The sequence below is a fragment of the Humulus lupulus genome, chromosome 9 (genome assembly GCF_963169125.1).
Source record: "Humulus lupulus chromosome 9, drHumLupu1.1, whole genome shotgun sequence".
Lineage (NCBI taxonomy): Eukaryota > Viridiplantae > Streptophyta > Magnoliopsida > Rosales > Cannabaceae > Humulus > Humulus lupulus.
Genome location: NC_084801.1, coordinates 51011045 through 51083133, shown reverse-complemented (window position 1 = coordinate 51083133; position 72089 = coordinate 51011045). Strand labels below are relative to the sequence as shown.

Below are 72089 nucleotides of genomic sequence, written 5' to 3'. Positions count from 1 at the left end.
AAGTATATATTTCGATAAAACACAGTATATCAAATGAGTATTTGCCCAATAAATTATTAAGTAATCTTGCTCAGTTAAAAAAATTAGAAATCTCTTCTATATAATAAGTGTGTAGATAACGGAAATTATTGGTTTTAACAGTTTTTTATTTTTTTAATGTTAACTTTAACGGAATATTCTTATATTTAACAGAATATTCTTATATTTTAACAGTAGTTTGTAAACACTCAAACTTAAATAAAATAAATTAATTAAATTTTTTAAAATAGGACATTTTTTAGATATTCTACAATAATAAATATTTAAAAATAATAAGTAATTAAATAAATTAAAATATGATATTTTTCAGATATTTTATAATGATAATTATTTTAAAATAATTAAACAAATTAAAATATGATATTTTTGAGATATTTTACAATGATAATTATTTAAAAATAATAAAATCATATGTTTTATAACTTAAATAAAATTTTATTAAACTTAAACTCACTTATTAGAATAATATCATATTAAACATATAATATAATCTGCTCTAAATTAGCAACAAATTGTTTTTTTTTAAAACAAGCAACAAACTTAAATTTAAAATTCACTTATAATATTTAATATTACATTAAACATATAATATATAATATCATGTTGTCACTCCCAAATTAAAAAACTAGAACAAGCATAAGCTTAAACAAAAATAAATAAATTATTTAATTAAAATAGGATATTTATTTCAAAATTTATATGACGTTAATATAAATTTAATAAAAATAATTAATAAATTCTATAAATAAAATTAAACAAACGTGCGTATTGCACGTTGTTTGTATCTAGTAAACTAAAAAATATGAAAGGAAAATTCAAGGCCAATGGCATCTACCTTTCTAACCATTGTTTGTAGTAGCTCTCTAAGAGCACTCCCAATGGAGGAGCTAAAATGTCTAATTCTTTATAATATAGAGAAAAAGTAGTTAAATAGTGTTCCAATAGGTGAAATAAATTTATATTTTTTTACCTAAATGAATAGTATTTCTCTATATGTAGTGAAACACTATTCATCAAGCTATAAATATTTTATTAGTTTTTTATAAACTTTTGTGTATATATATATATATATATGAGTGCGATACTATTATATTTAATTATTTTATTTCTTAAAATGAATCAAATATTTTTTAAAAATATAATATTTAAATGATGTAGATAAAAAATGAAAAAGTTGGTGTATGGTATAATGTAAAAGTTTGAGGTAAATTATAAAAAATATATTTTGGTGATGTATTTTGTAATACACTTTCTCTATAATATTTAGCTAAAACTCACAAAACATCATCCATCGGCTCCTTTATACATATATTTATAATAGCTATGTACAAACTTCAATCAATCCATATCTACATTTACATAATATTTATATATCCTTTATATAATATTTTAATATTATTTTTTTTCTTTATAAGCTTTCTCTCTCTCATTTAGTATATATTTATTAGGGTTTATATATTTTTAGACCCTGTGTTTTGCATCATTACCTGTTTGGACCCTCTGTTTTGACACCCTGTGTTTTGTAAAATGGTTCAAATAGGCCCCTAAACCTGATTTTGATGAACAAAAAATTGAATATAACAATACAGTTCTTAGGCAAAATGACTGTATTTTTATTCTGAGTTGTTAGTTTAATGAATTATTTGTGATTTTAGTTAAAAAAAAACTTTGATCGAAATCAGAATTAGGGGTTTATTTAAACTATTTTAGAAAATAGAAGGTCCAAAAAGTAATTTATTAAAACACAGGATCCAAACAGGTAATGAGCCAAAACACAGGGTCTAAAAAGGCATAAACCATATTTATTATTTATTTTTTCTTTTTCAATTATTTTATTTTTCTTTAATTAATAAATTTTTTTAAAAGATATAATATTTAAATGATGTAGAGAAATATATAGAGAAGCTGATGTATGGTATAATGTAAAACTTAAAGGTAATGTTGGGCCCAAAATATTCGGCCCAAAGTTCTTTCCTCATTTACCGAACATTCAAAACGGATCGTTTTGGCCTGCAGAAGCTCCGAAGGCAGAAGCCACGGGTCAGAGGCGGTCTGCGCCTCTGAACTCCGAATACATAATTTAAAATCAGCATGATTTGGAGGGAAATTCGGTTATCTTTCCTCCACCAATCAAGGGTTTGCTTGAACCAACTAACCATTTTACATTTCTACTCTATAAATATGAGATTCTTATTTGAATAAAGGGATCGAACTTTTTACTGACTTAGGCATCGGAGTGTCTTTCTTGCAGGTATCCCCGACGAGTTAGATATGATCTTCATCACCGAAATAGTGTCAGAGCATCATCTATCATTGGATCATACCTCCAAATATAGAAAGACAATTTGTTGCTACAACAATTGGCGCCGTCTGTGCGAACCTCCGAACGTTTTGGTCTTAGCCACATCGTCGAATCAAGAAATCAAGAACTCTCTTTTTTGCAACCAAGATCTCTCAAACCTTACAGCCATGCTGCCAAAGGGCAACAGAGTGTCGAGTCTGGTTACCCAGGTCGTCCCATCAGCAGACGTAAGCAACCAGATCGACAGGATGTGTCGCCTGTTGGAAGCCAGCCAGCAGAGATCCGACGAAGCAATTAAAACGTTGACCGAAGCTCAGGCTAGGCTCGAAGCTAAGATCGCTGAGCTGCGCAAATCCGCCGACGCTACACGCAGCACCCAAGCCAACAACAATCTCGACTCTGGTAGACCCGAAGTTCCAATCGATCGCATCAGTTCCCCTCAACAAACCACGTACCTCGGTAGCGAAGGATCCCAGGGTCTCCCACCACCCTCCCCAACCCATCTTCGTCTTGGGGTCGAAGAACGACGAGCCCCGCTCTGTGACACACATGTGCGGACCGGAGCAGAGCCCACCCGGTCAGCTCAGCCGACAGCCGAAGTCAGGCCCTAACAAATCGCACAGCGAGCCGCGCATGACTCGCTGAGGACCGTGCTCCCTCGATCCGGTTCTTAGACAATTGGAAAGAAGAGATGATGAGGTAAATGATGCAGATGTTCTCAGACGGGAGGTCCGTTCACACAACCGAGCATATGGATCTGGTGTCAAGAACCACTGAGAAGTCTCCCTTCTCAGAGTGGATTGAGAATGAGCCTAAACCCCGAGATTTCGTCATCCCTTCCCTGCCTGCATTTAATGGAAAGGGAGATCCGTTAAACAACCTGTTCCAATTTCAGCAAAAAATGGCGCTAGAAGCCAACAACGAAGCCATTCAATGCAAGGTCTTTTCAACGACTTTCTCTGGGCCAGCTCTGCTATGGTTCTGACAATTAAAGCCCGGATCCTTCAATAGTTTTAGTGACCTCCGACGCACTTTTCTACAACAATATAGCGCGAACTGTGAGGCACCAAGAACAATGGCAGACCTCTATCGGATCGAGCAGGGGGAGAATGAACATCCGAAGGCATATCTACAAAGTTTCATTGACCTCGTAGATCAAATCCACGATGTCGACCCGATTACCGCAACCAATCTCTTCGTGAAAAGCTTGCAGGTGGGATCTCTCTTACACAAAAATCTCACCATGACACCGCCTTATGACATGGTTGAGGTCCAGACCCGAGCTGAGGGTGTCTTCAGGGTCCTAGAATTTCGAGAGCGTGCACAAAAGAAATCCGCACTTATCTCTGCTCCACCAGCAAATAACCCTCCACCACCTTCTAGAGATGACAAGAGGAAGAGACACCAGACAGACCATGCAAAGGAAGGTAAGAGGCCAAGACAGGACCGACAATCACCGCGATACCCTTCCTTCGAATACACCGTCCCACAAGAAGTCATTTACGAAGAAAATAAAGATAGACCTATCTGGCATGAGCCGTATAAGATTACCACTCCTCTAGACAAAAGGGATAAAAATAGATACTGCCTCTTCCATAAAGATCACGGTCATACGATCACTGAATGTCATAACCTGAACAATCAGATCCAAGCCCTCATGAGAAGTGGGAGGCTAACCCAGTACATTAAGGAGGCAGGCAGACCCGGCACCTCGCAGCATAATCCTTCTTCTGCCCCAGCACCACAAGCAGCAGACCCCGTGCACACAGCCTCTGCAATCCCACAAGAGCCTCTTAAGCAAGTCCCCATGATACATGGGATCGTGGAGCTCACTGAAAACCAAGAGCATGCCACCAAAATCCATAAGAGGATGGAGGAGCGGGTGAAGCGATATAGATCATTAGGCTACGCGGTCAATCTTGTCACTTCAGAGGATAGAAATTATCCAGCCTCTGCAATCGCCTTTACTGACGATGACCTGCAAAGAGTGCACCTACCCCATGACGATCCTCTCGTTATTTCGTTATAGGTCGACCATTTCCAGTTGGGTAGAGTTCTAGTCGACGGGGGCAGTGAGGTTGACATCCTCTTCTGGGAAGCCTTCCAGAAGATGGGGCTAGAGGAAAATCAGATCCGACCCTCTACTACCCCCATTTTGGGATTTAACAGCCAGAGAGTATACCCAAAAGGCGTCGTGCGGTTAACCGTGGTGGCCGCGGAGCGTACCCTGCCAGTAGATTTCCTCATTATAGATTCCATCACAAGCTACAACGCCATCATGGGGAAAAATTGGATCCACAGGATGCAAGGGGTAGTCTCAACTTTGCATCAGGTGATGCGATGCCTCTCGTCCAACGGGCGCTACACCATCGACATCAAGGGATGTCAGAAGTAGGGCAAAAAATGCTTCCTTACCTTGAAAGAAATAAACAATTCTGGCACTTCCTCCCATAATGACAATCCTGACAAATAGCAATTACAGCACGACCTACCAGCATGCCTCAAAGGAATCGATCTAGAAGAAGACCAAGAAAAACCCCAAGTCACACTCGATGACCTAGAGAAAATCTTTCTAGATGACGCTGACCCATCTAAAATAGTGCTGGTAAGTACTAAACTCTCTGAAAATGAAAAATAGACCCTAGTCCAATTTCTCAAAACTAGAGTTGGAACTTTCGCCTGGTCTCCACACGACATACCCAGAATAGACTCCTCCATCATGAGTCACAACCTTAATATATCAAACAGCTTCCCACCCGTCAAGCAGAAGCAGAGGAGGGTTTGAAAGAATGAGCTTCCTTGATGCCTACTCTGGATACAATCAGATCCCAATGAAATCAGAAGATCGGATCCACACAGCTTTCATAACAGAAGGTGGATTGTATTACTACAAAGTTATGCCCTTCGGACTAAAGAATGCAGGCGCAACATACCAAAGGCTGATGCACAAGTTGTTTTCCTCATTGCTTGGGAGAAACATGGAGGTCTATATTGACGACATGGTCATCAAGTCTAAACAAAGCTCTTCACATATAGGCGATTTGACTGAGTGCTTCAACATTCTCGACACTTACAGAATGAAATTGAACCCCTCTAAATGCGCCTTTGGGGTGTCCTCTGGACAGTTCTTAGGATACATGGTCAGCCAGAGGGGCATCGAGGCCAACCCAACACAGATTGCATCCCTCTCAGAAGTCAAAGAACCTAGAACCATCCGAGACATACAGGCTCTGACGGGCAAAATTGTAGCATTAAGCTGGTTCATATCGCGCATGTCCGACCGTTGCCAACCCTTCTTGCAATGCATAAAGAAATCCACCAACACCACCTGGGGAACAGAACAAAGTAAAGCATTGGCAGAGTTGAAAGCTTATTTGAGCTCCCCTCCTATATTGAGCTCCCCCATCGCCAATGAAGATCTATTCTTGTATCTGTCTGTCTCACACTTTGCTGTGAGTTCCGTTCTCTTCCGAGAAGAGGCTAGCCGTCAAAGGCCAGTGTTTTATTGCAGCAAGATGCTTCTGGACGCTGAAACTCGCTACAGTATGATGGAAAAATTGGCACTCGCACTCATCATAGGAAAGAAGAAGTTACGAAAATATTTTGAAAGTCACACCATCATTGTATATACGGACTATCCACTAAAGCAAGTATTGAGTAAACCCGATCTCTCTGGAAGGTTATCTAAATGGGCAATTGAGCTAAGGACGTATGATATACAATTCTCGCCATGAAAAGCAAAAAAAGGACAAGTACTTGCTGACTTCTTGGTTGAAATACAATCCTTCACCCCAGACACCCTGCCTGAATTGTTAGAATCAGAAGATGAATGGGTGTGGACAATGCATACAGATGGGGCATCCAATTCCCAAGGATTCAGTATTGGCCTCGTGTTAAAGGCTCCCTCAGGCCTCAAAATCGAGGAAGCCATTCGTTTAGAACAGTTCACAACGAATAATGAAGCGGAATATGAGGCTCTGATCTATGGTTTAGAACTAGCACGAGACATAGGCATTAAACGTCTGAATGTCAGAGGAGATTCACAGCTTATGATAGAACAAGTGGCTGGGAATTTCGATACCAAAGCACCCCATCTGGCTAGCCTACTACAGAAAGTAACTGACTTGCGATCAAATTTCCACCAGTTCGAACTCGTACAAGTACCAAGGGAGCAAAATCAGAAGGTCGATGCCCTCGCCAAATTAGCCTCTGTAGGAGACTGTACACGCCAATCCTTCATATCTATAAGTCGATCAATCAAAGCTTTGGAAGTCTACTCAACCTCGTCAGAACCCGAGTGCTGGATGGACCCAATCATTCGATACTTGTCCACCTCTGAACTACCCCCTCATCCAAAAGATGCAAAGCTTCTGCGCCTTCGAGCACAACGCTATTCCATGATCCATGGAACGCTATACCGCAAGTCCTTCGATGGCCCCTACCTTCGATGTTTGCGTCCATCAGAAGCTAAAAAACTATTAGAAGAGATACAAGAGGGAGCATGTGGAAATCACACGGGGGGTCGGAGTCTGGCACACAAGGCACTTACAGCGGGGTACTACTGGCCGTACATGATGACAGAAGCACGAGACTATGCCAAAAAATGTGACAATGCCAACTGTTAACCGAGATTTTCGGCAAATCTATTAATGAACAATATTTGCTGGTAAGAATAATAATAATGAAAGTAGAAGATCGACACGGGGTTTTTACGTGGTTGGGGTGTTAACTAGCCTTAGTCCACGAGTCTATATATTAGAGCTAGAAGAAGCTTTTACAATGGAGTTTTCTAGCTATATCTGAACAGAGTTTCTGCCTTCTTTTTTCTCCGACCCCCCTTTACATTGTTCTACAGCTTATATTTATAAGCTGAGGGGAATACCGGGTCTGAGCCGGATCCGACCCGGGCCCATCAGAGAAATGAGTACAAGGGGCCCTTCTAGTGGAGGCCCAATACAAAGAGATATACAATACACGAAATTCAAACCAGCTAAGGCCCAATTGGTTGACCTGAGATACAAGCTTCGCCCGACAAAACGGCGCTTTGGCTCTGACCACTTCGAGTCACGAGGCTGATTCAGGAGACAAGACCGGTCAGGGTACTTGGCTGCGCAGTCCTGACACATCAGTGAGCAATCCCGAGGCGACCCTTTTTGCAGGCGAAAAGTGGGGGACAATGCCCACGCGAAATGAGGCGGCTTCAGGATCCTGGACGCTTGGCCCTTCAACCGGGGAGGAGATGATACAGGTCCGTTTACCTTTGGCCCGCTCCGTTTACCATAGGCCCGGACCACACCAGGGTCCGGGACAGGAATGCGTAGGCCGCGACGGTCCGGGCGCTCTGGACATCGCCGGGACCGTTCTTGCTGAGGACGAACCCAGAGGGATGTCTCGGACCCCTCCAATGGGCCCAGTCTGGAGTCCCTAGTCCGTACCAGTCCCCTTGGGCAATATTCAAACCAAGGGACCCTGGGCCGGGCCCATACGCCGATCTGGTCCTCTGACCGTGGGCCAGGGTAAAGGCCCAAAGCCCCTGCAGGAAATGGGGATAACATTTACCCCCCAAGCCTTCACCCGGGCTTGCCGGGAGGAGGGTTGCATCACCCTCGCGGCGCTCGCCAAGTCGTCTCCCCAGTTCCTGCCCGAGCTAGGAGGCTCGGCCAAAAGGCCGTGGCATTGGTAGGTTGCTTAGCCCGGATCGTTTACCGTGATTCGGGGACGTTTACCTTTGGCATGCTTTACGAAAACGACACACGTGTCGCCATGTGATTGCTGCAAGGGCCTTGAAGAGTCGCCTAGGCCTCCCAAGGGCCGCTAGGCCTAGACTAGGGTGTCAGTGCATGTCACGAGGCGTCACATCCGCACGGGGGGGGGGGGGGTGTCATCATTAATGTCCCTGGAACGAGGTGGACCATAGGATGGGGCGTCTTTTGGCATCCGCCACTCCTGGGCCGTCGGATTTGAGACGTCGAGGATCCAGACCACAAGGACTCACAAATTCCCCCTGTGCGATCCTTGATCGTCAAATGAAGAGGCACCTGACCGTTGGATCGTGGGCCAAAATTTAGGGGCTGGTATAAATACCCCCAGAGAACAACATTCGGCACTTTTCCATCTTCGAACCAGCTTAAGAAAAACCCGAACGCTTGTTGAAGCTTTGCATGTTCGACCTCGCCGACAAAATACTCCGCCGCCTGCTAGTTCTACGCCGTCGCCTGTTTCCCAGAGTCCCGACCTTCGCTCTTCAACCTGACGGCGCTTCTCGGGTTTGTCCCGTCGACGAACTACTGCACCGGCTGTGCTACTTCAAGAACGAGGTTCTGCCATCCTTACGGTCGGACAACCACCAGCCTCAACGGTCGACACCACACAGTAAGTCTTTTTTACCTCTGTTACCAACTTTGTGAACTTATGCTCTCTAGATGTATGCGTCTAAGCTCTGTGCTTTAGGATTCGCTAGGAAGGCTGCCTGGGTTGGGTTGCATCGTACTCGGATGCTTCCCGGACAAGGGGTAGACCTTAGTAGCCTTCTCTCCCGATCAGGGTCCCGGGGCTTTTCGGGGTCCTGGGCCTGATCCGACGGGACTCCAAGCAGTCCTTAGGAGACTCCCTGTACCTTGACCGACTTTTTTGGGTTTAGGTACTGACTGCTTGGTCTTTCTTTCTTTGTTCCCAGATCGTCAGTTATGGCCACGGGCGTTACACTCCATCCTGAAGAAGAGGTCAATAGGGCCCCTGTAGTTGTTCCCGGAACCAAGACGCCCACAGGCAACAGGTGGGAAATGGACGTAACGGCCAACTCGTTCAGGAACTACCGGATGATGCTTCTCCTGGAGACGCGACTGGGCATCGAATCAACCCTGGGCCTCTTCCACAATCGCATGGCCACGCTGGAGGAACGGGTGCACACGTCAGTGGATGGATTCGGGGCCTGGAGCGCCGGCCATATCAGCGCGGGAGCTACGCTCCCGCTTCATGACTATTTCGTGCGGTTCCTGACGTATGTGGGGATCGCACCGTTCCAACTGTTGCCGCAAGCGTACCGCCTGCTTTCTGGGTGGAAGGTGTTCTGTGTCGCGAAGGAGATCGCGGAGCCTACTCCCGCGGAAGTCTTGTATATTCTACAAGTTGGTGCCGCAGGTCAACATCAAAAACAAGAGCCTGGATGGCTTCTACAGGCTACAGCCGCGGAGCGGCTATTCTGCTCCTACCAGCACCTGGACGCACCCTCTAGATGTCAGGCATTACTGGTTCATGATATCCGGGTTCCTTATTGACAAGAACCCCACACTGCTGCTGGACTTCCAGCGAGTGGGTAAGTATCCCTCCAGATCCTCTCTTTTATTCATTTTTTGCTTCCACCTCTTATCGTATCTTCCGGGTCGCAGGTCCCTTCATTCAAACCCCCCTTACCGAGTTCCTCCTGGAAAGGAGGAGGTTCTATGCCAAGCTGACCGCGGAGGAGCTGGATGTTGGGGGCTATGTTAATGATGCCAACCTCCGGCTAATAGGGTTGCTTGCAGCCACCCAAACCATTGTTGTCCCGAGCCTCCGGGACATTCCCTGCGAGAAGGACGCCGATGTCCAGGAACATTTGGCCCTCGACCACATCGCCGAGGTAGTGAGAGCGGCGCGGGCCACCGCAGCCCAGCGTAAGAAGAACCAGCTTCCGGCGGAAGCGGCCACCTCGGAAGAGCTGGAGGAGCTTTTCGAAGACGCCCTACCAAACGCCGGGACACCCGGGGCTAGCGTATCGGGGCGAGGTAACTCCCCACTAATCTTAACTTACGCTCCCCTAATCGGGGACTTAGCTAGGGATAGGCTAGGACCGCCGGGCCCCGCGTTTGGGGCTGACGGGGAGATGAGGCCTTCATCTCCTGTCCCTGTGGGATCAGAGGTCCTAATGTTCCTGTCCGGGTTCCTCCAGTACGGGGGGTTCCTGACCCCGGACGATGCAGGAGATCGTATCCACTCGTTCGCTTTAAGGGAACTGAGTCTCGCCCGGGGCTTAGATGAGGGTTCATCCCGGGCCATTTTTTATTGTGTATTTTCATCTGTTTTGCTTATCGTCCTAACTCCTTTCTCCTGTACTTTTGCAGAGGATTCCGACATGTCTAACCCGGCCAAAGAGATGAGGAGACTCATCAAGGAACGGTCGGCCAAGAAGGCAGCCAGGAGGTCAAACGTTGTGGCGGGCACGGAGCCCCTCCCCACCAGTGCAACACCCGGGATAGTGCCCTGTCCAGGCGAGGCTCTGGCCATGGTTCCCTTCCAGGCCATGGAGCCGGCCGCAGACGTCTCTTCGGACCAGCCCCCGGTGATTGATTTTGAAGCAGGCGAAGCCGTCAGCCGGAGCTCAGGAAAGAGGGGCCCGAAAGTCGACGCCGGGGAAGGCAACCTCGGGAAGAGGCCCCGGACGACGCGGTCGGAAACAGCTGAGGAGTCGCATGGGGAGAGTCGGCTAACCGCGAAGGAGATCCCTGCTCTGCCTGTCCTTCCCCTCCGCCCAACTCTTCTCGAGGAGGGGGAGTCTGGCCTGCGGGACGAACAGTCCTGGCTGATCAACCGGAACTGGGAAAACGGCCAGTGCTGGAGGGACGACGCTTACAAGGCCCTGACAATCCGTCGTCAGGTCGAGTTCTCGGACCGTCCTGCCGAGTTCAGCGCTCCCCAGTCGATCGTGGACCGGCTAGCTGCCGAGGCGGGCTTCCGCCCCAAGCTGGGCCAGGACATCGCCCCCATGGCTGCTGATCTGCTGGATCAGGTTGGGAGCACTATGTCCAACCTTCAGCTGAAGAGGTACGCCACGATAGCCAACCCGGACGTGCTGTTCATCTCTCAGGCTCTCTGCCACCAGGCCACCGCGGTAATGTTCACCTCACTCATATTCCTTCCGTCATTTGTTGGTGGTGGTTTTATTTTCTAACTTTTCTTTGCTCCAGGTTGATTTACTGTCCCAGAGGAGTGCCGATCTAGTAGCCGAGCTTGCCATAAAGATGGAGATGGCTAAGCTGGAGCTGGAGGCGGTCGTGAACCAGAGGGAGGCCATCAAGGAGACCCTCAGCCGGAAAACGGCCCATCTCCAGGAAGAAGTGGCCCGCCTGAAGCGGAGCGCGAGGAGATTGGCCACGCCAAGGTTAGGCTGGAAGAGGAGCTGTCCCGGAAGACAAAAGTCACCGACGAAAGGGCGACGCTCTTGGAGACGGCCGCGGCACAGTCCGCCCTGGACAAGGAGGAGATCCTTGCCCTGAAAGCCCGAGTCTGCGAACTGGGCGACTCCCTGCTTCAGGAGAAGGCGGCGCATGAGACGACCCATCAGGAGAAGGAGGAGGCCGATAACTTAGTGGATGTCACCTTCAACGAGGCCATCTATATGGCCTGGTGCAAGGATAAGAACATGAACCTCCTCGTCTTCCCTGATCCACAATCGAAGCGTGCCGAATATGAGGCACAGGAGAGGGAGGATGCGGACCTCCGGGCGGATGCGTTGTAGGCCCGTGTCCTGGCCTTGTACTTTTGTTACTATTTGGCTTGTAATTAAACTTAAAACCTTGCTACTTTCTTTGGTTTTTTAGGAAAGCTTCCTTCCATTGTTTAGTAGAGATTTCGATTTGTTGCCGTGACTAACTGATTGCAGGGGTTTAGTCCTGGTTACAACGGCCGGGACTAGACCCAACTAAATTTTCCAAGTCTCTAGCCTTGGCGCTCGGTCCAGGGCTCCCGGGGCTTGGCTCAACTGGGCATTTCGTCCTCCTTTTCAGTTTTAGGCCCCGGCCTTACCCCGGGGCAAACCAGATATCTCTATATCCCCAGACAACATCCGGGTGGGACCGGCCTTGGGCTCGGTCCTCTTTTTTAATATCCCCGGACGTCGTTTCGTCCGGGGCGGGACGAGCCTTGGGCTTGGTCCCTTTTTTAATAACTCCGGACGTCGTTTTGTCCGGGGCGGGACGAGCCTTGGGCTTGGTCCCTTTTATTATATACCCTCGAACATCGTTCGTCCGGGCGGGACCGGCCTTGGGCTCAGTCCTCTTTTTTAATATCCCCGGACGTCGTTTCATCCGGGGCGGGACGAGCCTTGGGCTTGGTCCCTTTTTTAATATCCCCGGACGTCGTTTCGTCCGGGGCGGGACGATCCTTGGGCTTGGTCCCTTTTATTATATACCCCCGGACATCGTTCGTCCAGGCGGGACCGGCCTTGGGCTCGGTCCTCTTTTTTAATATCCCCGAACGTCGTTTCGTCCGGGGCGGGACGAGCCCTGGGCTTGGTCCCTTTTATTATATACCCCCAGACATCGTTCGTCCGGGCCGGACCGGCCTTGGGCTCGATCCTCTTTTTTAATATCCCCGGACGTCGTTTTGTCCGGGGCGGGATGAGCCTTGGGCTTGGTCCCTTTTTTGATATCCCCGGACGTCGTTTCGTCCGGGGCGGGACGAGCCTTGGGCTTGGTCCCTTTTTTAATATCCCTGGACGTCGTTTCGTCTGGGGCGGGACGAGCCTTGGGCTTGGTCCCTTTTATTATATACCCCCAGACATCGTTCGTCCGGGCGGGACAGGCCTTGGGCTCGGTCCTCTTTTTTAATATCCCCGGACGTCGTTTCGTCCGGGGCGGGACGAGCCTTGGGCTTGGTCCCTTTCTTAATATCCCCGGACGTCGTTTCGTCTGGGGCGGGACGGGCCTTAGGCTTGGTCCCTTTTATTATATACCCCCGGACATCGTTCGTCCGGGCGGGACCGGCCTTGGGCTCGGTCCTCTTTTTTAATATCCCCGGACGTCGTTTCGTCCAGGGCGGGACGAGCCTTGGGCTTAGTCCCTTTTTTAATATCCTCGGACGTCGTTTCGTCCGGGGTGGGACGAGCCTTGGGCTTGGTCCCTTTTATTATATACCCCTGGACATCGTTCGTCCGGGCGGGACAGGCCTTGGGCTCGGTCCTCTTTTTTAATATCCCCGGATGTCGTTTCGTCCGGGGCGGGACGAGCCTTGGGCTTGGTCCCTTTTTTAATATCCCCGGACGTCGTTTCGTCCGGGGCGGGACGAGCCTTGGGCTTGGTCCCTTTTATTATATACCCCCGGACATCGTTCGTCCGGGGTGGGACCGGCCTTGGGCTCGGTCCTCGTATTTCGCTTGTGCCTGGGATGACACCCCCCGCAAGTGAGCGAAGACGGGTCTGGGGTCACTTGAGAAAGAAATTTGAAAGGAATTCGCCCTGAGGCGTACATTTTCATGGTGACAATAGCCCTTTATGACGTTTTGCACACGTCATTTTCATTGTTCAAAAGGGAATTAGCCCTGAGGCGTACATTGCTTACAACGTAAACACTAAACTGGGACGAGTTCTAGGACTACTGGTAGTATTTACGGAGATGCTCCGCGTTCTAGGCTCGCGGAACTTCGGAACCATCGAGCCGCTTCAAGCAGTACGTTTTGGGGCAGACCTCGTGCTGGATCTCATATGGCCCTTCCCAATTAGGGCCCAGAACCCCTACTCCCGGATCCTGAGTGGCAGGGAAGACCCTCCGCAGGACTAGATCGCCGGTTTCAAACTTACGGCTTTTGACTCTGGAGTTGAAATGTCGCACGATCTTGCCCTGGTACATCTTCAACTGCACTTGCGACTCTTCCCGGATCTCCTCGATAAGATCCAGTGATTCCTGGAGTAAGGCGTGGTTCTGAGTGGGATCATATGTGTCGCGTCGATGGGACGGGACGGTCGTTTCAATTGGGATGACGGCTTCGCATCCATAAACCATTGAGTAGGGGGTGTGCCCGGTTGACGTCCTTTCGGCCGTCCGGTAGACCCACAATACCCGAGGGAGTTCCTCGGGCCATTTGCTTTTACAGGCCTGGAGCTTTTTCTTCAGCGTCCCTTTTAGGATTTTGTTCACGGCTTCGGCCTGCCCGTTCGCCTGTGGTCTGGCGACTGCCGAGAAACTCTTCACTATACCGTGCCTTTCGCAAAAATCCGTGAAGTGGGAGCTGTCAAACTGCTTCCCGTTGTCGGACACGATTTTGTAGGGGAGGCCATATCGACACACTATGTTGTTGATGACGAAATCTAAGGCCTTCTTGGACGTGATCGCGTTCATGGGCTCCGCCTCGACCCATTTCGTGAAATAGTCTACAGCCACAATGGCATACTTTACCCCTCCCTTCCCGGTCGGGAGAGATCCCACAAGATCGATCCCCCACACTGCGAAGGGCCAGGGACTGTTCATCAAGGTTATCTCTGTCGGGGGGGCCCGAGGGATCTTCGCGTACCTCTGGCACTGCTCGCACTTGCGGACGTAGTCTATGCAGTCTTTCTTCATGGTGGGCCAGAAGTATCCTTGGCGCAGAATCTTCTTGGACAAATTGGGCCCGGCCGTGTGATCCCCTCAAAAGCCTTTGTGGACCTCATGCATGATGGCGCCTAGCTCAGTCCCGGACACGCACCTGAGATAAGGCATAGACAGTCCCCGGCGATAGATTTTTCCGTCCATCATGACGTACCGGTGGGCCTGGTACAGGAGCTTCCTGGCCGCGGCTCGATCGTTCGGAACTTCGCCGGTAGACAGGTACCAGATTAGCGGCCCCATCCAGGAAGTGGAGTGGTCGACAGTATGGACGGTGGGAGCCCTGATGCTCGGGACGGGGAGATGGTTGGCGGGAACCAGTCCGGCCAATTTGGCCTCTGCGTCGGTTGCCAGCTTCGTTAATGTATCCGCGAAAATATTCTTCTCCCGGTGGATCTGGCGGATGGAATGCGCCGCGAACGTCTGGAGCATCTCCCTCGTTTGAGTCACGTATGCCGCCATTCTTTCTCCCTTGGTCTGATACTCCCCCGAGATTTGCTTGACTACTAGCTGAGAATCGCTGTAAAGTTCGAGGTTCGCTGCCCCTACCTCCCGGGCCAGACGCAGGCCGGCCAGGACAGCTTCATGCTCCGCCTCGTTGTTCGATGCTTTGAACTGGAAACGGAGGGCATTTTGTAGCTGGTGCCCCTGCGGTGACACCAAGATGATCCCGGCGCCGGCCCCATTCTCGTTAGAGGCTCCATCCACGAAGATTTTCCAAACGGGCGCCGCGGGGGCTGCGGGGATACTCTCTTCTGGGGGGATCCCGGAACATTCGACGATGAAATCGGCCAGGGCCTGTCCCTTGATGGACACCCGGGGCACGTAAGATATATCAAATTAGCTCAGCTCCATTGCCCACTTCAGGAGTCTCCCCGACGACTCAGGTTTCTGCAATACCTGCCGCAGGGGATGGTTGGTTAAGACCTTTATGGCATGAGCCTGGAAGTAAGGTCGAAGCTTCCGGGAAGCCATCAGTAGGCAGAAGGTCAGCTTTTCGATCAACGGGTATCGAGACTCGGCGTCTAGTAACCGCTTGCTCACGTAGTATACCGGGAGTTGTGTCCTTTCCTCTTCTTGTACCAACGCGGCGCTGATGGCGTGCTCGGTCACGGCCAGGTACAGATACAAAGGCTCCCCTTCGACTGGCTTCGCTAGGATGGGGGCTTTGGCCAGGTGTTCTTTCAGCTTCTGGAAGGCCTCTTCGCATTCGAGTGACCACTCGAATCACTGGCTTCCTCGAAGGACGTTGAAAAAAAGGGACGCACTTATCCGTGGCCTTAGAAACGAAACGGCTCAGGGCGGCCACTCGCCCCGTCAGGCTTTGGACGTCCTTGTGCTTCCGGGGAGAGGCCATGTCGATCAATGCCTTGATCTTCTTGGGGTTAGCTTCGATTCCTCGGAAGCTCACTATGAAACCCAGGAACTTCCCGGAAGCCACGCCGAAGGTGCACTTCTTAGGGTTTAGCTTCATCCCGTACTTTCGGATAACTGCGAAAGCCTCCGCCAAATCGTCCGAATGGTCCCGTGATGTCTTGGACTTGACCAGCATATCGTCGATGTACACTTCCATGTTCCGCCCTAGCTGGGCCCAAAACATTCGATTGACGAGCCTTTGGTACGTTGCTCCGGCATTTTTGAGTCCGAAAGGCATGACTATATAGCAATAGATGCCCTTGTCAGTCTGGAAGCTGGTATGCTCCTGATCCGCCACGTGCATGGAGATCTGGTTGTAGCCGGAGTAAGCGTCCATGAAACTCAAGATCTCGTAACCAGACGTAGCATCCACCATCTGGTCGATTTGGGGGAGTGGGAAACAGTCCTTCGGACACGCTTTGTTGAGATTTGTGAAGTCAATGCAAGTCCTCCAGGTCCCGTTCGGTTTCGGCACCAAGACGGGATTGGCCAACCACACGGGGTATACGGCTTCGCGTATGAAGTTGATGGAAGACAACTTCTCTACCTCCAGCTTGAGGGCCTCGGCCCTCTTTGTCCCCAAAGGTCTGCGCTTCTGGTGGACCGGGGTCGCGTTTGGGTCAATACTTAACGCGTGGCAGATTATATTGCGGTCGATCTCGGTCATATCGGAGTGGGACCATGCCAGAAGATCTTGGTTTTCCTGGACTCGGGCGATAATGGCGGCCCGAATGTCCGCCGGCAGGCTCTTTCCCACTTGGATGACCCTGGCCGGGTCGGTTTCGCTAATGCATACCTCTTCTATTTCGTCCATTGGCTCCAGGATGCGATCGTCTCCTATTCGCGGGTCCAGATCATCCTCTTCGTGGACTGCTTGCTCGACCGGAAAGGGGGCCGGCTCGACAGGCTCCTCCCAGACCATATATATGGGACGGGCAGAGACATGGTAACACTTCCGAACGCTTTTTTGGTCTCCCGGGACAGTCCCTATTCCTCTGTTGCCACACGGGAACTTCATGCAAAGATGGCGGATGGAGGTGATGGCCCCGAACTCGACCAGTGCGGGCCGGCCAAAGATGACGTTGTACGCAGTTGGGCAATCCACCACAACAAAGGTGCAGAACTTGAATGAGTGCTGCAATTCATCCCCCAGCGTCACCGGCAACTGGACCTTTCCCATGGGGAGAAGCGCATCTCTGTTGAAGCCGTAGATTTGGGTTGGGCAGGACGCCAGATCCGCCTCCGTCAGGCCAATGGCGGCAAAGGCGGGTTTGAACAACAAGTTGACGGAGCTACCGTCATCCACCAACACGCGGGATGCCAACTTGTTGGCAATTTGAGCATCTATAACCAGCGGGTCGTGGTGCGGAAAATGGACGTTGCGGGCGTTGTCCTTCGTGAACGTGATGGGGAGGTTCATCAGTTTAGGGCGCTGAGCCGGGGCCTGGACAAGGGCGCAAACTTCTTGGTCGTGGTCCAGCTCGCTCAGATAGCGCTTTTGATCATTCTTCGAAGGTCCTCCTAGGTGGGGTCCGCCCGATATGGTCGCCACATGTCCGTCCACTCGAGGGGGTGCTGCCCCGGAAGAATAGGGCATTCCAGGGTCGGGAGCCGGCGCAACGATGGTCCCCTGAGGGGCCTGCGCTGGAGGTCCCTGTGCATACCCTCCCTGGGACGGGTATGCACGAGTCGTTACCGGAGCCGTGGATTGCCCGGGGCTTGCTGACATGCCCGGGACACCCACGGGCATTCTTACCCACTGGTGGAGGTGCCCGAGCTTGATGAGGTTTTCAATCTCGTCTTTGAGCTGCTGACACTCGTCGGTGGTGTGGCCCACGTCTTTGTGATAGGCGCATCGTTTGCTGGTGTCTCTCGGATTCCTTCCCCCCTTAAACATGGGGCTAGGTTTCCGGTAGTGGACCGCTCTTTCTGTCGCCAGGTAGATGTTTTCCCAGGTATCCACCAAGTTGGTGTATTCCGAATATTGGGGCTCGTAGCCCCTCTTCCCCTTTTTGGCCAGCTCAGGCCGGTTCTGGCCTTTGCCCGATCGCTTCCCCCGGGAGGGATTCACGCTTGCCTTGGTTACTCCCGTCTGCGATTGCTGGGCTACGACGGGAGTCATACTATGCCCTTCCGGCGCGATGCCATAACCGGAGAAGTGCATTGATTGGGCCGGGTCATACCCCGAAGCGGCAGGGCCGTATACCGTAGGGGTGTAACTGATGCCAGGCGTGACGGCCGTCCCCAAGACTATGGGGGGCGCGGCGTAGGACTGCGCAGGGAACTGTCCCGCACCTCCCGGAATCGTCTGAGGGATCATCGAAGGGATGGGGTGAGGATCTGGGGGCCATCCGAAGGCCTGGATCTGAGCCTCCTCCCAGTTGATGAATCCTTGGGCCCTCCTGATGAATTCTTCCAACGTGGCGGCTTTACTGCGCTGCATGTCGTCCCAAAGTGGGGACCCGGCCCGGATTCTAGATTGCAGTGCCACCAGGCGCTGTCCGTCATCGACCTTTGTCTTGGAGGCTTCTTCAGTAAAGCGCTGGATGTAGGCTCTCAATGTCTCCGCGGGTAGCTGCTTAATATTGGCGAGGGCGCTGATTTGCATGTCCATCCTCATGGTGGCCACGAACTGCTTCCGAAATGCTGACTGTAGCCCGGACCATGATTGGATGGACCCCGGTTTAAGCCTTTTCCACCACTCTTCGGCGGGGCCGCCCAACGTGATGGAGAAGCAGAGGCATTTGCCGTCGTCGCTGACGTGAGCCACGGTCATGAGTCGGTTGTACCGGGACAGATGATCCCTAGGATCTGTATTTCCAGTATAGGCAGTGAGGCTCGGCATCTTGAACCCCTTGGGCAGTACGGCGTCCAGGATGTGCCTCGCGCACAGCTCTTTATCCTCTTCGTCGGAGTCAGTGTCTGTGCCTTCCTGTTTGCGGACCAGGCGATCAGTGACCTTTTTTAATGTGGCCATTTGCTCCATGAGCATCTTGGCCGTGCTATCCTCCAGGGGGATTCTCTCGTTCCTCCTGTCGTTGATGTCGTTCCTGAGGTCGCCGCCTCGAGGGAGGATTTTTTCCTTGCGGGCCCGCTCCTTCCGGGCATTCAGTCCATCACGTAAATCTACCCGGGAAGTGTCGTCCCCTGAGCTGAGAGCGTGACGATCCTCGCGGCGAGATCGTTCCCGGCGATTCTTGTTGACCGAGGCACTCAGGTGCAAAGACCTTTCCCGCCCGTTCGGCCCTGGGGCGTGCCAGGGCTGCTCGTTCTGTGGCTGCGCTCCTTGCGGATCGATTGGGTGGCCTCGTCCTGGGACGGGGCGCACCTTCTCTTTCCTAGGCAACGGCCGTGAACGTGCCCCGGCTTTCTCGACGGGGGTGGTCTTCTCCCGGGTCTTCCGTCGCTCCTTGTCCGGGACTCTCGGAGCTGTGTCGGGAAAAGGCTCTGGGGGACGGATCGGACTAGCACCCCTGGGGCCCCCGGCTTGCTCTTGGGGAGCGGGTTGTTGCGTTTCTGGAAGTGGGCCAGCTGTGGGGTTGGCTGCTGGGCCCTGTGCGGCCATAAGCGCCTGTAGGGCTCGTAGAGACTCCTGCACTCGGCGGTGTGCCTTCGCCTGCTCAGCCATCCTGGCTTCCTGATCCAGGATTTACTGCCTTAGTCTGGTCACCTCCGAGTCCTGCTGATCGTCGTGAGGGATTCCAGGATCCACGGCTTCATCGTGATACTCCCCCTCGTTCTCCTCCTCATAGTAATCTTCTTCGTTCTCTACTTCGTACTCTGCCCCATCCTCGTAATCTTGCGACTCATCTTGGTGAGACGTCTGAGGAGGCACGTCCTCTGGCAGGTCCTGAGGGATGTACTGAGAAGGCAGCGGGTCTCCGTTACCTTGCTCTGGGTCGGTAGGGTTGAAGGTGGTGTGTCGTGTGTTCACCATCGTAGTAAAGGCCTGACGTTGGTGCTAGCTTCCTTCAGCTCTCAATGAAAGCACCAAACTGTTAACCGAGATTTTCGGCAACTCTATTAATGAACAATATTTGCTGGTAATAATAATAATGAAAGTAGAAGATCGACAAGGGGTTTTTACGTGGTTGGGGTGTTAACTAGCCTTAGTCCACGAGTCTATATATTAGAGCTAGAAGAAGCTTTTACAATGGAGTTTTCTAGCTATATCTGAACTGAGTTTCTGCCTTCTTTTTTTTCCGACCCCCCTTTACATTGTTCTACAGCTTATATTTATAAGCTGAGGGGAATACCGGGTCTGGGCCGGATCCGACCCGGGCCCATCAGAGAAATGAGTACAAGGGGCCTTTCTAGTGGAGGCCCAATACAAAGAGATATACAATACACGAAATTCAAACCAGCTAAGGCCCAATTGGTTGACCTGAGATACAAGCTTCGCCCGACAAAACGGCGCTTTGGCTCTGACCACTTCGAGTCACGAGGCTGATTCAGGAGACAAGACCGATCAGGGTACTTGGCTGCGCAGTCCTGACACATCAGTGAGCAATCCCGAGGCGACCCTTTCTGCAAGCGAAAAGTGGGGGACAATGCCCACGCGAAATGAGGCAGCTTCAGGATCCTGGACGCTTGGCCCTTCAACCGGGGAGGAGATGATCCAGGTCCGTTTACCTTTGGCCCGCTCCGTTTACCATAGGCCCGGACCACACCAGGGTCCGGGACAGGAATGCGTAGGCCGCGACGGTCCGGGCGCTCTGGACATCGCCGGGACCGTTCTTGCTGAGGATGAACCCGGAGGGACGTCCCGGACCCCTCCAATGGGCCCAGTCTGGAGTCCCTAGTCCGTACCAGTCCCCTTGGGCAATATTTAAACCAAGGGACCCTGGGCCGGGTCCATACGCCGATCTGGTCCTCTGACCGTGGGCCAGGGCAAAGGCCCAAAGCCCCTGCAGGAAATGGGGATAACACCAACGATTTGCACCATCCATCCATCAACCCACTCAAACTTTACACTCAATCATTGCACCTTGGCCTTTCGCAAAATGGGGTATGGACGTGGTAGGTGAACTGCCTAAGGCTGCTGGAGGAAAACAGTATGCTCTGGTAGCCACTGATGACTTCACTAAGTGGGTTGTGGCAGAAGCGTACGTCACAGTCAGCAAAACAGACACCATGACCTTCATTTGGAAGCACATCATTTGTCAATTTGGGATTCCATGGGAGATAGTCGTTGACAACAGAACCCCCGTTCCAAAATTCCAAAGTACAAGAACTATGTGACACATACAAGATTAAGTTAAGTTTTGCCTCTGTCACTTACCCGCAAGGCAATGGTCAAGCAGAAGCTTCCAATAAAGTTATTTTTGCTAACATTAAGAAGAACTTGGAAGATAAAAAATGAGCATGGGCAGAAGAACTACCGAAGGTGATATGGGCGTACAAGACAACAAAAAGGTCCTCTACGAGTGAATCTCCCTACGCCATGGTATATGGAATAGAAGCTATCATCCCGACAGAAGTGGGCCTGCCTACACTTCGAACAGAGATCGCCTCTGATCAAACCACAAACAACATTCAACTAGTGCACAACCTAGACCTTCTGGAAGAAGTACGTACGATGGCACAATTACGACGTGAAAATTATCAAAATGCTACAGAACGCTACTACAACAAAAGAGTCCACTCATGCACATTTCGGAAAGGTGATTGGGTTCTGCGCAAGGTCACCCACAACAAAAAGAAGCTAGAACCGAACTGGGAAGGACCTTTTGAAATCATAGAAGTACTAGGCAGAGGGTCTTATACTCTTAAGAATGTACGCAGTGGGAAGATCGTACCTCGTACTTGGAATTCAATGTCTTTGAAACAATATTATTGTTAATTGTTGTACTGTGCAATTCAAAAGTAATACAACAACTTTCCTTTTTCACATTTTTGAATATATCTTGCACGTTAAATTTTTGTTGACATGATATTGCATAAGGATTCCTCACTATGACAACACACTAAGTCAGAAATGTGACAACTGTCACTTCACTCGAAATATGCTATCAAATATGAACTTTAATATATCCCTACCTACCCATATTAAAAACAACCTTATTCACGTGCACTTAAAACCGCCTACCACTCTGGCTATAAATAAGTGACTATCTGAGCGCTTGTGGTTATTAGTTTCCCATAACAATACACCATAAGCCTTTGGTCCCAATACAGCCGTTTTCCACTCCTAAAACAAATAAGATGTTTCCCAACAAACGAAAAATAATGCATGGTGAGATGCAGCATCTCGCCCCACACATCGACACAAGGCAGAACCTCAATGGATCGAGGCAGCAAGGCCACTACACACAATCTGCGTACACAATCCTGTTGCCTCTGCCATTTCAATCGATGCTGTTAGAATAATTAGCTGTAAATTAGCTATAAATTAGCTAGAAGATAGGGTCAATTGTAATTATTTCGTTTCCTATTTTCTCTCATACTTTCCTATTTTAGTTTCTCCTAGGTTGTATAAATATATGACATTCACATGAATAAAATATACAATTCTATTCACCATTCTCTACAGATGTTATGCCCAAAAGCATTCTAATCTGACTTGACTAAGCTTATGGGGAGCTAAGGCCAGCCATTTCGCAGTCTAATCTGACCTGACTATGCAGATTTGGCCGTCCAACCAGGGTACATTACCTACCCTATCTTCTTACTTGAGTAAGAGGAGCTCCCCCCCCCCCCCCCCCCCCGCAGTATACTCTGCCCTGTCAAACATCAATTACACTCATCAAAAATCACATTACACACTTATCACGTGATCTATTTTGTAATAATAAAAGGTGCTAGTTTTCAGCCAACTTACCATCCAAATGTGGTCCGACACTTGTTGCAGCAAGTCACCATGCCCACTCAGCGATCCAATAGCTTCTACAGGAAGATGGGGTTTGCTTATGCGTAGCATCTCCTCCATCACCTCTATAGACGCAGAAGAACCATATTCGGACACGACCCCCGCTCCGTTATTTGCTTCTCCCTCTGCTAATGCAGTACCAGAAGCAACGGGGGCAACCAGCTCCCCACCTTCTGCTAATGATGACACCATAACGCTGTCAGACGTTAACGCGATTGTTCCCACTCCAGAAAGATATGGCTTGGAAGGGCGTACCAGAAAACTATCATCTTCACCCAAGTCGCTTGGCAGGTACACTGGTGTTTGCACGGCAGAAGATGTTAGTTGCTCCAGGAAAGCACTAGGAGACTCGAAAGTACTTGTACCCTTCGAAGATACAATGATAACCTGTCCTGGATGGGACTCAGAAGCCACAGGTGGTGATGTAGATATGACAACATTAAGAGTATGCACACCCGCTACTTCGGAAGCCCCCGATTCCTGACGTACAGGGAGAGTCTCAGAAGTGATGGTCGTGCCTAACTCAACTAGCTGGGGAGGAGTGTTCACAGACTCAAAACCACCTCCGAAGGTGTCCTCCAGAAGCCGGTTCTTACAAGAAGCAGAAGAAGGGCGTCTCCCCTTTGAGCCATGCTTACGGCCAGCATCAAAACCCCCAGCCAAAGAAGAAGCAGAGGGTAACGCCTCTAACGACTTCATACAGATGCCAGGGGACTTCGCCTCGACTGGTAGGCCACCTTGAGCACCATCTGCAGTCGCCACCTCTGATGGTTTGGCTGGTGTAAGAGATACGACCGCAGAATGAGCCGCTCCTTCTAGACCTGCCTTCAAGGAGGACCCAACTACATGCGAAGAAGAAGACGACCCAGGTAAAGATCCAGCGGGGGCAGACCCTCGAGGCTTCTTACACAACGTTAGAGCCTGGCCGATTGGTAACTTCCCTGGAGTAAGCTTGGGGATTTCAAGGGGAGAACCCTTGGCAGCAGAGGCAGATCCCTTTGGGATCTGAAGCCTGGACGAAATACACTTCCCATCGTCCGAATCTTCGAAGGACTCCTCGCTCGTCTTTCTTTTCCCTAAGGCATCCTTAGGCAGAGGCACCTATTGAAGAGGCTGGATTTGGAGAACATCAGAAGGCGTGGAGGATCGCCCATGAATACGGGAAGATCTGCGTGACAAAGCAGACTTATCAAGAGATGATTTTGCAGCAGTGGCTGAGCCAGAGCCCTCTTTCTTTTTATTTTCTGGAATCTCTAGGCGCTTGGCACATGCGGCGAGGGTCTCAGAGCACGCTCTTTTGCACTCGGTCTTCGATAGAGACAGAGTTGAAGAAGCAAGGGGAGACTTCTTCAAAAAAGCTCCCAGCTGCTTTGCACATGTAGCTGTAATTTTTCTTAGGGACATGTCACCCTTCTGCGATCTGATCCGCACGGCACCAGGATCGACTCGATCCATGAAGCAGAGCTGGGTCATAATTTGCATACAATAGGGGTTCATCACGCCCCTGATACTAATGGCGTTCTCTTTGGACTCATGTAGAAGCCCCTTCTTTGTCAGCAACCTCTGTCGCTCAGGACTCATGTTAACTTGAGGCCATGAAAAATCTGATACGAGGAAGTAAAATAGTAATACGCAGAGTCAGACTAATAGGCAATCATCCAGATATGATTAACTCACACTAAAAGCAATCAGGAATAAAATAAAAACATAACTCACCTTTTATGAACACCCTGGCCAAGGGAAAAATTTCTTGAGGCAGAAATTCAGGATACCATGCTCCACCAACGGCGAAGAAGTATTTATCCCAATTTCGATGGGAGCTGTCAAAATCAGTAAAAATCGTCCGATCCTTTTTGGGAGAGAGATAGAAGGTCTTCCAGGGTTTTCCCTCTATCGCCTTGTTCGTCGACTTGGTAAATCATGCATAAATGTCATCTGACTAAATGTCGACGTTCCTAAGACTCCCTATCATCTGAGCTCTGACTATGGATTGAATAGCATTTGGAAGAAATTGAGAAATGTGAGCTTCGGAGTTCGAAATTACTTGCACCAACAGAGCAGGAAGAGGGAAACAGAGCCATTCGATGTGTCTCAGACTCATGAAAATTTCGGTGGGCTTGACTACATCCTTGAATCGCCATTCCCGAAGTTCGGCATCCGAGAGCATCCACACCGTGACATTGTCAGGAATATCGAATGATTTGCGTAGGCGTTCATACGCATTCTTATATCCTTCGCGATCCAAAGGTTCAGGAGATGAGCGTGAAGACATGATTGAGAAGATTGAGATGATCGTTGTAAGATTAGAATGATGGTTATCTTTAGGGTTTCTTCCCTCAGAGCTCTTTTCTGGAAAGTTTAGAATAGAGTTTGAAAAATTTGAGTGAGAATTATTTTTGAATTAGAGCTAGTTAAATGAGAAGTAAAATTTTGAATCGAGTGCTTCACTCGGTAATTGTGTCTGCATTAAATTTCAAATGTAGCTTGTCAGGAGATTGAATGATCATGTACCTACGAATCACCTCGATCTGTGGAGAATGACGGCTTTGGGCGAAATTTTTGGCATTGAAGAGTCGGCCCAAGATTCGAGTAATTTACAATGCCTCGTCCGTTCGAAGCTTGGGCCAAGGGGCATTTGTTGGGCCCAAAATATTCAGCCCAAAGTTCTTTCCTCATTTACCGAACATTCAAAACGGATCGTTTTGGCTTGCAGAAGCTCCGAAGGCAGAGGCCACGGGTCAGAGGCGGTCTGCGCCTCTGACCTCCAAATACATAATTTAAAATCAGCATGATTTGGAGGGAAATTCGGTTATCTTTCCTCCACCAATAAAGGGTTTTCTTGAACTAACTAACCATTTTACATTTCTGCTCTATAAATATGAGATTCTTATTCGAATAAAGGGATCGAACTTTTTACTGACTTAGGCATCGGAGTGTCTTTCTTGCAGGTATCCCCAACGAGTTAAAGACGATCTTCATCACCGAAATAGTGTCAGAGCATCATCTATCGTTGGATCATACCTCCAAATATAGAAAGATAATTTGTTGCTTCAACAGGTAAAATAGAAAAATGTGTGTTTTGGAAAGGTATTTTAAAGAATGGAGTAGAGCACCCATTGGGAGTGCTCTAAGTCTAAACTATAATGTTATTTAAAATAAAAATAATTAAAACTTAATATCTTAATATCGTGTGACAAAAAATTGCCGATTAACATATACATGTATATAAATCTTTTTAATTAATTAATAAGAGTACCACAAAACCACAAAACTAAAATCTCATTATATTAAGTCCAATCGTTCTGTTGACCATTATTGGAACTTAACATTAAACAAACACGATGCAATTATTATTTATTCTCTTATGTTAGTTTAATGGCTGTCTTTGTAAAAAAATATCACCGCATTTATTATCCTAACTTTTTTTTTTTGGGAAATTACCGTTTATACGGTATTTTAAACTTCTTTTACATTTTTACGGTAGTTTTTTTTTGTTTCCCACTTTTGTATTTTGTTTTTTCTAATTTTTGGGTTAACATTAATTTTTTAATCCATTTATACGACTTCTCCTTCCTCCAGCCTCCTTGCCAAAACCAGACCCATTTTCTACTTCTCTTCTTCTTTCACTTTCCTTGCCAAAACCAGTTCATCTTTCTCGTTGGAAACCACCCATGACCGCTGCACTTTGGAGACCCAAGAACCCCGCCACCCACGCAAACTCTCTCTCTTGTTTTCTCTACAACAACCATCACCACCACCTGACTTTAGAGAAGCCAGATCGCCGCCACACACATCACTTGGTCCTCCATCATCAACGTTGATGTTGAGCTTCACTTCTGCAGTAGAAAGTCGGGTCAAGGCTCATATTTGTCTCTAACCCATTTTTTTTTAGTATGGAAAGATCATAGATAAGTCAATTAAGGTTAGTGATTTAAATGGGTTTGCTATTCCAAATCAAACTTTGTCACAAAGATTTTCAATTGATTCTTTCTTTACCACCCTGTTAAGGCTTAATAGTCTGAAAGTTCTTTGCCTCCTTGAATATGTTTAATTTTTTTTCTTTGGTTTAGTTCCACCTAAAATCTAAGAAATGGTGAAGCTTCAAACTTTTATAATGGACAACAATTTCTTAAATGGAACCTTTCCAAGTTGGTTTGACTCATTAGTTTATCTGAGTATTTGAAGTTTGAGCAACAACGAATTGATAGGTCCATTTCCATCTTCAGTTGAGAGAATAACCAATTGATATGAACATATATATACATAATGATATTGTTACATAACATATATGGATATATGTATGTAATATTCGTTTGTTCATTTTGTTGTGACCACAAGCTGTTTGTTGAAATGCCTGAGTTAACTTTAATGCTTTGTTTTAAGTTTGTTTGCAAGTTTGTTTGTCAATATTTGTTCATATAATTAAATAAAGGCCAATGAAACTCAAATAGAAGCTCACTGCAACTCTTAATGTGAGTTATCCATATAAATTACGAATGCAACCACATGCAACCTAATGCAACACATGGCTAGTCCAAGTGCAAACCACTGCAACTCCTAATGTGAGTTATCCAAATGAATTACGAATGCAACCACTTGTAACCTAAAGCAACACATGGCTAGTCCAAGTGCAACCCACTACAACTCACTGTAACTCCTAATGTGAGTTATCCATATGAATTAAGAATGCAACCACATGCAACCTAAAGCAACACATGGCTAGTCCAAGTGCAACCCACTGCAACTCCTAATGTGAGTTATCCAAATGAATTACGAATGCAACCACATGCAACCTAAAGCAACACATGTCTAGTCCAAGTGCAACCTACTGCAACTCCTAATGTGAGTTATCCATATGAATTACGAATGCAACCCCATGCAACCTAAAGCAACACATGGCTAGTCCAAGTGCAACTCCTAATGTGAGTTATCCAAATGAATTACGAATGCAATCACATGCAACCTAAAGCAACACATGGCTAGTCCAAGTGTAACCCACTGCAACTCACTGCAACTCCTAATGTGAGTTATCCATATGAATTACGAATGCAACCATATGCAACCTAAAGCAACACATGACTAGTCCAAGTGCAACCCACTGCAACTTCTAATGTGAGTTATCCAAATAAATTACGAATGCAACCACATGCAACCTAAAGCAACACATGGCTAGTCCCAGTGCAACCCGCTGCAACTCCTAATGTGAGTTATCCAAATGAATTACGAATGCAACCATATGCAACCTAAAGCAACGCATGGCTAGTCCAAGTGCAACACACTGCAACTCCTAATGTGAGTTATCCAAATGAATTACGAATGCAACCACATGCAACCTAAAGCAACATATGGCTAGTCCCAGTGCAACCCGCTGCAACTCCTAATGTGAGTTATCCAAATGAATTACGAATGCAACCACATGCAACCTAAAGCAACACATGGCTAGTCCAAGTGCAACTCACTGCAACTCCTAATGTGAGTTATCCATATGAATTACGAATGCAACCATATGCAACCTAAAGTAGCACATGGCTAGTCCAAATGCAACCCACTGCAACTTCTAATGTGAGTTATCCAAATGAATTACGAATGCAACCACATGCAACCTAAAGCAACACATGGCTAGGCCCAGTGCAACCCGCTGCAACTCCTAATGTGAGCTATCCAAATGAATTACGAATGCAACCACATGCAACCTAAAGCAACACATGGCTAGTCCAACAACTAAAAAAAACTCATACAAATTTTAAGCAACGTAATATAAAACTAACACAATATAAAAAATCTTATTTGCAACTAAAGCAACGTAAAATAATATTAGCTAATGTTTATTATTTTATGGTTTTATATTTTTAATATGTTAGCTAACTAGATGAAATAATATTCAAGATATACTAAATTACAACAAAATGATGTTTGTATAAATTTTAGCTTATATTTGAATACTAATGTCAAATAAATCTGGAATGATTCACGTAGTTGTAGCACACAGTACCAAAAACTATATGTGAATCATATAAATATATATTATATATATATATACACGATGATAAGATCTGATATGTATGTCATGAAGTTTCTTAATGGAGAGAAAGAGAGAGTATTTACATGTATATTATTTAATGAATGGTGAAAGACTAATGAGATTATTTGTGGCTTGACATTGTAGATTTTTACGATGAATTGTCTAGTGCAAACCATAATTTTAGAAAAAAAACTTTAAGTTATATATTTATAAAATAAATCTTTAATTACCGTATAAATAAAATAAAATTATTTGATAAAGATATTAATGAAAGTATCCCAATTTTTTAATTGATACACAGTTGTCGACAATATCAGTATTTAAGAAGAAACCGTATACTTAGAATTAATAATTTTATTTTATATAGTTTTGCATCAATTATTAAAAGACTGTATAAATGAATTCTAACTTTTATATTTATGTATTAATGAAAAAATCCCCCTTTTTTTTTTGTATAAATCCAATTATAATAGTCAAGTGAAAATGTAGAACGTTGAATAAATCATGAATATTAAATATATTAGGGAAAATACTAGTTTGACCAGTATTTTGTTAAATGATAATTTAAATCTTATATTTTATAAAATAGTATCTTATAATTAATTTTAGTAAATTTCTTTTTTAAATATAATATTTCATTCTTAGCTCATCAATCATTTTGTCCGTTTCTTTGAACCCATTGTATCACTAACGACTCAGAATTGATCTTACAATTGAAAATATTTTGATTAAAATTAGGTCTAGGCTACTATTTTTATACATTTTGTAAAACACAGATTCCAAATTGTCATTTAACAAAACACATGAGTGTGTGTTTTGTAAAAATATGAAAGCCAAAAAAGTATTTTCCTAATATATAATAGAAAAATGCTAAATACACTATATCTTACTACTCTCTTAAATCAATAAATAATACTTAGATTCCACTAGTAAATTAAAAAAATACTAAAATATAAAAAATTAAATAATATGGAATCTAATAGAGAATTTCTTTATCACTCGTTTATATAATAATACGAAAATTTTGTGGTGTAGGCGTACGAAACGCCCGCAAATTTTCGGTTGTTATCCTCTTGCCTTTACATTGGACAGATGATAAAAGTTGCACAGTTTTAAAATAGTAATGAGTTTATAATATACTAATCATTTTAACACTTGCTGTACTTGGAAACCCCCAATTTATAATATATGGAAACCTTATATCTTACTTGTAGTCTTCCCCGTTTGAACCCGAACCTACCATTTAAGGTTCTAATTTTTTTTTTCTAAATATATATATACAAGGATTGACTTATACACATATAAAATCAAATATATATTTATTTCTTAAATAATATATATAATCACGCAATATAACCATGTTTTATGTTGTCTTTATAATAAAGAAAAATACTAGTTTGGCTTTGTATTTTGTCTGAATACTCGATCGGCTTATGTATTTTATTAAATAGTATTTCAGACCCCGTATTTTACAAAATAGATCAAAATAGTATATTTTACTAGATTTTGGTCAAATATTTTTTCAATATGACTAAAATTTCATCGGTTTTGTAAATTATTTAATTTAAAAAATATAAAATAAAATATTATTCAATTAAAAATATAAAATAAGCAAAATTGATTTTATAATTAAAAACAAATAAAACTTAAACTGAAACCCTATCTTCACCTAACCCTCCAACCCATCTTCAACACTATCATTAATTCTTTTAGATTTTTATTGTATCAATTTTTTATCATTATTTTATATGAACAATATGAGAAACTATTCCATTAAAAATTGATTTCCTTCTTTCTTTCATCTTATGCAATTAGAAATATTAAAAAAAATAATACAAAAAGAACAACTAACATTATAGGTCTTTATTTTCTTGATTATTTTGAACTTAATATTTTATTAGAACTTCTACATCTTTTTTTTTTCTTTTCGAACTAGCTCCAACAAACTTAATATCACATATACCACAAAATATCATATTTATGAAGAAAAAAATAAACAAACGTGTAAATATATTGCCAATATAAACAATTTATATTTCTTCCAACTCTACCACCAAACACAAAAAATCAATTAAATAAAACCTCAAAAAATAAGGTTGAAGTGGAAATAAATGAAAAATAAATTTGAGAAACTGAATAATTGTAAGTAAAACAAGAGAAATTATAGTGATTCGGCCTCGACTATTGGTAGTGGCCTACATCCATTTAACACTTTTGTTGAATAAGTCAATTAAAACTTAGGACAAGACTTGATTCAACTAAGTTTATTAAGCCTAAGAAACGTTTACAAGATTAAAGAGATTTTCTATGTATAAAAGTGTCCCTAAATCTAAGCGAGTCCTTTTATAGAAATATTTACATTTAACATATTTTTTTATTATCTTAATTTCAAATATGTCTTGACCCATCTTAATTAAAAAATAATATGGGTTTGAATACTTTTGAGTTTTTTACATCTAGGATTTTGTACTATGTACCTATTTGAGTTTGATTTTTTGTGATTATAGCATGGATCTAGATTAATTTGTTTGTGATGTGATTTTGAAAGTTTGGGAAAAAATGCTTTGTATTTTATCTGGTTGGAAAATTTTGATTATAGTTTGAGCTTTATCACGAGGATGGTAGATGTTCTAGTTTAATTTTTGTAAGCTAGTTTCGAATGAGTTCTAGCGGATCGCCATCAAGCTTTGAACAATAAACCTAGTTTTCTTGAATGTGTATTGGACTTGAGGAAGATGGGTTTTGAGATTTTTGATGATATGAAATTATAATTTTTTGTTGATAGATTTTACGTTTTCTATTTTAATTTTTGGTTTTTTTTGTGTGTGTAAAATCTAGATTTGAAGTATTCATTTATTTTAGGATATATTTAAGTGTTATATTTGATTTGGATTTAAGCTTAATTTATTTTTTATTAAATTATTTTATTTTATTTCAAAGAAAGAAAATACATTAATTATTTAAAAAAATTAAATTGAAATTAACATTTGGGGTGTTTTAGTCATATTAAAAAAAAAGACCAAAAATGGAGTCAAAGTATTATTATGTTCCATTTTATTACAAAATGCAAGGTATGAATTATAATATTCTAAAACAAAGAGTGCAATTGATAACTATTGCACAACTCAACACAATGCCTAAAATAGCAATTTCCCTATATATGTTAAGATTAAATAAGGGCCATTATATTTGCACCCCAAAAATATATAGGCAACCCATTTATTTATTTATTTATAAATAATCATTTATTTATTTTTGACATTCTTTAATTTTTCTTTTTGTTAATTTCAATAATTTTATGGGTCCTTGGCAAAATGACCTATTTTTTAAAGTCATGTTTCATTCTAGCCTAGTTTTAATAATTATTTGCAAAATAGTCTCTCATAATTTAGACAGCTAGTTGAAAATTTAGACAGGTGGTCGAAAAATTCAAATAGCCGGTCGAATTTTAGACAATGGTCATTTTGCAAAAAATTATCAAAAGTAGGCCAGTATGCAAAATCACTTAAAAAAAGAGGTTATTTTCACCAATTTCTCTAATTTTATTTTATATTGTTTTCATAATTTTTTTAAAAATAATTTATAATCTTTTAGAAAAAAAAACTTATTTTAACAAGTTTTTATATATTTTTGTTTAATTTTTTATTTAAATATTTAAAATATATATTATTTATATGAAAAAGAAAAAAAAATAGAAAAATGTATGCACAAGTTGAAGAAAAAAAAAATATATTAATTTTTAGGGTCATTTGGTAAAATGACTTATTTTTAAAGTCATGTTGTACTCTAGCCTAGTTTTAATAATTATTTACAAATTGACCTCTAATAATTTAGACAGCTAGTCGAAAATTTAGACAGGTGGTCAAAAAATTCAAACGTCGAAAATTTTAGACAACTGGTCGAAAAATTTAGACAATTAGTCGAATTTTAGAGAGAGACCATTTTGCAAAAAATCATCAAAAATAAGTCAGAGTACAAAATCACTAAAAAAAAAAAAAAGTCATTTTCATCCATTTCTCTAATTTTTAATAAAAATAAGTTTACTAAATAAATTTATTTGGGGTGCAAATAATATGACTATGTTTGACTTTTTTTAGGAAATAAATATATTTTTGAAATTTGGAAGTAAAGATATTTGATTTCATATATATAACAAATTCCATATTTTTTAAAGAAATATTTTAAAATAATTTACTAATTAATTATCCTTATCATATAGAAATACAAAATTATTAAACTATAAATATTTAACACATTAAAAAAAAAATTATAAATACAACATTTATATAAAGCAGACCATACAAAAACAGTTTAAAAAAATAAGAGTAGTGATATATAATCTGATACTTTTTGTTTCTTTTAAAAGTATTAACATGGACAATTATAAAATACATGCATCCTCACTTTAATCATTATGCACCTAATCCTTTCAAACAATTAAAATTTAGCAAAAACAACTGCACGGCTGCGTCTGTTCCGTTAACCGCACCAAACCCGAACCCTAATAATATACATTTATTAACTATTGATTGGACTCTATCTTTCACTTATATCCTACCCTAGTTATTATAGGTTCATCCGCACTAAATAACACACACCGTCATACATCCTTTTACTTTTGCTTTTTTTTCCTTTCTCTAAATCCATTTCTTACTTTTGCCTGTTTATCCGTACACAGTGACCAACAGTTTCTTTTCTTTTTAGGAGACAACAAAAGAAAAATGGAAAACCGCCGTGAAAAGAATAATAAATAAAAAATAATAATATAGGTGGGACCCATTTTATATGTCACCGTACATTCTGAGAGTTTGGGACCCACTCGAGATGGCCACACACAGAGTGGTCAGCTTTATTGTCCTACAATCTTTCACTAGTCTACGCTCTTCCCTCAACAGTTACTAACACCTCACACGTGCGACAAATGTGGGTCCACACATTTCCCCCGAATCACGTTCGGAACGAGTCCTGTTTTGGCAATTGAGTTATAATAATAGATTTTAATTTTAATTAAAATTTTATTTAAAAAAAAAAAAAATACACTACCTCTGGTTTCAACTGTGCGTTGACGATGACGTGGCGGAACAAGGAATCGCCACCCTGCATCGGATCGTGGCAGATAGGATACATGTCGGTTACTAAAAAAGAAAGTAAAGTAAACACAGATGCCTGTAAATTTTATTATTTTCCAATTATACCCTTAAGCTTTACATATTTTACAAATTTTCCACAAGCCGAAACCTATCGAATCGAGTATATATATTATTAAATTAGTTTTTTTTTTTCTCCAGCAGTTATGCTTCTTAAAACGTTACCTTTTTTTTTATTTGATTTTAAATATTTTATATTTAAAGTAAAAATATATACTTTTTTTCGTTTGGTCTGGAAGATTTGACTTTTTTTTTATTAATAAAAACCAAACAAGAAAAGAATTGAATATAAAGCAATTCACTTCATATGCATGCTCTGTTACTAGCTATTTCTGCCTCATCTCTCTCTTCCTCTCTTTCTCTCGTTGGCTTCGATTTTTACTCTCTCGTCCTACAGAAACGAGAAAGCAGAAGAGACACACATAATCACAGGAAAAGTAAAGCCTTACCTACCTCTCATGGCAGTTGGAGCTTGCTACAATACTTATCTTTCATATTAGGTTTGCCACACCAGTAATCTTTTTCGTTAGGTATGTATTGCATTCTGTTATATAATATATTCATAAATCTGTTTTGAAAGAGCGCTCTGTGCCTATTTTTACTCATCTGATCCAGTTTTTTTTTTAATATTTCAATCAGTCAGAATGATGAACTACTTCAATACCAGAATGGATTCATCGGCGATTATTCCTGAAAGTTTATTATACTGCGATCAATCGCCTATTCGGGATGTGAAGACCTCCATGAACAAGGCCGATAGTGGGCTCACTTACTACAATGTTCCCGCCCTCAGAAAGCGGGCGAGAGATTCCATGGGCGACTTGTTTTCTTACCCTCAGAAGCGTAAACTTTCCGGTGAATCTCTTTTTGTTGAACAAGACATGGCCCCTCAGATCCATAATCCGCAGTCTGACATCGATTGCTTCGTTTCCCAACATGTAATTTTTCTTTATTTTTTCTCTGTTTGTTCGGTTTCATTTTGTGTCTGGAAGGTTTCTTATTTTTATTTTATTTTTGATCTCCACAGGCGGAAAAAGTGCGATTTGTATTAGAACACCAACGCAATCTGCAAGCGAGAATGGTGGTGTCAGCGTTCGAAGAACAGATGAAGAAAAAACTTACAGATAAAGATATGGAGATTATGAGAATGACAAAATACAACTGGGTGCTTCAAGAGAGAGTGAAAAGCCTCTCCATTGAGAATCAGTTGTGGAAAGACTTGGCTCAATCGAATGAAGCCACGGCCAACTCCCTCCGCTCAAACCTCGAACAAGTCCTCTTGGCGAACGTTAGCGAAGAACACCACAACCCCAACAACGAGGCCGTTGCCGTAGACATGGCCAAAGAGGCCGAGTCGTGTTGCGGGAGCAGCGACTTCGGAAGGGAAAGGGAACATATAAACGACGACGACGACAACAACGACATGGGTCAATTCGTAAAGCGAAACGATGGCGTTGCGGAGGCCGGAGACGGTGGGTGTGATGACGTGGCGTACGGCGGTGGAGGGAGGATGATGTGCCGGAAATGTGGGGTGAGGGAGTCGAGGGTGTTGGTGCTGCCATGTAGGCATCTCTGCCTTTGTACTATGTGTGGGTCCACACTCCGCAGTTGCCCTGTATGTACTTCTGTCATGAATGGCAGCGTGCATGTTAATTTCTCTTGAAAATTAGTTTTCTTTTACCGACTAGAAAACAATTTAGAAAAAGAAATAGTAAATGAAATACTTTCTTTTTTTTTTTTCGCAAATCAGTTAATAATATTCTTTTTCTTATTTGTTGATAGTAATTCATTTTTTTCCTCTACTAGACTACTACCATTGAAATCAATCAAAGCAATTGTATTTAGCCTGCGAAGCTAGAGTGGTTACAATATATATATATATAGCTTTTATTACTAAATAATGCGCAATAATATCCATACATGCTCATATATATATATTAGAAAATGACTGGTTTTGTCACGTGACAAAATAATTTGTATGTATAAATGTACGGGTTTACTTATAAGGATGGTATTAATAACTCGTATATTTTTTTTAGGAAAATATACTGTTAAACAATTCATTATGATTTACATGTATAGAATTTGGAATTTGCTTTTATATTTTTTTCACCCAAAGTCAAAGATAACAAAATATTCTTAGGGATATTTCATCTGAGGTTTTTAACTTTAGACAATATAACCAATTTGAATAAACTTATCTTGATTTGATGTTTAAAAAAAAAATCTATATAAGAATAGATAAGATTATATTCGGTTCTTTTTTCCCTCCACTTTTATAGCTTTATATTTTTGTGCCTCGTGAGAGTATAATTTGTTTTCAAGGGAGGTGTGGGCCGTGTGAGAAAGAATCCCACCTTGGAAAAAGTTAAAATGGATGGTGTGTGGGGAAGTGAATAAGAAATAAGAGAAGTAGCAGATGCGTATGGGGTTATGCATATGCCGTAGCATTTAAAGCCTTAAAAGTTGAGACAGACCTAACTCTTATTATTATATAAGTTAAAACCCATAAAACATTTTCATTTTTTTTTGAAAAAAAAATTATTTGTTAATGTCATCAGACATTAATTAGTACTTGTTAATTATTAAATCTTCTAAATTTAAATATCAACATCCAAATTCATAATTATAAAATTCTAAATCCAAATAACTTGATATCAAATCAAAATACAATTATGTGATAAATTAATTTTTAATGTATTTTTTAAAATTTAAAATTACATTTATGAGATATAATTTACATTATTTGTTTTATAATTAGATAGTTACACAATCAATTATAATATTTGATTTTTTTAAAGAATTAATCAGTATTTGTTATGTTAATTAGTTGTAATTGTATACGTAAAAAGTCTGTATATATATTACTAGATTTGATTTTTTCTTTTTTTCTTGAATAAGTTTTATCATCTTAATATAAACTAAATAAATTTATATATATAAAATCATTATCTCTAATTCTGTATGATTATATATTTATAGTGCTTCCATTTTATTAAAAGAAATATTTATATGAAAAAAAGTTAATATCATCGTAATTAAGTATTGAATAAAACTTATTTTCAAAAAGATAATTATATGAATATAAATGATTCAATAATCTTAATGAATAACACTAAAGTATTAAGTATACCTTTTTTTAATAATAAATTAATTAATTATACTTAAACGTTCAATTTATATATAAAAGTTCCAGCTCAAGTGTTCCTCATCATGGTGACTAACCACTTCGATAATCCTGGTCAAATAAAATCTTTATATATTTTTTTAAAGATGGAGCACTCACATTGGAAGATGCATTATATTAGTGGACACAATACTTATTCCATTCTAATTAAACATGTAATTTTAATTTGAATAATTATTTATTTAAAAAAATTGAAAAATTAACAAATCACTGAAATATCATTCGATATTATTCAATTTCATTACTATTCAATTAACATTCTAATTAATATTATAGTTTGCTGCTTGATATACTGTGGGAGTTATTTTAAAGTGTTATCAGTTTAAGCATAAATTTAGTCATTAAGAATATTAATTAATATAGCGTATAAAGTTAAGCCGAAGAGTAAGGATATTTCATTTAGTATCTATTTGGTTTGGTACGTAACAAATTAATATATTTCACAAGAAAATATAACTTACAAGTTATAACAAGTAATTCAAGTATTTTTTTCTTTTAAAAAAAGTAGTCAAAGGTTATATATATCAAATCAAGTAATCAACCGCGTTAGGTTTGATCAATTATTTGAATCTCAGCTTATGTACATTTTCTTTTATAGTCGTACGTAGGATATTACACCGAAATAATCATTTCAAAATATCTCAGCAAAATATGTATTTTTCATAATAATTGATATATATATATATATCATAACCATTAATTATCATGTAAATTATGATTTTTCATGAAATCAAACTTAAAAGAATGTAGCATGATATGTAGTTTGGGGGGTGGAATCAGAAGGTGATGATAAATCATTTGACTTTGCAGTTTAGTGTTATATATTAAAATTTAATTAATTTTACCATTGCATTGGAAAAAAGAAAAAAAAGAAAAATGATATATATATATCTGTTTATATATATATATATATCTGTTTATAATTATAGGAGACATTAATTTATATGGGCTCCATTATTGTTTTATAATTTAATACTGTAGCTGTTCGACACAGATAGATCTTATTCCAACCTACAACACAATCATCCAACTTTCACGTATTGGAAGCTTTAATAGTATAGTCTTGCACTGTCCTTGTCAACGCCATAAAGATAAATACTTCTTATTTAATCAACTAAAAAAATGAAACGTATCTAAATTAAAATACTAATTTTAATAATAATTTAAAGGATTTCATAATATTGTCAGTGGGAACTTTATTTAAAATAAATATAGGGTTTGGATCTGATGTTCAAAACCAAAAAAGAATTTGATGCAGTCTTAAAATAAATAGATACATCCCGCTCATAAATTAATTAACATAAGAAAGACTCAAGATACTATGGCGTTCCGAATTGTTTCTTCGTTCACTGGCTCCCCGCAACATACATACATACTTATGGAAAACTGAATCAGTTCACTATGCGTGGTAAATAAGTTTACCTAGCATCTACCTACAAAGGAAAAAGTAAGAGGGTGAACTAAAATCCCAATAAAAAAATACAAACAAGAAGGAAAACACAACATGAAACCATAAGCGACATATCTAATAAATTCTTAACATATTTTCTTATAGCAATATATCTTTATCAACATAACTCATATGAACATAACCATAATAACATAAGTCATAAACGTACAATATAAGATCATAATCATAAACATAAGGTCATGTGCAACATACACTACTACAAAAATGGTCATTTGTGACAGTTCCCAACTATAACAATTGAATTTTTTGCGTCAGTTTTGAAACTGATGCGGAATCCCATGACACAAACCAGCTTGACATTTGCGTAAGTGGAAAACTGCCACAAATGCTATATTAGAAAAAAAAAATGCTATGAATCCCAACCTCGTGTACCCAGCCTCTAGTCACCCTATGCGACCCCAGCCCCCGTGTACCTAGTCCCCAGCCACCCTCTCTACCCCCGCGACCCTAGCCACACCCCACGACCCCCGTAACCCCAGCCACCCCCACGACCCCTACGACCCCAATCCCTGCCACCACCCGCGACCCCTACCACCCCCACGATCCCCGCGACCACCACCAAGAGGCTCTTGCAAAACGAAACCCAATCAAAGAAAAAAAAAAAAAAAGAAACAAACCCCAACTACGAAACCCCCCACTCTACGGCTCACAACCCAAGAGAGGAGGGTTTTTGGGTTTTCAAAAAATAATCTTCAAAATAAAAAATCTATACAAAAAATTTAAAAAAAAAATCTATGTATAAGGTTCATAAACATATTGTTGACGACGTTTTTGTCAACTTAGAAAAGTAGAGCAATAAACACGAAATTATAAAAATTCAATGAAAAACACACGATATTTTATGTGGTTCAGCAGTTAAAATTTGCATAGTCCACGAGTCGATATTATTCAATCGTGGAATTCTCCCAAAACTTTTAGAAAGCAATTTAACAGAGTATTCCCAGTACCAAATTCAGCCTCTCTACAAATGAATTTCTCCAGTATATTTATAGACTGGTTTACAAAATATCTTCCCTCTTATTTCGGGAAGTTATCATTCATATTTCAAATAAATACAAATAAATGCTCTTAATTACATAATATCCCATGGTAATCGGGATTTAATAGCAGATTACAACAAATCCCATAGATATAGGGATTTTCAAACAGTAACATTATTCAAACTAGATTATCGACTTCGAACATATAACTTACATACTTTCGAGATCGACTAATTATCACGAGCTCGCCACTTTGGTTTGCCTCAGCCTTAGCAAGTAACTTTATCGAGATCATCCTCTCCGAGCTCGCAATGCCCATGCTCGAACCTTCTTAGATGATACTAGATCGCCACTAAGAATAAACCAGGAAATTTATACAAGTGTTGAACGCTTGTAATTATAGCTTCGAACTTGACTTGTAACCTTGGGACACCTTCGAGACCGCGCGCAGTTCGAGCTCACTAATTCCAACGTCGTCGTTTTAATACTGAGCGAGACTGTCAAAACCAATTCACATAAATGCTGATGACATGACACACTTGCTTATTTTGAGCTTGCACTTTACGAGTCTGTCTTTCGAGACCATAATTTCTATTCTCGATATTTTGGAGTAACATTTTGCCCCCTCAAAAGTATTGGTTCGAATCCTATGAGAAGGAAACTTTTGAACTTCTACTTTCAAAAATCGTGCCACCTACCACACTTGAGTATGGACACGCACCAGACAAGGGTTGCACACTCAGAGTACTGGAGTACTCTCTATATCTACCCATGTCTTTTCATATCTCATTTTTGCCGTCATTATCATATTTACACCCCATCCATCGGATCAGAATCCAAATCAAACCAACGGTCTTGATTTTTCCGACCCTTGACCTCCACTGGGATATATATATATATATTCACTTCGTCTTCTTCACCTTCACTTTCACTCTATTTTCCAAAGAGAGAAAACACGAACCAGAGCCCCCTCCCCCCTCCTTTTTCTTATATTGCATGTTCTCCAAACCGAAGAAACATACTAACTCAAACAATTTCGACTCTGTGAAGTCTTTCCTACATCCAATCCTTTATATCCACAAACATTTGTGCGTAAGTTTTTGTTCTTGACTCTTGCTTTGGTATTCATACATTTTTACGTGTATCCTCTGTATTGCGAACATGTTTACTAGTTTTATAAAGCTATCTACTTGATACTAAGCAATCTTGTGATCCGAAGTATCATAATATAATCAGAATCATGATTTTAAACCCAAATTCTTTGGTGCAAAAATGCAAAAATGGGGTTTTTCTGGTTAGAAATAGAGTTTTGTGTAATCCAAGAAATAGGGGTTTTTAATTTAGGGTTTTTACTGCACAAATTCCAAAAATATAACCTTTTTTGGGTAGCCGTCAGCTTTATTCCTGAAAATCCGGGATTCCTCGAAACTGGTATCCTCCTCGTCACCCTCGCGTGAGTACACGCTCGAAACCCGAACTTTACAATAGTTCAGGGATCACATCCGAATTAATCTTGCCTTTTCGAGATTCCAATCTCGATTGAGGCAATCTCGTTATCTTGAGCTTTCAAGCTTGAGTTATCGATATCATGCTTTCCTTATTATTTCTAATATACTAGGCCCTCACCCTTTTCTTTCTTGTTAGATGTCACAGTACTCTGAGAATCGGTGGGGGCTCGAGTTCGCTATCCCTTACCTCCCATCAACTCCCAGTCCTGAATCGCCCTTCACCCGAAACTAGCGACTGATATGTGAGCACAGAGAAAGGTGTGAGCAAGAAGATATTAGAGATTGTTTTCGACGCCCAATAAACGAGTTTGAGGAGAAAAAAAAAAGAAAGATACCCAGAGTTGTAGTTTACCCGGATCTGGACCCCGAAATCAGACATGTTCCATTAGATCCTAAACTCAAAGTCATCGTCGCCTTCAAGCCTGGTGCGCTCTCATTCTCTCTGATGGAAGACCTTTCAATGCATCATTCCACCTCCCAAGCCGTTTCAATTCCCACCTCGAAAGAGGAATTTTTTGAGGCTGAGCACTATTGGAGCTCAGTCACATCTACCAGCCAGATATCCAAGCTCCTAGCATACCATAGCCTTAAGCTCTCTGGCACCCTGATGTGCCGGCCTGCGACTTTGAACGAACGGTGCTGCTTCGCCCCAGGAGAAAGCAATCCCGATTGTAAAATGAAGCTCGTCGCATGGAGTCGTGAGCACATAAGGACAGGGGGTCTACTACCCCTGAAATCATATTTCAAGAATTTTTTGGATTTCCTTGGGCTCGCCCAATTCCAGCTCCAAACCAACTCCTTCAGGGTTTTATCAGCCCTTAGATTGCTATACCACGAGTTGAAGTGGGAAGGACCTTCTCCTTAAGAGATATTATATCTCTTTTGTCTCAAAAGCAACCCTTCTCGAGCTTGTGGGGGAGATGGATTTTACTACCTATCGAGCTACCCGAAGGAGAAACGAATTTTCGAGGACATGCCAAATCACCCTCTGAATTTCAAGCTCGCCTTCTTCTGAACCGACGGTCTCGCTCCTTCCAGATTTTATTCTTTCCGTCGTATTCGTAAGTATCTCAACATTCTTGTCCCTTTTTCCATTGAGTAGTTAGGCTCGAAATATTCACACTCATTTGTTCCTGTAGCCAATTACCACCACCCCACCCCATCAGAAATGATGGTGGAGCATAGGGTAGCCATGTGTACGCCCTGATTTTCCACGGGCTATTAGCGAGCTGAGATATGGCATAATTATATCAGCCACGTGGACGCCACGTGGCCGGAGCTGCTGTTGTAAGGTCCTACCTCTTTAGCTGGAGGTAACCAAAGGTTGACCAAGATTATTTAAGGGCCGAGACAAGGATATGAAGTCCGCAAGCCAAGAAGGCATCCAGCTCGAGGTACGAGCTGGAGTGGGAAGCCGTGACTCCTTATAAAGTCAACCACGCAATGTAAACGTGCATATATCAGACATCACGTGTCTGATATATCCCTGAATTCTCAGACACGCAGCATGAACGTGCGTATTCAGGCACCCACGACTGGGTTGGGCCGTGCGACCCATTATCCCCCTTACCTATTGATTAGACCACACTTCATTTGTCAGGTTTTAGGAATTAATCATGAATGTCACATAAGTGACATGATGGGTAAGAAGGTCACGGGATAACCCCCCTTACCAACTCCCAGGTGCCCTCTCCTATAAATATGGAGACCCTGGGAGTTGCAAGGGGTTGGATTCTATTGTGTAACGAAATACCCTGTAAGAGAATACCAGAAGCATAGCAATAATATTGGCAGGTGGAGTAGAAGGATTTTAACCTTTGAACCACCTAAAAACGTAGTTGTGTCATCAGTCCATTTTAAGATCATTCATCTGTTTCGGTTCATTATTAAGCACTAATCTCTTTCTCTTATTTTCTTAATTATCTGTTGGCGAAGAACCGCGTCAACACCATGCTTCAACTGCCCTGTGGTCGAAGATCCTTGTAATGCCCTGGATAGCCAAGACCGTTACACTGTGTGTTTTTAAAGTGCTAGACTTGCTAATCAAGTCGTTTAAATTGAAAACGTGCTATTGAAACTATAAAGGAACTAGGGTTAAAATGTTTTGGTCTCAAAAGTCACGTTTTTCATTAAGAAACATTATCTGTTTACACGGGATCCCAAAAATAATAAGTTTAAAGACCGTTTACAAAAGTCATAAGGTTTAAGTACAATATCAAGCCATATTAAGGCAAAACAGACAGTTAGGCAATCACTGTCCTGTTCCACTTCTCGACCATGGCGATCGAACAGCTGACTATGTACATTCAACCCCGCAGCTCTCCATCTCAAGATTGGACCAGCTTGCCTTTGCCTTTACCTGCACCACGTAGCACCCGTGAGCCAAGGCCTAGCAAGAAAACATAACAGCAGAGCATAAGCAATCAATAGACAAATCAATATCTCATATTGCATCACATATTCTCAACCATATAAGTATTCAGTATAATCAAGTATTCCACATACTAAAAATATCAACCCATATCATATATCAGTTCACAAATGATAACTAGGGCTAGCGCCTTTACGCCGCTCCCTCAGTTATCCCACTGACTCCGGCCCGCTTAAACCGAGCTCAGTGAATATTAAGCTGTCCTCGGCTACCAGTGGCCAAGCCGCGCCCTGTGCGCAAATATTGTGTATGACACTCTTAGGCCGCTATCACATGTCCCATGGCATGATACCATCATTGACATAATACAAATATCGGGAGCACTTAGTCCCATCATAAGCATATAGTCGGGTGCAGTTTTCTTACCTTTCAATTTGCTAGCTTTGATCACTCGACTCCTTGAGCACGATCCCCCTCGAGCCCTAGTGCTCACCTAAACACAACCATAGGCCAAAGTCATCATCAATCCTCAAGTCCAAAACCTAGCCTCCGGGCCAATCCCGAACCCCCGGGAAGTCCTAGTTCCACCAAACAAGGTGGTGGAATCAAACCCCAAACCCTTGGTAAAAAACCCTTGCAAACAACCCTAAAATCCCCTTCTGAAAACAGGGCAGCGGTACAACGCTCTTAGGAGGCGCTACAGCGCTACAAAAAGAAGCAAAATCCCCCAGGAAGCTTGGCCTAGCGCTACATCGCCCAAAGGCTAGCGCTGTAGCGCTAGTCACAGACAGGCAATCTCCAATTTTTCCCTCCTGCAATTTCCTCGAACCAAACTCAACCAAAACTTCTCCAAACCTTCACCAAACTCAAAAACAACCTTATGAACATACTCCACTCATCCCAAGCACCCCAAATACTCAAAACCCAACCACATGCATCCCTAATCTCAAAATTCACCATAGCCATCCCTAAGCTCAGAAACTCAGCAGAAACCAGTCAAAACATCAAAGTTAGAAGCTTAGAATTCATACCTTTAATGGGATTTCGATTTCAAGACAACCTCTACACCTCCTTAGCTTGCTCTTCCTCACCCTTTGGTCTGAATTCCCTAAAGTTCCCATGAAATCCAGCTTATACACCATAGTTCAAAAACCAAAACCAGAAACTGAAGAAACCACAAAGCCTTACCTCAAGTGTTAGGGTGTTCTTGCTAAACCTCTGCCAATTCTCCAAGACTAGCTTAGGATCCTTGATGCTTAGCCTACCCCAGCTCTCCACTGAGCTTTGCTCCAAGAAAACCCAGGAAAAGTGATCAGAGAACCACAAACCGACCCTAGAGAATACAACTCTGTTTTCCCTTCCTTTTCTCTTTTCTTTCTTTTCCTTCTTTTCTCTCTTTCAGACTTTTATACTTTTCTACAACTTCCACTAACATAAAGCCTTAGTAACACTTAACTCCTGTAAGCCAAATGACTATTATGCTCTCCCTTTTAATTCTAACCCTTTAATCCTCTTAGGGCATTTTAGTCATTTCACCCCAATTCCCGCTAACTCCTCGAGTGTCTCTAATATTTACCGCTTGATTCCCGATACCTAATTAATCACCAATAATATTCCTCAATGTCAAAATAGACCCCAATATACTCACTAAATTCCCAATTATACCCCTAGGCTCACCCCGAGCCGAGTATAAATCCCCGCCATGACTTTTCCTCTAATCTGCTCCCTAGGATCGTCTGGAGTCACAGATCACAGATATATCCACATAATAATGTGGTCTCGACAATTATCACATATATCAATACATTTATGCCCATACTGGCCAAAATTACGATTATGCCCTTCTAACCTAATCAGGGCCTACATGCATACTAATACACATAGTCATGCATCTAAAATATTCAAATAGTCATATATCATGCTTTAAATCATAATCATGCATTTACTCATCAAAGTCACACATAATTCCCATTATGCCCTCCAGGCACACTAATCAAGGCCCTTAAGCCTTATTAGCGAATTTGGGTCGTTACAACTATCCCCTCCTAATGAGAATTTCGTCCTCGAAATTTACCTGAACAACTCGGGATACTGATCCCGCATCGTTGTCTCAAGCTCCCAGGTCGCCACCTCGACCTTACTATTCCTCCACAACACTTTAACAAGAGGAATCGTCTTATTTCACAATACTTTATCTTTTCGATCCAAGATCTGAACTGGTTGCTCCTCATAAACCAAATCTGTCTGTTACTTCAAATCTTCATACCTCAATGATGTATGGAGACATGGAATACGTCATGAACTCCAGACAATGATGGCGGCAAAGCTAATCTGTAAGCCACTTGACCAATCCTTTCCAAGATCTCGAATGGCCCAATGAATCTAGGGCTCAGCTTGCCCTTCTTTCCAATCCTCCTTACCCCTCGCAACGGTGAAACTTGGAGAAAGACGTGGTCCCCAACCTGGAACTCCACGTCCCTACGCTTAGGATCAGCGTAGCTTTTCTATCTGCTCTGAGAAGCGAGCATTCCAGCCCGAATCTTCTCTATGGCTTCACTTGTCCTCTGAACCATGTCCGGTCCCAAATATCTCCTCTCACCCATTTCATCCCAATGAATGGATGATCTACACTTCCTCCCATATAACATCTCATAGGGAGCCACTCAAATCGTTGACTGATAACTATTGTTGTACGAAAATTCAATCAACGGAAGATACTTACTCCATGAACCCTCAAATTCAATCACACATGCTCTGAGCGTATCCTCTAATACCTGAATCGTCCTTTCAGACTGTCCATCAGTCTGAGGATGAAAAACTATACTAAACTTCAACTGAGTCCCTAAAGTTTTCTGCAACCCACCCCAAAACTTGGAAGTGAAGATAGGATCCCGGTCTGACACTATAGACTTAGGAACCCCATGGAGACGTATGATCTCCCTTACACACAACTCTGCATACTGATCCACAGTATATGTCGACCTCACTGGTATAAAATGGGCTGACTTGGTGTATCTATCCACTATCACCCACACCGAATCATGAATCCCCACTGTCCTGGGTAAACCTCCCACAAAATCCATAGTAATGTCCTCCCATTTCAATTTAGGAATACCCAAAGGCTGAAGCAACCCTGCCGGTCGCTGATGCTCAGCTTTCACCTACTGACAGGTTAAGCATCTGCCAACGTACTCCACCACATCCTTCTTCATCCCGGGCCACCAATATAAAGTTCGCAGATCCTGATACATCTTTGTGGTACCTGGATGAAGTGAGTACGGTGTCGTATGAGACTCATCTAGTATCTCTCGTCTGACCCCCTCATCAGCTGGAACACATATCCGCCCCTGATACCGAAGTAATCCAACCTTAGAAACAGAATAGTCCTTAGCTACTCCCACTAAGACATCCTCTCTAACCCTCTGTAACTGAGGATCTGCCAACTGTCTCTCTCTGATCCGCTCTAGTAGAGTCGACTGCAGAGTAATATTGGCCAACCGGCCTACCACCAACTCTATCCCTGCTCTAACCAACTCATCAGCTCACTCCCTTGAGATCTGAACAGAACTATACAACTGACCTGGACCTCTACGGCTCAATGCATCTGCCACCACATTGGCTTTCCCCGGATGGTAAAGAATATCACAATCATAATCCTTTACCAACTCTAGCCAACACCTCTGTCTCATGTTCAGGTCCTTCTGTGTAAAGAAATACTTCAGGCTCTAATGGTCAGTGTATACCTCGCACTTCTCCCCATATAGATAGTGTCACCAAATCTTCAGTACAAAAACCACTGCTGCCAATTCCAAGTCATGGGTAGGATACCACTGCTCATACTCCTTCAGCTGTCGTGATGCATAAGCTATACCTTCTCATTCTGCATCAACACACAACCTAAGCCCAACCTCAATGCATCACAGTAAACCACGAACTTCCCTTCCCCCGAAGGAAGACTCAACACTGGCGCTGTAATAAGTCATCGCTTCAGCTCTTGGAAACTGTCTTCACACTTTTCTAACTAGATAAACTTTAGATTCTTTCTTGTCAATTCTGTCATCGGTGCTGCTATCTTCGAAAATCCCTCTACAAACCGTCTGTAGTAACCTGCTAACCCAAGAAAACTCCGCACCTCCAAGGCGTTCCTTGGCCTCGGCCAATCCCTAACTGCCTCCACCTTAGATGGATCCACCTTAATCCCATCTGCACCTACGATATGTCCAAGGAATGTCACTTCGGGTAACCAGAATTCACACTTCTTAAACTTGGCGTACAATTGATGCTCCTTCAACCTCTGAAGAACCCGTCGAAGATGAAGCTCATGCTCTGCCTCTGAACTGGAATACACCAGGATTTCGTTGATGAAGACAATAACGAACTAATCTAAGAAATCCTTGAACACCCTGTTCATTAGATCCATAAAGGCTATTGGGGCATTGATCAAACCAAAAGACATGACCAAGAACTCATAGTGCCCATACCGAGTTCGGAAGGCCGTCTTAGGTATGTCCTCATCCTTGATCCTCAGCTGGTGATAACCAGATTGAAGATCAATCTTTGAGAACACCGTCTTACCCTGCAGCTGATCGAACAAGTCATCAATCCTTGGTAGGGGATACTTATTCTTGATAGTTAACTTGTTCAATTCTCGGTAGTTGATGCACATTCTCAAAGTCCCGTCCTTCTTCTTCACAAACAGAACTGGAGCACCCCATGGAGAGTAGCTAGGTCTGATGAACCCCAAATCCAGAAGCTCTTGCAGCTGTATCTTTAATTCTTTCAGTTCTGCCGGTGCCATCCTATATGGTGCCCTTGACACTGGCTCTATCCCTGGTACCAACTCAATGACAAACTGAATCTCTCTACATGGCAGCAACCCAGACAAATCCTCAGGAAACACATCCAAGAACTCGCAAACTAATCTGGTCTCCTCTGGTCCTACTGGTGAAACTCTGGTGGTATCCACCACACTAGCCAGAAAGCCTATACGTCCACCCTGTAACAAGTATCTGGCTCTCAATGCGGATATCCTGGGTACGCGGGGTCCATGCACCGCTCCCACAAAAACAAAGGGTTCCTCGCCCTCTGGCTCAAAGGTCACCATCTTCTTCCTGCAATCAATGGTAGCTCCATATCTAACCAGCCAATCCATACCTAAAATCATATCAAAGTCCTCCATACTCAATTCAATCAAGTCTATTGACAACTCCCTACCATCAACTATCACTGGCAGTGCTCTAATCCACCTCCTAGATACTACCAGTTCTCCTGTAGGCAAAATAGTCCCAAACCCTGAAGTACTATACTCACTAGGTCTACACAACCTATCAATCACCTTATCAGATACAAACGAATGCGTAGCACCAGAATCAGTCAACACAGTAAAAGGAATGCCAACACTAGAAAGCTGACCTGTCACTACCGAGGGACTAGCCTCGGCCTCCGCCTGCGTCAGGGTGAACACTCGAGCTGGAGTCAAGCTGTCCACCTTCCCTATCTCCCCCTTCTTCACCGTCGGGCAATCCTTCCTGAGGTGTCCCACCACCCCGCACACATAGCAGGCCTTAGCCTGACACTCACTCGGATGGCATCTCCTGCATCTCGTGCACTCCGGATAAGTCCTCCATGTGTCATCGCCTCCCTGACGGCCACCTTGAGTACCCCGACCTCTCCGATCAGAACCAGGAACGGTCGAAGCCTCAGGGGTCTTCCTCTTCAAATCACTGGGGCCTCCACCCTTACCTGAACCAGAATATGGAGGCACCACCCTGTGGCCCTCCCTCCTCACAGAACTCTCTCTCCATATCTTATTCTCTGCTTCCTCAGCGGTAAGAGCCTTCTCCACAGCCTGGGCATAAGTTGTCCCTCCAGGAACTGTGGTAATTCTTACATCTTGGGCTATCATAGCATTTAGCCCTCTGATAAACCTGTCCTGCCTAGCTGCATCAGTAGGCACAAGATCCGGTGCGAACTTCATAAGTCTGTCGAACTTCAAGGCATATTTTGTAATTGTCATACTGCCCTGAACCAGCCCCACGAACTCATTTATCTTTGCTGCCCTGATGGAAACATTATAATACTTCTGACTAAACAAGTCCTTAAACCCTTCCCAAGTCAATGCAGAAACATCTCTAGTTTGTGATGCCACCTCCCACCAAATTCGGGCATCCTCCCTCAACATATAAGTGGCACAGGCCACCCTGTCATGTCCTTCTACCCTCATGAAATCAAGAATGGTAGTGACCATAGTCATCCACTGCTCAGCCTTCAGGGGATCTGGTCCTCCCTCAAAGATCGGGGGCTGTTGCTTCCTGAGCCGCTCAGACAACGGTTCCCATTTGTTCCCAACCTCAACTGGCTGCACTACCGGTACCATTGCAGGTGGCACAATAGGGGCAACACTCCCAGATGGAGCCTGCTGCTGCAGAATTCGAATATGTTCATCTTGGCTCTGAAGCCGAGCCTGCATGTCTGCCATTAACTGCTGCCAGTTCTCAGGGACTAGCGGAGGGGTCTGGCCCTGATCATTATCTCTAGCACCGGACCTGCCGGCTAGTCGCGTGGATTTTCTTGAACACATAACTATTCAAGTCAATCTACAACCAACGACTCGACAATTAGGCTATAATGACAGGGTAAAAATCCTTTCATAATCCATTACTGGAACTCCAATCATTCACAAGCAATCAAAGCATAGAAATTTATCCAGATATTCATTCACATGCATAGCAGTGCTAATAAGCAAGCCTCAATAGCATCATGCAATAGTCAAGGGCCAGGCCCTATCAGTATCTCATGCTCACTATTCATTAGATAGATATCAACAATCATATCTTACTTAAATCATTTAAGCACATTATCATGTATATACAATTACCAAACCCTGAGTTGAGCTTGTCTCTTGCGGCGAATGTACATATCCAGCCAGTCTTCAGGACCCATAAACCTAGGACGCTCTGATACAAAGTTGTAACGCCCTAGATAGCCAAGACCGTTACACTGTGTGTTTATAAAGTGCTAGATTTGCTAATCAAGTCGTTTAAATTGAAACGTGCTATTGAAACTATAAAGGAACTATGGTTAAAATGTTTTGGTCTTAAAAGTCACGTTGTTCATTAAGAAACATTATCTGTTTACACGGGATCCCAAAAATAATAAGTTTAATGACCATTTACAAAAGTCATAAGGTTTAAGTATAAAATCAAGCCATATTAAGGCAAAACAGACAGTTAGGCAATCCCTGTCCTGATCCACTTCTCGACCATGGCGATCGATCAGCTGGCTATGTACATTCAACCCCGCAGCTCTCGATCTCAAGATTGGACCAGCTTGCCTTTGCCTTTACCTGCACCACGTAGCACCCGTGAGCCAAGGCCTAGCAAGAAAACATAACAGCAGAGCATAAGCAATCAATAGACAAATCAATATCTCATATTGCATCACATATTCTCAACCATATAAGTATTAAGTATAATCAAGTATTCCACATACTAAAAATATCAACTCATACCATATATCAGTTCACAAATGATAACTAGGGCTAGCGACCTCAGGCCGCTCCCTCCGTTATCCCACTGACTCTGGCCCGCTTAAACCAAGCTCAGTGAATATTAAGCTGTCCTCGGCTACCAGTGGCCAAGCCGCGCCCTGTGCGCAAATATTGTGTACGGCACTCTTAGGCCGCTATCACATGTCCCATGGCATGATACCATCATTGACATAATACAAATATCGGGAGCACTTAGTCCCATCACAAGCATATAGTCGGGTGCAGATTTCTTACCTTTCAATTTGCTAGCTTTGATCACTCGACTCCTTGAGCACAATCCCCCTCGAGCCCTAGTGCTCACCTAAACACAACCATAGGCCAAAGTCATCATCAATCCTCAAGTCCAAAATCTAGCCTCCGGGCCAATCCCGAACCCCCGGGAAGTCCTAGTTCCACCAAACAAGGTGGTGGAATCAAACCCCAAACCCTTGGTCAAAAACCCTTGCAAACAACCCTAAAATCCCCTTCTGAAAATAGGGCAGCGGTACAACGCTCTTAGGAGGCGCTACAGCGCTACAAAAAGAAGCAAAATCCCCCAGGAAGCTTGGCCTAGCGCTATAGCGCCCAAAGGCTAGCGCTGTAGCGCTAGTCACAGACAGGCAATCTCCAATTTTTCCCTCCTGCAATTTCCTCGAACCAAACTCAACCAAAACTTCTCCAAACCTTCACAAAACTCAAAAACAACCTTATGAACATACTCCACTCATCCCAAGCACCCCAAATACTCAAAACCCAACCACATGCATCCCTAATCTCAAAATTCACCATAGCCATCCCTAAGCTCAGAAACTCAGCAGAAACCAGTCAAAACATCAAAGTTAGAAGCTTAGAATTCATACCTTTAATGGGATTTCGATTTCAAGACAACCTCTACACCTCCTTAGCTTGCTCTTCCTCACCCTTTGGTCTGAATTCCCTAAAGTTCCCATCAAATCTAGCTTATACACCATAGTTCAAAAACCAAAACCAGAAACTGAAGAAACCACAAAGCCTTACCTCAAGTGTTAGGGTGTTCTTGCTAAACCTCTGCCAATTCTCCAAGCCTAGCTTAGGATCCTTGATGCTTAGCCTACCCCAGCTCTCCACTGAGCTTTGCTCCAAGAAAACCCAGGAAAAGTGATGAGAGAACCACAAATCGAACATAGAGAATACAACTCTGTTTTCCCTTCCTTTTCTCTTTTCTTTCTTTTCCTTCTTTTCTCTCTTTCAGACTTCTATACTTTTCTACAACTTCCACTAACATAAAGCCTTAGTAACACTTAACTCCTGTAAGCCAAATGACTATTATGCTCTCCCTTTTAATTCTAACCCTTTAATCCTCTTAGGGCATTTTAGTCATTTCACCCCAATTCCCACTAACTCATTGAGTGTCTCTAATATTTACTGCTTGATTCCCGATACCTAATTAATCACCAATAATATTCCTCAATGTAAAAACCCAATATACTCACTAAATTCCCATTTATACCCCTAGGCTCACCCCGAGCCGAGTATAAATCCCCGCCATGACTTTTCCGCTAATCTGCTCCCTAGGATCGTCTCAAGTCACAGATCATAGATATATCCACATAATAATGTGGTCTCGACAATTATGACATATATCAATACATTTATGCCCACACTGGCCAAAATTACGATTATGCTCTTCTAACCTAATCAGGGCCTACATGCATACTAATACACATAGTCATGCATCTCAAATATTCAAATAGTCATATATCATGCTTTAAATCATAATCATGCATTTACTCATCAAAGTCACACATAATTCCCATTATGCCCTCCAGGCACACTAATCAAGGCCCTTAAGCCTTATTAGCGAATTTGGGTCGTTACAATCCTTGTCCTACCTACTCCACGAAGACCGGCTTTGAGCCTGCGACCTCTTAGAAGAAGGCCAATCTACGGATGATTAAGCTTACTGCAAGTATTTGAGGTAGGACCACGTGCTGCTTCCTACTGACAGACTCCCCCCTAGGAGGAGATCTTCGAGCTCGTGGTCCCATGCCCTTGTAGGTCGCTGACACGATCGACCTATCTCAGGCAACGAAGCTCATGACGAAGCCTTACCAAGCTCGGGTAATGGAGGTAAAGTGGTGCTCGACTCCTCCATGTGGTCTCCTTCTTTGCTTAAGCACAAACCCAACGTATTGATCCTCTTTGAGGACCCTAGGGATAATTTCTTTGTATGGCCATGGGTAGATCATAGAGTTTGCAGGTTCGATAGTTGGTCAGGGTAGTATCAAACCATGTATAGTCTAAACGAAGTCTGGGATGGGGTTTCCGTTCAATACGTAACTAATATATATAGGGACCTTTCAAGGTTATCTCCCACCTATAGAGATGGGACTATCCCAGCGTCTTCAGAAGATAGGGGAATTTCCTGGTCCTCGAGCTCAAGCTCTGTTGAGAGTACTAGTTAGGTTTATATTATCCTTAGTCTTGCTTCTTTTAGTAACCTACGCTCGATCACTAAAGTGTGACCTTTGTGTTTTTCAGGTGAAATGGACTCCGATATCGACAACGTGCTCAACCGAACATTGGTTGCAAAGGCGAGCAAGCGCCAATGGGCGTCCCAACGGGGAGGTCGCCCCTCAAAGATGCCCAAAAGGCCTAAGGTGGCCCCTCCAGCCTCGGTGGCTCAGAACTTGGATCAAGCAGCCGACCCTACCTCCGAGGTCGGATTGAATAACGAAATCGAGCCAGTGGTGCCTTCCATCACCCTGCCACCTCCTGCCGCCCAACTGACCCAGCAAGCCCCTGCACCCCAGAAAAAACAAGCCCCTACACAGGAATGTTTCTGAACGATCTCAACTCATGTCCTGAAACATGTGCTCGACAATCCAGCTGGGTTGCACGGAGTCAATCTAGGCTCGGATGTCTTGTCCCAAGTGGGTCAAAGTCTCAGCAGCCTTGGCGCCCCACAATGAGAGTTCCTAACCTCCTGCCACGATGCCAACACCATCTTTGATAAGGATGGCGAGCTTCTCGCCTCAATAAGTTAATTTTATTGTAACCTTCTTGTACTGAACTGACTTAGATTTTATGATTAATTAACTCATATTTATTTTTGTGTACAAGCATTTGCATCATTTGTTCAACACAACTTCAAGTTGAACAGCGAGGTGGCCGCGAGCAGGGCACATACACAAGAAACCAAAGATGCCCAGCTGAAGCTCACGGACGAGCTCAAAGCAGCGAAACTGGAGGTGGTGGCAAGGGATGCAGCCATTCTGAAGGTGTCCGAACTTGAGCTGAAGCTGGAGGCTTCCCTGGAGAATGCCCAGAAGGTGTCTGGCCTCGAATCAACAATGGTGGTGAGCTTGAAAGAGGTTGAGGCTAAGAATTTGGAGATCAAGGAGAAAGACTCTGAGATTAATGAAATTCGAGAACTAAATGTTAAGTTGGTGGAGGAAAAGAAGGCGACCTTCGAGATAATCGAAGGTGAGAAAACTCGCCTCATGGAGGAGTTCAAATCCAAGAAGGACCGCGTCGTCGACATGGCGATGTACCAGATTTGGGTGAACAATCCCGACCTCGACACCAGCTTCTTAGCCAACCTCGAGGACGAATTTGTTGCCAAATGGAAAGCTCGACTTGAGGAAGAGGAGGCCAAACTCAAAGCTGAGGAGGCAACAAAGGCATCTAACACTCCAGTTGGGGAGGCGTTTGACCCATGAGGCCGAGTTCATGGGCTGCGTCCCATTATGATTTTTGTAATTATCACTATATATTTTTTATATATATGTGTCCTTGGGGTGAAGACAATTTATAGCTCTATTTAGAGCTATTTTTATTATCATTAAATAGTAATTTTAATCTTTATGCACACGATTCTCTGGCTCGAAAATCTTCATGCATTTGATTTTACTTTCAGCTTTTTGCCTTAATATTATGCTTTACATTTTTGGGTGGAAATATTTCGAGCATGTTAATATTAAAGACTTGCTTTTATATTTGTTTATTTGCACAAACACATCTATTGGATTTAAACTCGAATTTCAATGCATTCATGCATAGTTTATTCAAAGTATCCATGCTCGACTTCGTTATTGTGAAGGCCGAACCTTACTTTCACCATGTACTCGAAAGTACTTAATTGGCATGTAATTTTTGTAGTTTGGTTATATTTGCTTTTCTAGTCACTTTTTCTCATCCTTAAGTACGTCCTCGAGGTTACAAGGTCAAGACTTATTTGCAACACTTTCCAGCCTTGGAGTCGACTTAGTTGCGTAGCTGGTTTATTCCAAACTAATTTAGCTCGTGTGTTTGGTTTATAATCCATACACTTCTAGATTTTCAAGTCGGGTTAATAATCTAGACATTTTTAGCTCCATGTGTTTGGTTAATAATCTAGACACTTTCTTTATGTTATATGTTTTTTCAAACCAATGATATGACCGTATACCACTTATGCCCCCTTAATATCCTATGAGTGTGCTTGTAGGTTATTGAATTAAGAGGGTTTGCAAAAAAGCACAACATTAAAAAGAAAAAACAACTTTTGAACAAACTTTTAGAATTTTATTTATAAAAAGTACAAAAAAATCAAGCACTTTCTTGGTTACAATTAAAACATTCCTACATTATTGATAATAAGGTCGTAGATGTTCACCATTCTAAGCTCGTCGAACCAACTCTCTGTTTAACCTTGCCAGTTTATACACTCCAGGTTGAATGATAGACTCGATCTCGTAAGGCCCTTCCCAATTAGGCCCAAGTACCCCAGCAGACGGGTCTCGTGTAGCTAAAAATACGTACCTTAGCACCAGGTCTCCCAATCCGAATTTTCTATTTCGAACCCTCTTGTTAAAATATCTAGTAGCTCGTTGCTGGTATGCAACATTTTTCAATTGGGCTTCATCTTGTCTTTCTTCAATGAGGTCTAGACTTTCTTCGATCTGAGATTGGTTTGAGGCCTGATTGTACGCGTGGCGCCTTATTGTAGGGATTTCGACCTTAATAGGCAACATGACCTCGCATCCATAAGCTAGGGAGAAGGGAGTATGCCTCATTGAGGTCTGTGCTGTGGTTCTATAAGCCCACAAGACTTGGGGCAACTCCTCAGACCATTACCCCTTTGCCTCTTATAACCTTTTTCTTTATGGAGCTTTTTAAGGTTTTGTTGACTGCTTCGACCTAGCTGTTTGTCTAGGGATGGGCCACAGAGGAGAAACTTTTTATTATTCCATTTTTCCCTAGAAATGGGTAAAAAGATCATTGTCGAACTGGGTTCCGTTGTCTGATACTATTTTTCTGGGCATCCCATATCTGCAGATGATATTTTTTACAACGAAGTCTAGGACTTTTTTCGAGGTAATAGTGGCCAAGGGTTCAGCTTCGATCCATTTTGTAAAGTAATCAACTGCGACTACAACGTACCTTACCCCACCTTTTCCAGTTGGCAATGAGCCATTGAGGTCAATACCCCATACTGCGAATGTCCATGGGGAGCTCATCATGGTAAGCTCGGTGGGTGGAGCTCGTGGAATTGATGCAAATCATTGACATTTATCATATTGTTTGACACATTTGAATGAGTCTGCCTTGATAGTGGGCCAGAAATACCCATGCCTTATCACCTTTTTGGATAGACTATGTCCCCCAGTGTGATCTCCACAAAACCCTTCATGGATTTCTTCTAAAATCTTCTTTGCCTCGGGTGGAGTTACACATCGAAGTAATGGCATAGGGCACCCCCTTCTATACAACTTCCCCTCCACAATAGTGTATCTTGGGATTTAATACATCAACTTTCTAGACTCGTTCTGGTCTGCTGGGAGACTTCCGATCTCGAGGTAGTCAAATATTGGGGTCATCCAAGTTGGTTGCGAGTCAATAATGCGCACTTCTTCTTCGTCAGGATCGTTAATACTCGGGGTCGGTAGAAACTCTACTGGGACCACGTTCAATGTATCAGCCTCGTTAGCTGTGGCGAGCCTGGCCAATGCATCTGCATTTGAATTTTGTTCTCAGGGGACTTGCTCTATAGCGTAAAACTCAAACTGTGCGAGTTTTTGCTTTCTCTACGTACGTGGCCATTTTATGCCACGAGCCTGATACTCACCCAAGACTTGGTTAACCTAAAGTTGCGAATCTCTATAGAAATGTATAGCCTTTGATTTGAGCTCTCTGGCTATTCGAAGTCCTACTAGTAACGCCTCATATTCAACCTCGTTGTTTGATGCTTCGAAGCCGAACCTTAGAGCTGAGTGGAAACGATAACCTGTTGGGGTAATTAATATGATACCTGCCCCCGATCCATTTTCGTTAGAAGATACGTTGACATAAAGTTTCCACAGCTCGCGGGCTGGGATTACAACTTTGTCGTTGGAGATCCCGGTACATTCGACAATAACATCTGCCAGAACCTGTCCTTTGATTGTCGTTCTAGGGTGATATGTGATCTCGAACTATCCGAGTTTGACAACCCACTTTAATAATCTTCCGGATGCTTCTGGCTTGGACAAAACTTGCCGTAGTAGCTGGTCAGTTAACACATGAATAGGATGTGCTTGGAAGTAGGGTCGGAGCTTTCGAGATGCGTGTATCAAGCTGAGAGCCATATTTTCCATTAATGGGTATCTCAATTCTGCCCCCAATAATCTTTTGCTGACGTAGTATACAGGTTTTTGTATTTTCTTATCCTGCCGTACTAGTATTGCACTAATGGCATGCTCGGTTGTAGCGAGGTATAGATACAAAATCTCCCTTGTAATAGGCTTGGACAAGATTGGTGGTTCAACGAGGTGTTTCTTAAGGCCTTGAAATGCGAGCTCACACTCTTCCGAACACTCAAATTTTTTGCCCCCTCTTAAGAGAATAAAGAATGGAAGACACCGGTCTGTAGATTTTGAGATAAACCTACTTAAGGCCGCCATTCGTCCAGTTAGGCTCTGGAAATCCTTATGTTTTTTAGGTGAGGGCATGTCTATCAATGCCTTAATCTTGTCTGGATTAACCTGTATTCTACGTGCATTTACTATAAATCAAAGGAACTTACCCGAAGATACTCTGAATGAGCATTTTTGTGGGTTAAGTTTCATGTTGTATTTCCAAAGTACGGTAAAACACTCAGCGAGATCATCCACATGGTTATTGTTATGTTTAGATTTGACCAAAATATCGTCCACATAAACTTCCACGTTATTCCCTATTTGTTCAGCAAACATCCTATTTACCAACCTTTTGGTATGTGGCTCCAGTGTTTTTGAGCGCAAAAGGCATGACGTTGCAGCAATACAATCCTTTATCGGTCATAAAGCTCATATGTTCTTGGTCCGACGCATGCATGGCAATCTGGTTATATCCAGAATAAGCATCCATGAACGACATGATTCCGTGACCTGCAGTGGCATCTACGAACTGGTCTATCCGAGGTAAGGGGAAACAGTCTTTAGGGCACGCCTTGTTAAGATCTGAGTAGTCGATACATGTTCACCATTTGCCGTTGGGATTTGGGACCAACACTAGATTGGCGATCCAATCAGGATAAAAAGCATCTCGTATGAATTAGTTTGCTTTTAACCTCTCGACCTCTTCTTTTAGGGCATTCTTTCTGTCATCGTCCAGGAGCCTTCATTTTTGCTGCTTTGGCGGGAAGCTCTTATCAATGTTTAGTGCATGGCTTATGACATTCAGATTAATTCTGACCATGTCCGAGTGCGACCATGCGAACACATCCTGGTTTTATCTCAAGAAGCAAATTAATTGCTATCTTGCATTCTCAGAAAGGTTATTGCCCATTTTTACCACCTTCGTGGCATCCTTTTCATCGAGCTCTACTTCCTCGAGCTCTTCCAGTGGTTCGAGATCAACCGTTTCTTCTTCTCTGGGGTCAATCTCCTCTTCTTTCTCGAAGATGGATCTGTCCATCTCCTAAATAACTACAAGTGCCTGGGCACTTGTTTGATTTTTTGCTCTCATGGAAATGTTGTAGCTTTCCCTTTCTACGAGCTGGTCTCCATTCAACATCTCGATGCCACTAGAAGTCAGGAACTTGATGGCCAGATGCCTGACAGACGATACTGCCCCCAGCCCAATCAGGGCAGGTCTCTCGAGTAGTATGTTGTAGGCCGACGGGGTATCCACCACCACGAACTCCCTCATCTTGATTACCGAGACTGGATAGTCTCCCAAGGTCATGGGGAGTTCAATGGATCTCGTACAGGCAATCCCTTCTCCTGAAAATTCGTACAATGTCGTTGCACATGCTTTCAAATTGTGAAGCGCGAGTCCCATATTTTCTAGAGTGGTCTTGTAAAGGATATTCACCGAGCTCTCGTTATCAATCAGGACCCGCGCGTGCCCTCCTGTTCGTGAGCTAAAGAGTAATGACCAGGGGGTCATTGTGAGGAAATTGGACGTGTGACGTGTCCTCTTCAGTAAATGTGCTGGGTTGAGTTTCAACCCTTTTCTAGGGAGAACCATCTCCAGTATTAAGCTCGTTAACGTATCTCTTTCAGGTGTTCCTGCCCGAACCTGCAATATGAGGTCCCCCTGAGATGGTTACTACATCTTCTACATCAATTGGAGGAGGTCACTCATCCTCCCGTACTTGGGAGTTATTCTGTTGGCCAGGTTGTGCAGCTGCTGCCCTTTGATTTGTTGAGGCCTGATTGGAATTTCAGTTTCTTACATACTGTCTGAAATATCCCCTCGAGATCAAGCCTTCGATCTCGTTTTTCAGTTGTCGACACTCATCAGTTGTGTGTCCAATGTCTCTGTGGAATCTAAAGTATTTATTGAAGTCCCTTTTTGCCTTCTGATTCCGCATTTGGTCAGGTCGCCTGAACGAGACCTGATTTTCATTGGCTAGAAATATTTTTTCCCAAGTCTCATTGAGCTTGGTATACACTGTGTAGACTGGGAAATACTTGTCTCCCTTCTTCTTTTTCCCTCCATCAGCGTCTGGGTTATTCCCTTCGTTTTTCTTCCTTATAGAAGGGTTATCCCCGGAGGATTTTGACGTTGATGGGGCCGCTGAGGTCGAGGCTGAGTTAACGTTTGTCGTTGTAGTCATGGGCTGGGGGGTCAGGTTTAATGCTAACCTCGCCTCTTCCACATTGACAAACCTCCGGGCCCTTCGGTTGAACTCGGTTAATGACCTAATCGGTTTCCTTTGTAAATCTTCCCAAAGGGGACTCCCTGGTAGTATGCCAGATCTGACAGCCATTAAGTGGCCACTATCATCGACATTACGAGCTCGAGCCACCTCTATATTAAACCTTGTAAGGTAACTTTTCAGTGACTCCCCTTGCTGTTGTCGGACATTGGTCAAGGTCGAGGCTTCGGGCCTGATGCCAACCATAGCCTTGAATTATTTTTTAAATTCTCTTGCTAATTGATCCCAGGACGAGATCGAATGTCTTCGAAACTTCTCGAACCAATTTTTTGCTGGTCCCGTGAGAGTAGCTAGAAACAACATGCATCAGAGCTCGTAGCCAACATTGCTGGTTCACATGATGGTATTAAAAGTGCTCAGATGACTGTATGAGTCTGAGTTTCCATCGAATGGTGCTACATGGGGTATCCTAAACCCTTGTAGAAATGGGGTGTTAGAAATATGCGGGGCAAAAGGATCGAGCTCCTCATCAGACTCTTTTGCCTTATCTATGCTCCAGTCGTCTTACAAGAGCCTGAATGCCCTTTCCAACTGATCAATCCTCTCTTGGACTAGATCCACTGGGGGTTGAGCTTGAGCTTGAGGGAGCTGATCATTGTTAATAAAAACTCTAGCTCCTTGTCTCAGCATAGGGTTATACGTTGACTGCTTACGACCATTCAAATGGTCTCGCAGATCAAGGTTTGGGGGATTACCTTGCCCCCAATTATGGTTCAGGTGATCCCGCAGATCAGGATGATTTCCCCAATTCCCTGTATGTCTAGGTTTAGTATTATATATGCTTACGGACCGAGTGTAATCCGAGCTTGTGCTTGCGAAGCTTACAACTCTTTCTAGCTGCGAGGCTAGGTGATTACAAGTTGGGTCCCCTACTGGCCTCCTCACCCCATCTGTTTGTGATCTTGAAACCTGTCTTCCTGAAGGTTGAGGAGCTCTATGCTCCCGGGTAGCCTCCCTTCCATTCCCCTGTCCGGGTCTGGCCTATTGGTTTCCATCCCGACTGCCACTGCGAGACGACGTCTGTGGTGCAGGTCGTGGGACCTCTTAGACTGGTGAGGGGTACCTTATTGGAGATGCTGGTTGTCTTATGGGTGACAGTGGTTGCCTCCCATTGTTGGGCCTAGATGGCCCAGAGCTGGCTCGGACAGGTTCTGGGTTGTTTCTTACAGCTTTGGGATTCGGGTTCTGAGTTACTGGAGGAGCTCGGTTATTCCCTATCCCCGTTGACAGCTCCGCAGTCGGGTTGTCAGTGGCCTTAGCCCGGTGTTTCTCCGGGGCCTCGGCTGATCCTGATGCATCCCTTGTTTCGCCCTCCTAGCAGCCGTGCTCCCTTGAGGACGTCCTCTAGGTCTCCGGGGTGGTGTCTGGGCCTCAGCAGCCTGTCTGGCTAATTCCTCATTGCGCTTTGTCGCATCTGCCAATTGTTTGCGCAATTGGCAATTCTCCAATTCCACAATAGGAACATATCTTTTCGGATTATAGTGAAGATCCTCATCAAGCCTGGGAATAGGTGGCCCCTAGGAATCGGATGAATCACTTCTTTCTTCAGGGCTCGGGTCAGCCATGGGCTACTTTCCAGGTCGTCGTGGATAGTCTTCGGTGCGAGGAGTTTGCTCCTTTTGTATCTGGGGCAATGGTCATTCACCAGTGCTAGGGTAGTTTGCGGTGGGCATTGATAATTAAGGAGGTTTTTTTATTAAACTGGCTAACGCTTTGTTTAATGGCTCTCAATGAAAGCACCAAACTGTTGACACCGTTTTTTGTCAACTTAGAAAAGGAGAGCAATAAACACAAAATTATAAAAAATCAATGAAAAACACACGATATTTTACGTGGTTCAGTAGTCAAAATTTACCTAGTCTACGAGTCTATATTATTCAATCGTGGAATTCTCCCAAAGCTTTTAGAAAGCAATTTAATAGAGTATTCCCAGTACCAAATTCAGCCTCTCTACAAATGAATTTCTCCAGTCTATTTATAGACTGGTTTACAAAATATCTTATCTCTTATTTCAGGAAGTTATCATTCAAATTTCAAATAAATATAAATAAATGCTCTTAATTACATAATATCCCATGGTAATCGGTATTTAATAGCAGATTACAACAAATCCCCTAGATATAGGGATTTTCAAACAATAATCGTATTCAAACTAGATTACCAACTTCGAACATATAACTTACATAATTTCAAGATCGACTAATCATCGCGAGCTCGCCACTTTGGTTTGCCTCGACCTTAGCAAGTAACTTTATCAAGATCATCCTCTCCAAGCTCGCAATGCCCAAGCTCGAACCTTCTTGACTTATACTAGATCGCCACCAAGAATAAACTAGGAAATTTATGCAAGTGTTGAACGCTTGTAATTACAGCTTCGAACTTGACTTGTAACCTCGGGACACCTTCGAGACCGCGCGTAGTTCCGAGCTCACCAATTTCAACGTCATTGTTTTAATACTAAGTGAGACTTTCAAAACCAATTCACATAAATGCTGATGAAATGGCACACTTGCTTATTTTGAGCTTACACTTTACGAGCCTGTCTTTCGAGACCAAAATTTCTATTCTCGAAATTTGGGTGTAACACATATTATATTCATCAATTTAACCTTAAAATTGAAAAAAAAAAATGAAAAAGAAAACTCACCAAAATGGGTCAAGAAAGTTGGAGGCTTCGCTGGTGTGGAGGGTTTTCATGTAGAGAATTTTTTTTAGAAGTTTTTTAGGGCAAATGGCAATCAAGAACGAAGTTGTATATGTAATGGGGTCTAACGGCATTAGCGTTAATGCCTAATTGACGCTAACAGAAGATTTGCGTCAGTGGGGCACTGGCGCTAATGTCCCCGTTAACAGCATCATATTGCCACTGACGCAAATTTTCCCTATTAACGTCGTCAGTATTGAAACTGACACTAATACCCTTGCATTTGTGGCAGTGCTCAACTGCCACAAATGCTAATTCTCGGTCAACGGTGTCAGTCAACTGCATTGACTGATGCGTTTGACTGCCACAAAAGGGGTATTTTGGTGTAGTGATAAGCATAAACATACAACGTAAGATCATAATCATAATCATAATCATAAGATCATATACAATAGAGAAAATACCAATTTGTCCCCTGTGTTTTGATCGAATACTCGATTGACCCCTGTGTTTTGTTAAATGACAAATCAGACCTCGTATTTTGTAAAACGGAACAAAATAGTACCCTGAGCCCGATTTTGGTTAGCCAATTTTTAAATATGACCAAAATTTCCTCGAGGTTTATTAATTAATGAATTAAAAATAGATTTTCAAATAAAATTAAATCAATTAAAAAATGTAAATATTTTTAATTTAATTAAAAAAATTAAACCTGTTTATCTTAAAAAAAAACTAAAACAAAAATTAAACAAAGTAAAAAACAAAATAAAAAAACCAATATTATCAATCTGTTCTTCTTCTCATTATCATAACCAAATAACAACACAAAAAACACAAAATTTCAAATTTAAAAAACGCAGATCTATCAGTGTTCATCTCTTCTTCATCACAACCAAATAACAACACAAAAGACGCAAAATCTCATATCTCAGATCTGATTTTACACAAATAATTAAAAAAAATTCAAAACTCATATCTGTTGAGCAAGCTGAGGTGAAGATGTTCATGTTCTTTGTTTCCGTTCAAAACTCAGATGTTATTCATGTTCTTTGTTCTTCTTTTCAATAACATCAATTCTTCTTCCTTTTCTTTTCAAAATCCAAATCATAAAAAACCAATAATAAACTTCAAAACCAATGAACTCTACTCAGATTCATAAACCAAATGAGATTCAAAAACTGAGATGCAACAACGATCTGTTTAACCAAAAGAAAAATAAAAGAGATTTTGAACACTCACAAACTCAGATCTTCTAGCCTCTAGCTTCGACCACTAAGAACGAAACCCAAATTCACCATTACCCAGCCTTTTCCTCCCCATCACCCTGATCTTTTGCTTTCTCTCGCTCATCTCCATCGTTCTGAATCCCCTCCAGCACTATAATTTCGCCTTCATGGGGGAATGGTTGATGAAGCAGATCTGGATATGGATGGTGAAGAAGATCCTGACCTTCGAAACAACTTGGTTCGATCAGGAGAAGAACTCGAGTGGAGCGTTGTGCTCACGCCTCAGCAACGAGGCATACATGGTGAAATCCCTTCGTCAATGCCCAGAACTAGAGTACCCTGATAGTCGTGGAAGCCGTATACAATCATAGAATCGTGACCTCGTTTGGGAGCGTGGGAAAAATGTTGGAGTTGTTTGAAGAAGCCCAAGAGGAGTCGAGGAAGGAGGTGAGGAAAAATTCGTGGATGGCCAAAATCGAAATGGGTTCTGCTCAGTGCTTGACGTTCATGTTGTGGGCATTGTATTTTTGGTATGGCAGTACTTTAGTTGAGAGATCCTCCGCCTGAAGCTCTGTCCCAAGCTACGCCTGAAGCTCTGCCCCTAGCTCTGTCCTCCTCTCTAGTCTCTATCCAAAGTTCTGATGTTCTACCCGAATCAGATCTAAAAGAAGAAGAAGAAGAAGAAGAAGAAGAAGAGGAGGAGGAGGAGGAGGAGGAGGAGGGAGGAGATTGAAAGGTCATTGTTTTTTTTTTTTGGGAAAGTTTGTTTTAATTATTTTTAAGTTTTAATGAATATGGTTTTTGAATAAAACAAATTTATTATTTAATTATATTTTCTTATTTTTATTTGTTTTTTTAATTCATTAATTAAAAATTTTGAGGGTATTTTAGTCATATTTAAAAATTGGTTGACCAAAATCAGGCCCACGGTACTATTTTTTTCCGTTTTACAAAATACAGGGTCTGATTTGTCATTTAACAAAACTTAGGGGCCGGTCGAGTATTTAGTCAAAATACAGGGGCCAAAATGGTATTTTACCTATGCAACATAATCACAAACATACAACATAAGATCATGACACCCATATTGCCCATGTCTTACCTGGCACCCTTATTGTCCAGACTTTAGACACGTCTACCTTTAATAATGATGCATCACTAGGAAAAGCAAACACAACAAAATCCATACATATCTCATGACTAGAGTCAATCTAAAAAAAAAAAAACAAAACAGAAATCAAGCTAACTTTTTTACCTCAGTCCAAGCACAAAAACCCAAATAGCACAGGACTACTTGATCAAAAGCCTAAACATAGCAAGTATAATTTGGTCTCAATCACAATTAATACTCACACAAGCATATCACAAAAGTTTGCATGAACTTTGTAAACTTTCTAAGTGCCTATGCCGAAACCAAAAAATTTCACAGAACTCATAATACATGAAATACCACTTATCATGCTACTATTTGTACATACAATCATAAATTTAATCACATAAGAATTTTAAACAAATCGAAACTTAAAATTCTATACTCGGCCGAATACTATTAATATTAAATGAATAATTTTATTTCTTATTTTAGCTTTCTAAAGTCATGTTACCTGTTTCACAAATTCATGGAGAACAATTTTACACTTTATAAAAATAACATTTAGAAGAGAAACTCCCTAGCTATGTCGAAACCATAGTTTATTTTAAAAAAATGTACCACTTTTATTTCCATAAAATATTAACAAAGTTTCATGTCCTATGTAACACCTAATGTTACCAATCATGTTTGGAAAGTTACCAAAAATATTCCTTTGTTAACATTTCTATACTAGGCTGAAATGTACAAAAAGAATGTAACACTTTGTTTTACAAAATTTTGACCAACACTCATAGTAACAAATCATGATAATCAATTGGTAAATAACTCAATAAAAAAAAATTAAAATTTCTTTTTGTACATATGGGCCAAAAACTCTATAAAATCATGAGGTAAATCTACAACATGCCTATAGCCAAATAATCATGAAACAATGTTACATAAAATCATGAACAAGATTCATGCATCGATACACCCTATGGCCAAAACTCTATAATGAATGGGACACTTAATTCTCTATTTAAATCTTATCATAAAATCATAACTTTTCATAGCATAGCATAAACTCATTTATATATATATATATATATATGTATTTTAACAAATTACAATATCCTTATCATGCTCCTATCCAAATCATCAAGACAAGTACCATGGTGTAACATGCTCATAAAAATAAATAGTATTACACAAAAACCTAGCATGATTTTCTATTAGTTTTAGTACATAAATATTCATCATGCATTGAATCAATTTAAAATAGAACCCTAGGCCAATTTTTAATCATGTCTGAAACCTATACCCCAAAAATATACTCTTGTTTCCAAAATTTAATTAATACTTAACATGTTTATAATCAAGATATGATAATCACACATATGTTCATCATAACAATAGTGCATAAACCAACACTAGAACATATACTCATCAAGACTAAAATTATCAAAACATAATCATACATTATAAACACATTTTCTCAAGACAACATGTAAAAAATCATAAACAAAATATAACAACATCAAATCAACAAAAAGCTTAGGAATTCTAATTAGCTTCCTTGATAGTGTTCAAGAACACAAAAGCAAAATATTCTTGGGCACCCTAGGGATTTCGAACACCAATAAAGAAAAGAAAAGAAAGTTCTTAGAATTGAGAAGAAGAAACTTAGACTTAGGGAATCAAAAACCAAAACCAAGATCAAGACATGCCTAGGGAATTTTCGATGCCCCTTCCTCTTCTCCTTCTTTCTTTTTTTCTTTCTTTCTTTTCCTCTCCCTCTTTCTCTCTCAAAGCTTTGGCAGCCCTCAATGAGCCTCCAAGGCTCCCACTTTTATTTTTATAACTCCTAGTGACCTAACCCTAATGAAAAGAACCTAGGTGTGAAAGCTCAAATCCTTATCCCACAAAATAAGCTTAAATTCCACCATTTCCACCCTTTGTCCAAGCTTACATCTCATCTAAACCCTTTTCCAAATGTGAACAAGAGCTAAAATGGAAAATGGAAAGTACTTGTCATCTTTACACATTTAGGCACAAACACAAAATAAAAATATATATCTTATTCTAATCACATAATTTGTCAAACCTAATAAAATGTAACACTAATAACATTACAAAATTATTCTAAATAAATTAAATAAATCATAATCCACACAAAACAAATAATTCACATGATCAAACAATTAAATTAAAACATAAAATGATAAAAAATTTGGGTCACTACAATAAAATTTCTCATATATATATATATATACATATTTGCGGTGTATTAAATTATACACTCCTAGTAATGTTTTATTATTGTTGATCCATCTTCGTATCAAAGACTCCAAACATTGTTTTTATTTAGTTTTTTTTATTTTGAAAAATGGAAGCAAAAATAGATTATATATATATATAAAAGATGTCATTTTAATAGAAACAACACAACACAATTATTCCACATTGGGGACATATAATTTAAAAAAGGAAAAAGAATGAAGTTTGTACTTTTCAAATATCAATAAAATAAATTATCTTTATTTATTGAATATTTTTGATAAATTATTAAACAGATGACAAAAAGTCTAGCTGTTTAAATTTATATCACTTTTTTATTTAACGGTTTTTTGGTTAAGTTTAATGGAATATTACAAATATTTAACATAATATATCTTTAAAATTATTACACCCCAAGTTTCGAGACATATTTACTTAATCTCGAAAGGTAGGCTCGCAAAAATAATGATCAAATGAATCATTAAAATGAACATATTAGTTTATTCAAGAGTTATTCACAGTGATGTCAAACCATTGGTTTGGCTCGAAACAATGAGTTATCGAAAAGAGCGAATCGACTAAAAAGGTCGACCTCAAAAGCTGAGAGGATGGTGATGTGAATAGCACTACGATTGTTAGCTCGAACCATGGTGTAGGCTCGAAAGTGTATTTCTGGTGGACGACAAGAAGTTATGATATAAGCCTACCATCGTGGGCTTAGTTATAGAATTGTTTAATTAATCCTACTTTCATGGGATATTCTTATTTCAAATAATTTTTTGTAGTTTGAATTTGAATTATACATTGTTGTAACTTTCCTAAAAATGTGGGAAGTAATGTCTGAACCAAACCTATAAATACTGAGTTATTTTATTTGTAAAGCACAGTCAATTCTTGTACTCATAATGTGAAATTGCTTTAAATTTTTTAACACAATCACATTAATAAAAGTTACTCGTGTACTAGGTAGATTTAACTACTGGACCACGTAAAAAATCTATGTTCATTTCTTTTCTTCTTTAATCTTTGAAATTAGCTTAATTTCTCTTATTTATTATTAGTTGACAAAAAATATCGTCGACAAAAACAAATTAAAAATAAATATTTATCAATTATATTAATATAAATTTAAATATTATAAAATATCATTACTAACTTGACTCTACAAGTTATATACGATTCGATGGGTTATAAACAAATAATTTTTCAAAATGGTTGGCAAATAGAATTGAAAAAGCTTCTAGAAACTTCGTGTAGGGCTATGATACCATTGTTGTCGTCCGGTACCATTCCAGGTTGTCGTTCGTCCTCTGTGGTGGTGTATTTAATGCTCTAAGTTATACTCTCTTTCACTCATTAACTCCACTTTGTATCACCTCTAGCTTATTAATTTCTCTGTAATCTCTTCCTTTTTTCCTTCTCTATCTCTCTCCTTCCCCCTCCTGGAGTCGAGCATCGCCATTTTACAATTTTCGATGGATTTTTCATGATTAAGATTAGGATTAGGACTTTAGTCTTGGATTTGCAATCGAGTTGCTATATTTCCAATTTCCAAATTTAGATGCTGATTCCAGGTATGTCTCTAACCCATATCTCTATGCTTTATGGTTCTCATTGAAATCACTTTTTCCCTACTTTGGTAAACATTTCCTGTGCATTTCTAGTTTGAAATTTCACAATTACTCCTTGATCTTGATGTCTGGGACCTTAAATGTGGAAAATTTTCTTACTAACCTAACACATACCTTAACCCTTTAGCAAGAGGAAGAGACCGTTCATGCCCTAGTTGAAAACCCTACCAGAATTGCCTCCCACGACCCCATTTACCTTGTCTCCTGCCTCCTTATCTCAAGGAAATTCAAGAAAGAGCCCATGAAAAATTGGCTCATAGATGTTTGGCCAACACGTTTTCCTGCTGCGATAACTAATCATGCCCTAAGCATCTTTTTAGCTCAATTTAGATGTGAAGGAGATAGGTAACGTGTTCTAGATGGTCAATCATGGAAATTTGACCAAAGTATCGTAGTCCTTGGCCATCTTGATAGTGTCACACTTCTTGACCTTAGCCATCTACACTTCACCCCTTTATGGGTTCAAGTTTAAAATATTTCCATTGGTACTCCCTTGAGTTAGCTCAGCTTATCAATAAAATTATTGGAGACCTCATCACTATAGATTAACCCACCATGAAAGAAACCTCAGGACCCTTCCTTCGACTTAGGATTCTGGTTGATGTCCACAAACCTATCAAAAGAAACATTACCTTCCCTACACTCCAAGGGGTGAAAAAAACTTGAATTCAAATATGAGAGATTGCCTAACTTTTGCTATTATTGTGGCATGCTTGACCACACCCACTCCTACCATATCAAATATCTTCATAAATGTGATGATTCCCTATGTGCACCCAATTTTCCTTACATGTCTGACCTCAGGGCTTCTATTTCATCTCTTTACAAGCTTGCTATTTTTCATGTCCTAGCCATAGACACTACTTCTTCAGTCACCCTCCATCCTGTAGTCACTTTCCCACCCATATACAAGGAAGGTCCCTCCAACACCATTCACACACTGCCACCACTCCCATCCATGTATGTCTCAGGTCCCTCAACCATTGCCCAGCTCATGGAAAATACTCCAGATGTCATCCTCCAATACATCGTTAGTCACCCTCCTCAACAATATATTACATCCCAAAACAATGACTTCTCCACACAGCACCACGTTTAGACACCACTAGCCCCATCTTTTATGGTCCCATCCCCCATAAATCCTAACACCCCTAGTCTTACTTTCCAAGACTCAGCATCAAGCCCCAGCGTAGAAATAACCCCTAATCCTCTTAGGGCCACCACAAGCCAGATTGTTGTTAGGAAAATATAAATTTACCTCAATGGAAATGGTAAGAAATAATATTACAACTCTAGACAATATATTACAAATAATAATGATTGATTTAAAAAGAGTTACAACTCTATAACTGAAAATTACAAATAAAAGAAGAAGGAGATGTAAGATGATAGAAATAGAAAATACAACTTTATTAAAAAAGATACAAATAAACTATAAGTGTTTGAACAAAAGGAAATAAAAGGATTACAACTCTTAAACAAAAGGTACAAGTAAATAGAACAAGAAGAAATAGTAGAAAAGCAAATGGAAGAAAATAAGAATAAGAACAAAAACAATAAACTCTCATTCACACAACCAAAGTGAAGAGTGTTGGGGATCACCAACTTGAACAAGGTTTGAAACCTTTGTCCAAAAGCTTATTTCCCCCTAACTCAAGCACTAAGGGATATCTCACACATATTGGTAAAGATTTCTGGAACTACCAAGCCTCAAGGTGTTTCTAGCCAAGTGCTGTAATGGATAGAAATGTTGTGTCTTACAAGTGAGCTATAGGCTCCTATTTATAGAGTTTAGAGACACCCTTTGAATTTCAAATTCCACCAACCCCCATGGCTGCTACCAATGTTTAATTGGATTAATATGGAATTAAAAATGAGATTTGGGAGTTATTTGGGTTTTTTGAGCCGTTCAACAAAGATTGAAAAAACTGAAAAATGGTCAGTTTTTGGCATGTGGTCGCGACCATTAGCCTCTGTCCCACAGGTCGCGACCACCAACATTCAGTGGCCGCGGCCACCGACCATTTTCAGCACTAAAAAATGTGCTATTTTTCCAAACGGTTCCAAACCCTCCCAAATGATTGTGTAACTCCCAAAACATATTATTGGAGTTAAAATCATATCTCTAACAACCATATCACATATGGCTTTATGAAATTCTTCTCAATATTGTGTAACAACAAATTTATACAATAAAGGGTAATATTTGGAAGTTACAAATTTGTAACACCAAATATGTTACATTATTTGGATATATCTCATATATCTAAATATTGTAACTCTCTATTATATGTTACAATATGTGACACTTTTTGTCACATTTATTTAATCTAAAACCTTATATTATAATATAATATAATATTACATTAAATTATAAAATAATATAACATTCCCCCACTAGATTAAATAGTTATCTATTGTAACACTTATTTAATCAATCATTATATTTTAAAATATAACATATCCCCCACTTGAATAAATAAGAACTCTCTCTTATAGGAGTCATAGCATTAGTTCATAAAACAAAGTGTTTTTCAACTTGAACTTTACTATAGTGTAATTATCACAAAATTTGTTGAAAATTTGGTTGCACTAGGCATTGAACCATCTTTTCTTGATAACAAATCGGTGATAACACACACACCTTTGCGATGTTCACTTGAGACCTCTATGTCTCGCTTTGCACCATTAATGGCCATGTGCACTTTCCATTCATGGACGTTCTGGAGAATATTCCCAATTCTCATGAGAGGCGGCACCACCCCTAGGTCCATATAGGTAGAATTCTTATAGAATTTTGTTACAAAAAATACTTGTCTTTACAAGACTGAATTCTATTAAAAAACCTTTCGGTTTTAACCCTCCACTTGGTAACACACAAGTACTCAATATCTCAGATGGGACTTGTTTTGAGTACAA

General features: G+C 41.9%; 3 protein-coding genes across 5 annotated transcripts; 2 read left to right on the top strand and 1 right to left on the bottom strand.

The window, feature by feature from the left end:
• The first annotated feature begins 3416 nt into the window (after positions 1–3416).
• LOC133799705 (uncharacterized) lies at positions 3417–4370 on the top strand. The gene has a single exon (XM_062237707.1). It carries the CDS (start codon positions 3417–3419, stop codon positions 4368–4370), a length of 954 nt encoding a protein of 317 aa, XP_062093691.1.
• A 30044-nt stretch (positions 4371–34414) lies between these two features.
• LOC133800708 (E3 ubiquitin-protein ligase BOI-like) lies at positions 34415–35901 on the top strand. 2 transcript variants are annotated; one of them, XM_062238741.1, is made up of 3 exons: positions 34415–34660; positions 34774–35068; positions 35158–35901. In XM_062238741.1, exons 2-3 carry the CDS (start codon positions 34775–34777, stop codon positions 35791–35793), a joined length of 930 nt encoding a protein of 309 aa, XP_062094725.1. In that variant the 5' UTR covers positions 34415–34660; position 34774; the 3' UTR covers positions 35794–35901. The 2 variants fall into 2 exon arrangements, with proteins under 2 accessions (XP_062094725.1, XP_062094724.1); XM_062238740.1 differs by having other exon boundaries at positions 34417–34660; positions 34770–35068.
• A 7750-nt stretch (positions 35902–43651) lies between these two features.
• On the bottom strand, positions 43652–65762 carry LOC133800487 (uncharacterized). 2 transcript variants are annotated; one of them, XM_062238460.1, is made up of 2 exons: positions 64204–65762; positions 43652–51022 (listed from the first exon to the last, which is right to left on the bottom strand). In XM_062238460.1, exon 2 carries the CDS (start codon positions 50225–50227, stop codon positions 48026–48028), a length of 2202 nt encoding a protein of 733 aa, XP_062094444.1. In that variant the 5' UTR covers positions 50228–51022; positions 64204–65762; the 3' UTR covers positions 43652–48025. The 2 variants fall into 2 exon arrangements, with proteins under 2 accessions (XP_062094444.1, XP_062094443.1); XM_062238459.1 differs by having other exon boundaries at positions 43652–50992; positions 64204–65761.
• Between the last annotated feature and the right edge of the window lie 6327 nt (positions 65763–72089).

Bases quoted from the DNA above. Each gene is read 5' to 3' on its own strand.
- LOC133799705 (XM_062237707.1), top strand. From the start codon at position 3,417: ATGGCAGACCTCTATCGGATCGAGCAGGGGGAGAATGAACATCCGAAG.
- LOC133800708 (XM_062238741.1), top strand. From the start codon at position 34,775: ATGATGAACTACTTCAATACCAGAATGGATTCATCGGCGATTATTCCT. The intron at 35,069-35,157 runs GTAATTTTTCTT...TGATCTCCACAG, and splicing joins ATTGCTTCGTTTCCCAACAT to GCGGAAAAAGTGCGATTTGT.
- LOC133800487 (XM_062238460.1), bottom strand. From the start codon at position 50,227: ATGTGTTCAAGAAAATCCACGCGACTAGCCGGCAGGTCCGGTGCTAGA.